Source organism: Dreissena polymorpha, chromosome 10, assembly GCF_020536995.1.
Source record: "Dreissena polymorpha isolate Duluth1 chromosome 10, UMN_Dpol_1.0, whole genome shotgun sequence".
Taxonomy (NCBI): Eukaryota; Metazoa; Mollusca; class Bivalvia; order Myida; family Dreissenidae; genus Dreissena; species Dreissena polymorpha.
This window is the reverse complement of record NC_068364.1, coordinates 9790902-9854644: the sequence shown is the minus strand read 5'-3', so window position 1 is coordinate 9854644 and position 63743 is coordinate 9790902. Positions and strand designations below refer to the sequence as shown.

The following is a 63743-nucleotide window of genomic DNA, read 5'->3' as shown; positions in this document are numbered from 1 at the left end:
ATGAGAACATAGCCTTTTAAGTATAAACGCTTTTGCGCTGGTAATACTCTGAAAATAAAAGGTGTACGCACAAACTGTATTGATGTCGAGAATTGAGTGTAAAACTGTTCTATCTATTAAGCCTTTTCATTAGAGATAAAATTGTTTCATACAGTAAAACAGTGTTACAAAGACGCGGATATGTTTCCAATGTTCTGGTGGTATACTCAAATCAGCCAATGGAATAAATGAAGTGTATTCATTCGTACCTAGCCGCGGGAAATTTTATTTGAATTTTATTGGACACTTACAAAGGTCAAGTCAGGGTGAAAAGCTGGCTTATGCAGCTTACGCCGAAAAAAACGATATCCTCAATAATAGCACCTTCACAAACAGGTTTCATAAAAGGGAGATATATTGGGGAGAATGTCAGACTCATTTTCGAAATAATCGAATACCTTGAAAACAAACACATACCCGGTCTTTTATTTTTTTTCAGATTTTGAAAAGGCATATGATACTTTAAATCATGAATTTATGTTTAAGTGTCTACAGCATTTTAATTTCGGCGATGATCTTATCCGTTGGGTAAAGCTGTTTTACCATGATATAAGTAGTATTATTATGAACAATGGATACATGTCGGAAAGTTTTAAGATAAAAAATGGCGTTAGGCAAGGTTGCCCTCTCTCATCGTCCCTGTTTGTAATATGTATCGAAATATTGTCTAATTATATTGAACAAGAAATATCTTTAAAAAAGATATACGGCGTAAATAGTTTAATGAATGAGATCAAGTATAACGAATGTCTTTTTCTGTGCAGTTCTTAGCTGCATCACACGCAGTACGGGATGTTACGGGGAGTTTTCGCGGCTTATTTTACATTATAACATATTGCTGGTCATAAACCTATAGATACAAAACAGAAAACCAAAAGAAGAATGGAAGTGAAATTTAAACATATGAGTCAACCGGCCACACGAGAAGTATCCGTATTTATAGGCGCGTTCTTCGAACAAACCTGTTTTAGTGGTTTGTCGGGCATTGCTATTTGATTCGATTATTAACAGTATCAATTATCATCGTGCTAATGCTTAAAGTGATATTATAAGCATTTTGCACTGTTGAATTGAGCTGAAAAGAATTAACAGGTCAAAATAGTTAGTTAAAATGTGGTTACTGATTAATTATCTGCAACTCACCTTGCTACCAGTTGTTTATAAAAATATATTTTATATTCGATATTCTTACGTGACCAGCCCAGTCCTGTAAGCTGAAATGATCCGTAAAACAATTTCGTGTCTTTGTGTCGTATGAACAAATCTGCACTAAAACTAAATTTAGGTTCAACTCGTAAACGCATGATCAGTTGTCAAACGAAAGTACGGTTGATATTCAAATGCATTATTTTTCTCTTTCTGGTATATTGTTTTAGTATGATGATGCTGCATTAATTAATATAAGTGTATATGAAGTAGAAACATAAAAAATAATCAACGGTTGCAATAGACACCTATAAACTGTTACATGCTCATAATATCACTTTAGTACATTAGGCAATATGGACGAATAATTATTGTTAAATTTATCAACAATAATATTTATCATTGTATTGTTGAAAACACATTAAGAATCTATTATTTACATACCATAATTATATTGCTGAATATCTTCATTTAACATATTTCTGGTCTAAAGAAAATTCCAGGTCACCTAGTTCACGGATAGCGTCTTTATTATATAACGATTATTTTACTGGCCGCCAACTCCGGTGATGACCTGTATATAAACTCTGAATGTCCGCGAATTGACCCGATATACCTCGCGGGTTGAAATGCAATGCTTTAAAGTGAGGCCTCGCTTCCATTGCTCTTTATACTTTTACATGTTAACATGTTGACAGGAATAAGGAAGTAAGTACTAAATATGAGAACCTAGCCTTTTAAGTATAAACGCTCTTGCGCTGGTAATACTCTGAAAATAAAAGGTGTACGCACAAACTGTATTGATGTCGAGAATTGAGTGTAAAACTGTTCTATCTATTAAGCATTTTCATTCGAGATAAAATTGTTTCATACAGTAAAACAGTGTTACAAAGACGCGGATATGTTTCCAATGTTCTGGTGGTATACTCAAATCAGCCAATGGAATAAATGAAGTGTATTCATTCGTACCTAGCCGCGGGAAATTTTATTGGAATTTTATTGGACACTTACAAAGGTCAGGCTAAGGTGAAAAGCTGGCTTATGCAGCTTACGCCGAAAAAGACCAGAACATTAGGGGTATTGTTGTAAATAATATAGAAATAAAACAGTCGCTCTTCGCAGACGACGCAACCTTTTTCAATAACGGTGAACAAAACTCTTTTGAAAATTTGGTCAATGTAATAACACAATTTGGGAAAACATCTGGATTAAACCTTAACAATTCAAAATCAACAGTTTTAAGAGTAGGGCTTTTCAAGAATACTACAATCCGGTTTTGCAATGATCACAAATTTATTTGGACATCAGAATCTGCAAACACTCTTGGGTTATCCTTTTATAATTGTAAAATAAAAAATATGTCCATGAACTTAGAACCAAAATTATGTGCATTCAGTAATTGTCTTAAACAATGGCACCACAGAAAATTGACCTTACTAGGGAAAATTACAGTAATAAAAACATTCGCACCACCAAAATTAGTATATCCATTCACTGTATTACCAAACCCTCCTCAACACACCATACAAAAAATAACTAAGGAAATTTTTAACTTCTTATGGGATGGTAAACCCGACAAAATAAAACGCAGCAAAATAATAATGAATTATACAAATGGAGGCCTTAAATTAACAGACATTGAAATGTTCCTAAATTCTATAAAGGGGTCATGGGTTAAACGACTGCTTACAGAAAATAATAGTATGTGGAAGTGTATATATGATACAATCCTACAGAAATACGGAGGAGAATTACTATTTGAATCAAATTTACAAACTAAAGATATTAAACGTATATGTAAAGACAACGAATTTTTAAAAAACATAATTCAAGGATGGAATACATGTAAAAATTGCTATAAACACAACTCAAGCAAACATATTATATGGAATAATAGTAAATTACAAATTCAAAATAAAACTTTGTACTGGAAAGATTGGCACGACAAAGGAATCGTATTTGTCGATCAGTTAATTGACTTTCGCGTGAAGAAATTTTATAGCTTTACTGACTTCAAATATATCTTTAATGCATCAGACAATGACTTTCTTAAATACAATAGTCTTATAAATAACATACCAAAAGACATATTGAAACTTGTAGATGAGCGTTTTATAACAGGATCAAGGAAAAAATCATTACTAGATGTAATCAAAACTTCGTACCAACCAAATAAATTTTTATACAATCTTCAGCTATCTGAAATAAAAAATACAAATTCGAATGCGGAAAATAGATGGCAAAATATTTTTCAAAATAAAGAGTTAAATTGGGCAAAGATATACACGCTAGTGTTCAAAACTTGTACGGACACAAATTTAAGATGCTTCCAATATAAATATATTATGCGTTTAACTGCTACAAATACATACCTCTTCCGGTGCAAACTAACTAACTCTAACTTATGTGATCTGTGCAATGAATACGATGAAGATATTGAACACTTGTTTTGGAAATGCCGGGTAGCACAACATTTATGGAACAGATTAGCGGACTACATGTATGATAAAGGCATTTTATTATATTTTAACTACGAATTAATTTGTTTTGGACAGATGGAATATAATAAAAACATGCAAACAATTAATTTCATCATTTATTTAATGAAATATTATATATTTAAATTGAAAACAATGCACCAACCATATGATTTCAACAATTTCCTTACATTCCTAAAATTACGCTTTGATATAGAACAAGAAATAGCCCTAAAAAACGATAATCTTGAACAATTTAATACAATTTATCAGAGATTACTTGACGGTCAGTTTTGAGCTTCCAGCTTCTCCTTTTTTATACTTCTTTCTTACTTTTTACTTTCTTTTGTTAACTCTTCATATTGCAAAAAGACATAAATAATAACCTCTGGTTAAACCACAATTATCACTATTGTTCCATGCGGAGTGGGTATATTTTGAAGAAAAAATATTTAAAAAAAAACAATAACATTCTATTGTACGTGCATATGCACCCATAACTGTATTGTTATCTTCTTGAAGGAAAAAATGTTTGCAATGTATGTACATGTATAATGTTTGTTTTTTTAGTTATATTAAATAAAAAATAAAAAAAAACGTATTCACACAATGGCTGCTACTACAACTTATAGCCCATATAGGGGGGCATGCATGTTTTACAAACAGCCTTTGTTTTTTGTTTTTTTTCCATAGCAACCAGAATTCTTGCCGTACGAACAAAATGAAATGACGTGCATAATCTCCATATTGCCATCTATCCATTTTTCAAGTTGCATGAAAAAATATGAAGAACTTTTAAAGTTATCGCAAGATCCAGAAAAAAGTGACAGACAGACTGACTGACAGACAGACTGACAGACAGACAGAGCGCAAACCATAAGTCCTCTCCGGTTTCACCGGTAGGGGACAATAAAACGTATGAAAAAAACATACTTACCGTTCTTGTCGTTACATTGTGCATCAAAGCCTTCTGTCCAGCGCCTTGTTAACCTTTGTTTACATACATTTTAACTGGTCGACATTTTAAACACACTAGCGATTACATTGGTCCAACGCGAAGGTGTATCTTTACGTTGTGAATATATCATACTTCAATCGGGTCAGATCGTTGACGAGTAGGTCACGCGAGAAGTGTATCGTGTTGTTGTTTTTTTAATTTGACCCAGCATTTGTAAAAATATTGCAAGATATATACATTTCCAGAAAGGAAATTTATTCCTGCGTTTAATAAGACCAAGTTCGTGGAAATCGCTGCACAATTGATGAAGTTATGGCTATGCAAAGCGATGCCACCTGTTTTCGGATCATTTGAGTTGTGAAATGTTTTTCAGAGCAGTTGATTTTTCGTTTTAAATTGAATATTTTTCATTCAAAATGATCTTTTCACTAATTAAAGTCATAGCCACACGCTAACCAACTGTGCAGTCTGGTTATAAAAAGGGACCATAAATAACGAAGGGATGATTTTATTTTTTAGCGAATCATTTTCAAAAATATGCAGCATGTATTAGCATTATTCTTCTGCATCGTAATACGTTGGGATCGGTCCCTAAAACAAGAGTCGTCATATAACTTCCTCATACCAACAATCTGTGTGCAATAACGACCCATGTTTACTTATTTAATAATTGAATATCGATTTTCATCCTTTTTTTTTGTTACGAATAATGTAAGGAAATGTATAATAATTATCGTTAATAGTTGATGTTATCTCACTTCGTAGAGAAAACTCGTTTTTTTTATAAGCACAGTCATGTTACATGCTGACTGCGTATTTTTCCTTAATTACCACGTAAAGAATGTTTGTTAGGGGTAGTTTTCATATTAGTTTGTAACGTTAAATGACGTCACGGAAAAAGACGACGTTATGATACAGAGTAACTTTTCTAGTGACGTTACGTTGATGATACAATACGAAGGTACACTCTCGCCAAATATTAACGAACAGACAAAGCGCAATAATACTGCAAAAACCCCTGTTAGGCAGAAAGATTTTTCGCGATCATCTTTGCAGTAAGGTAATACAATTGTGAAAGTCTAAGCGAGATCCTTCCAACTTTTAAAGAGGAGTTGATCACACAAAATGGTGAGTCTATATATGGGGCAATGTGTGATTGTTATACCAAAATCTTCGTTGCCGAATTATCTTCCTTGACGATCTTCTACTCATTAAGCTCATTCAATTGTAAAAGTTTAAGCGCGATCCACACAGAAGCTAAAGAGGAGGAGTTCAAGACACAAGCTTGAAAACCACCGGACGGACAGACGGACAAGTGCAATGCTCAATACCTCCCACACTGAGGGTGCTTATGTCAACATCTTCCTGCATGTTAAGTGTTGTAACAAGCAAAAATTGTGCGCTATAAGCAATAGAACTTACACGTGGTAGAGATAGTAAAGGAGGTGCGGGAAATAAGTTACCAATCAGCTTGATCCTTTTGTTCTTAATTTAATAAGGCATAACATAGTACAGATAATTTCAAAGCCGATTGTATTTTATTTATATTATTGATTACATATCGAAAAGACACATTGACTTGATAATAAATATGTCCTTTTTGCATTAAGACTAATCACTATACTAATTTATATGGTCGTAGGTTCTCTAGACCTTTTGTGGATACGGGTTCATATAACAAGCATCTGTGACATTGATCTATAAGCGACAGGCCACAAAATCTCAAATAACAATCATATTAACGTGTGTGGTCGTTAGTTAAACCGTTCTTAATGCGGTAACACACATATAATAAAGAAAAACCTTTCAAGTAACGAGCCTCCTTGATGCCGGCTCACCTTTAAATTGATAAACATTCATTCTATCAGCATACCACTTTGATGATCTCCTGTGAAGCGCTCTGTACATATCGCGCAGATACAAGTTTTACGGAATACACACATGCTACATTGATCGTTGACAGAATGAATTTCAAGTTACAAGACAATGTGACCTTATCCTTTGACTAGTTGGTCTAAAAGTTGGTTGGCGTCTTCCTATTTTTCCCACTAACTAGCATACCAATTTTGATAAACAACATTCATTCGCTAGGCGTATAAAAGGGAATTATTCTAATAAATCTTCGGAGTTATAAACATTTGCAAGAACCACAAACAATTACGCTTATCAAAATGTATGAATTTTCTTTCGCTCGCCCTGTATCAATTTAAATCCGTAGGTAGTCAGTACGTAAGAATGAAACTATTACGTTGTGCATAGACTACGAGGCAACATAACCCCTGCTCAGTGTAATGCTTGGCGGTACACAATTATGTACAATACTATGCAATTCTACACAAGTCACTATATGCGGATACATAGCAACGCAAGATAATGCAAGACAAGACCAGAATTGTTTTAACTCGTTAATAAATTTATTTGCAGCAAATTCATGTTTAAATAGAAATTTTCGTTGCGTCCAATTGAGGCAACCGGCACTACCTTGCAAAATAATTGCCTTATATAATACATGTGTAAGCACGTTCACTGTGTTCGTATGTATACTTAAAAAGATATTAAGACGCGGATTTCGACGCCTTGTCGGAAGCTCAAATATTCGATTAAATAATCGAAGTTTTAATTGCATACTTTTGTAAATATGAAACACAAAATCGAAATATATTATAAAGGGCGCAAACATGTTTAGATAAAAACCAAAAGCATAATTTATGAGGATTGATTTCCTTGATAGAAATGTTGCTACAAGTTTCAACCAAATATATTTGGTGTAATAAAAGTATAACATTTACTTAAATCTTTTACAGACGGAAAGACGGACGGACAGCTTGCTTTGAACGTCCCCTTTTTGGCAATGATTTATAAAAAAAGCACACAAAGAAACAGTTTACAATTTTCGTCATTTTATTCGCTATAACGACTAGGGTAGATCAAACATGTGTACATGTGATGCAACTGTGTTAAAAACTGAACACCCGCTGATTACATGTTATATATTGCACTTCTATTAACACTCCATCAAATAATACCACGTGGAACACGCAGGAATATTTTTTTAAATAAATAAATAAATGTACAAACGTTATTACCTAACAAAAAAGTAACGCACGAATATTTACATGTTCATGTACATTTACCTTATTCACTTTAGTACGTATACATGCATCAACATACGAAATTCAAAGAGTCCGAAAAAGCCCTATTTCTACCGGATATGACATTTTCACGTGACCTTGCGTGCGCAGACGAAATTCTCGCTTTCTGGTTACGTGCCGTGTCCCTCTTTATGTCATTGGTTAAGCGAAAGATCGAAAGCGAATGGGGGCAAGACCAAGTATACTTTTACACGTGACTATTTTTTATTTTTTTCTGATAATGATATTAAGCACAAATTGCTGACTGAGTCATTTTCACATCTTGCATTCAATCAAAATCAAAATAGAGTCAATGGCTTAGATGTACTGTAGCTTGTGTACACATTCATGTCCTTTTATAAGTCTTTAAAGTTCTCAGCTCATGTTTTCTTACAACTTATATCAATCAAATATTAAGACTCAGTGTATTAACACTTTCATAAAAAAGTTGATCTATTATATGCTCCTTCTTTATAAACCCTCTATTAGAGATGTTGATGATATTTGTTGGCAAGGTCCACAATCCGGGCATAAAATTATTGAAAAGCCCGTAACACAATCAATCCATAAATGTTCTCTCATGGGTAAGGATATACATGTACTTAAAATGATATTATAACAATGACGTCAGTAAATATAGCAAAATTAGTACTAACAGATTGCCCAAGAAAAATTATTGGGCATGTATTTGCTCATTGTATAACGTCAATATGGACCAACGTCGTTTGTTTAACGTCGTATCTGAATGCAATTATAACATAGAATAGCACACATAATTAAACGATCAAATAACACATACAATATAACGACACAGCATCATTTCACAGAGAGATGATATTCGCTACAAGACGGTTTAAATCCCGTCATTTTAAGTATCTATGACTGTGAAATGGGATTAGGTACACCATATATCAATTTGATTCGGATTTGGGCTAATACACATTCTGTGTTCAGTTAAACGGTTAGGAAACCATGAATTATAGAAAAGCTCGCGAATTATCAATATATATCTACACAATGTTTTAAGAAATCTTATTTAGTCATATTAAAGCATGTACGTATAAGTTCTAACACAGAGGCATAATTAGCCTCGTTAAGCCCTCATGTTTCAGACATAAAATAAGTGCAACTAACTAACAAGGAGAGCATGCAGCCATTAGCTCTTTATTTAATTAACTGTGTAAGGATTGCATTATTTTAGAAATGTTGAAAGTTGCATGTTTGTTTCTTTTGTTGTTTTGTTCTTGTTGTTGTTTTCTTAACAATTAAATTTATTGCAACAACTTCTCCGTTTTATGTTCTTATATACTAATTCTTGTTGCGTCAATTCAATCTTTACTTTGGAATAATATTTGTCATAGCATTCGTTTATTGCTAACAACGTAAATATAGGTTGCATCTGTAGCAATTCTGTATAAATAAGAAATAAGCACACCTGGTTTGCCCTTGATATTATCCACTAAGCGCAGAGTGTGCGAACTCGACCTCAGAACGTTCTGTGTTGGAATGTAGAACTAGCTAGAATCAGCAAACAAAACCGATTGTAGTACTGCCAATTGTTTTCTGATGAATAGATATAAAGGATCTGGTACATGTTGTCATTTTATACCAGATTTTATTTAACGAATTTAGGGATAATGTTAGTGAACGAGTCTTACTCGAGCTTACTTATACTTTTCCTGGACAAGTTTTATAAATCATGGTATTACATGACAATGGCCGTCAGATCTTTTTTATCTCATGCAGTTGAAGTTAAACTTGCGTGACGCCACTTGGTATTTCAGCGTCATTTCATAAAATAACGTTATGCGATTATTCAGCCAAACAAAACTTTTCAAACGTAAACGATCAACATCTATATAACAAATTTTAAAGATAAAAGTATTCCTAGTTGTTATATTACATTGAAAACTGGTATAGCATTGAAAAATAATCTACTTAGTTCTGGTCTAGTTGTTCTGTTTGTTATGTTTTGCTTATAAAAGAAATGTGCAATTATTGTGCAATTACTTGCGTCAATCATTTACAAATTCATTTATAAATACCAAAATATGGCGTGTATTTAATTTAATTATATTAAATACACGTGAAGAAAGCATGAGGAATCAAATCTATAAAATCTTATGGCGACAAAAATATTTACCTTACATGTAAACAAATGGAAATCAGAGACGCGAATTTACTTATAATATAAAATAATCATTTTCACATAAATAATGAAACGAAGAAAAAACTGCAAAGCGAAAACAAACAAACAAATACATAACCGATTAAGTCTGTCCAATTTTGGCAGTGAGCAAACATGAAAAGGGTATAATATCATATATTACCACTAAATAACAGTTTGAAATAAGTTACCACGTGATCAAAGATTAAATGCGTCACAAGTCACACGAAGGGATTTCCTGCTGCTGTAGGCGACCAAAACCACGTGGGACAGTGTTATAATTAGTTTGAATACTATAACTTGTATTTACAGTTCTTGTAGAATTGCTTTCAACTGGCTGGGACTGCCAAGATTTAATTTTTCGATTATAATCGCCAAACTCTACTTTCGGTTCAGAACGAGGCTCGGTTTCCACAAATCCTTTCATACGACGGTTATAGTCTCCAAACTCGATTTCCGGTTTCGATTCTCTTTCATCCGATTCCGGCCAAGCTTTAATCTTCCTATTATAGTTACCGAATTGGTCGAACTGTTTTGGATTGTTTTCCGGGTCAAATGATTGCTCTTCGAATTGATGCTGGTACCATTCCTGTCGATTGGTTCCTGTCTTTGGGTCATATGACTCTAAAATTGGCAACGAGAAAATGTTGAAGTTTAAAACCTCTTGGACAATGAAACAACAACCTATTAAAGCAATGCTAACTTTTTGAAAACATTGACTGGGTAGTTATCGAAATAAATGACGGTTTTATATCAAAGTACTTATCTAGAAATGCGTGAAATCAAGTGATTGTGCCGTGATGATCTGCAAGAAAAATAGGATAAGAACATGTGTGGCATTATGCCTTGTACATACATTTATTAAGAGTGTACAATAAACGAACACAAGTAAACATATCGGACGAAAAATTGGAGTAACATGTTATTTGCATCTGTAACAAAATCGGTGAAACCCTTTCATTACTAAAATGATTAAGACATTACACCACATATTCACGTCAATTTAAACTCAAACAAGGGACAAAATTGTCACAAAACCAGGTTTTCATTGTGAAAAAAAAATCTGATAAAGGGAGAAAACTCAAACTGAACTTTTGAAATGACCAAAAAAAATTAACCCCCTTTGTAAGTTTTTTTTTTTTTAAATCTATTTTTAGTCGTGGCGACCTTGACATTGGAGATATTGACGTGATTCTTTCGTGGGACACACCGTCCCATGATGGTGAACAAATGTGCCAAATATTTTTAAAATCTCACAATGAATGACATAGTTATGGCCAGGACAAGCTCATTTATGGCCATTTTTGACCTTTGAACTCAAAGTGTGACCTTGACCTTGGAGATATCGACGTAATTATTTCGCGCGACACACCGTCCAATGATGGTGAACAAATGTGCCAAATGATTTTAAAATCTGACGATGAACGACATAGTTATGGCTCGGACAAGCTCATTTATGGCCATTTTTGACCTTTGAACTCAAAGTGTGACCTTGACCTTGGAGATATCGACGTAATTATTTCGCGCGACACACCGTCCAATGATGGTGAACAAATGTGCCAAATGATTTTAAAATCTGACAATGAACGACATAGTTATGGCCCGGACAAGCTTATTCCGCCAGCCCGCCAGCCAGCCAGCCCGCCAGCCAGCCAGCCAGCCCGCCCGCATTCGCCAATCTAATAACCAGTTTTTTCCTTCGGAAAACCTGGTTAAATATGGATCATAAGGCCGCAACAAACTGATCAGATGTTCGCGGGGGTTTCCGCACCTAAAATTTGAAAAGGGAAATTATATTTGTATCGCAACCGCATAGTTCACTTTATTCCGAATCCGATTTTTTTTTTAATTAAGAGTTGTTGTTTTTCAAACTCATGTTGAAATAGCCTACATAATTCACGACTCCTCGTTTAGCAGTATTTAGTGAAGATATATATAGACAGTAATAATATAAACCTCACTCGCCTTCTGCATGGTTTTGTGTCTAAATTGTTTGGAACACTTATCAATTTGTTGTGGCTTTATAAATGAATTGATAGGATATCCAGAAAAATAATAATGTGGTATATAAAAAATTTGAGATCATAAAATGTAAATCATTATATAATTTTACGTTTTATGAAGATTACCGTATAGTTCCAATAAATAAGCCATTTTGTTTCAAACAAACGGATGTCATTCGTGAGCATGCACAATCAGCACTTTTTAAGCAACGTTTAAAAACACAATTAGTCAAACAACATGCAACAATACAAAAAAAAGCGAAAACAAAAACTGACATACACCGACACATACATTATTTTAGGTAAACTTGCTACGATAGGATACAGAAAACAAACACAACCTGAAACCCAAGCTAGATATTGTTTTCTACCTGAGCACAACTAAAATTACTTTTTTAAGTCAATGGTACAAAGGTCTATTTGATAACATTTACAGCTAAAATAATACTACCAATGTGAAATGTATGTTACAATAAAGTGTCGAGAACGCTTAATGTGACACATTTTACCAATGGAAAATGTATGTATCAATTAAGTGTCGAGCTAGCTCAAAGATAAGATTTTGTTCAAAAGCTCAGTTGCATATTGAAAGAAAAACTATCATGTGATTAACACAATTTATTAATGCTGGACTGACAAGAACTGCGTTTCTTACACACATAACAATGCCTTCTGCGCTTTGAAGCCGTACGGAAGCTATTTTAGAGAAAACAAAACGAAATTCACACTTCATCTGTACGTTTCGGTAGATTCAAATTCCAAAACCCAGCTAAATATCTGAAAGCGTTGCGTAAAAAACTCCTGAAAAATTGTATAATACAGATAATTTTTAAGTCCAAGGACCATAACTCCATAACACAAACAATCAATGGACCGGAACGAATTCCACACTTAAGGCCACGACTTTTATATTTCTTGGTTTACAAAACCGCCGACCCTAATTTTTGGAAAATGGGAAAAAAAATAAAATCGGAAAATCGTCTTTTTTTTATATATTTTATTCCCGACCGCACTGAAAAACGAGCGAAACGAGAAAAAAAAAACGATCCGGTTTGAGTACGGTTGCGAATAAAATCAAGTAAGTACAATCAACGATTGGTTCACATATATTACAGAGATCGGGATATTTTTCAATGTGACACAGTATGTACCAGTCCTTTTATGGGCACTTCTCAAAATTTATTTAATTACAGACAATAGGAAAATCAGCGTCAGTAAAATGTCGACCGCATCAAAATTTATTTCCGAGTCTGTGACGCAACTATATTGTTTAACATGTTTATTATATTAAACATACCCGATATTATAGTAGATAAAAAAGTATTACCTTGCAATTTGATAATTAGTATAAATAATCCAATAAAACACTGCCATTATTTACGATATATGTGTTTAGGAATTTTGTAAACACGTCCGCCATAGTTTATAGGAACTGTACAGAAAGTTTGGAAATCGGAACAAATCGGTATATCTCGGAAAATCATTGATAAATGTATTTGTCGTTTTAATGCTTAGGGCCGAGAAATTTCGGCAAATCGGAACTCAACTTGCGTATTAAAAATACTAGCTCAATTAACCGTTAAACTCCGCCTCCGTTCTCTGCAAAAGATTCGAAGGCGGAGCTATGCACGTGCTATTATTAAATTGGAGGATTGCAATTGAGAAACAAACGCACGATTGGTTCGGCATGTTGATTGCTAGACAAAGGAAGCCAATTTTGTCGGCGCGAAATTTGTCGCTTTATTGCTTCAGACAGCAAGCGGCTTTCCTTTGATGACGTCAAACTGTCAATTCACACAGACTGCACATTTTCAGAAGACTTTAACTGGCTCCTTGTTTACAATTCAGTAAAAACACTTGCTAACATTAAACTTTGGATTAAATTATCAAAATAAAGCAAAAGCCAAGTTGACAAATATGATTGTATTAATTCGCGTCAGTTTAAAAAAGACGTGTTGCGTTGTAAATCAACGAGTTTTCACGACAACAACAACTTTAACAAACATTACCGCGACGACGCGGGGATCGATCTACCTCGATTTTTTTTCATGGACGATGTCATAAGTCCAATAAGAGCAAACACAAACATTGTGTATGAGTAGTTTATCTTATATAAGATTTATGCAACGGGCATCGCATTGCGTAATGGTGCGCATCGAATTACGGAAATGAAGCGCAGTTTTTCGTTTTAATGGGAGAAGAACGCATGTCATTTAATGGAGTGTTTAAAATTGCCTGATGTTACAAAAGGTGCTTTTAGGTGACTCATTTCATTTGAAGATATAGATGTGTTTCATTGCATAATTAGATTTTTCGTCTCTGTGTTAAGGTTATAAAAGATATGATGTCTTTGTACTGATGTTATTAGTATTAACTTATTTTTCCAATGATGTTTTTTTTTTTTTTTTTTTTTCGACCGCCCGATGGACCATTTTCAAAATAATTTTTGTAAACCAATAAAAAAAAAAGTCGTGGCCTAATCTCTAGTTCATGTAGGTAGACTCCCATACTAAATACCAGCAAACTATTCGAAAGCGTTGCGTAAAAAGCTCCGGAAAATGTTAATTATAGGCAAAATTTCTTAGTCCAAGGCCCATAAAAATCAACGGACCGGAACGAATTTGACACTTCATATGTAGGTCATATAGGTAGACTCGCATACCAAACATCAGCTCAATATCTGAGAGCGTTGCGTAAAATAACATCCAGAAAACTATAATTATAGAGAAAATTTCCATATCCACTTTTGTCTCAAATCTCTATTCCCTTTAGTTATCAATAGAAGCTTCTACTTTGGATTATATCCCTTTTAAAAATATTACTTCCCTTGTCAAAAACAGATCACGTACCTGCCAAACGAAAAAAAGAAATTATACCTTTAAAATGCTACTATTTCCTTTCGCAAAAATAAAAAATAGTTGTCTTCGTCAAAAATCAACATGAACGAATTTTACACTCCATCTGTAGGTCATTTACATGTAGGTAGACTCACATACCAACAAGAGCTGCGCCTTGCGGGTGCAGACCGCTCATCTGTTTTTCTTTTTAAAGGTGTAGGGACCTATCTCAATTTCAATCACAAAGGAGGGAGGGGTGGAGTGGAGAGGGGTGTATAGTGAGGGGTTGTGGTTATTTACTAAATTATCTTCCAAAAATGCAAAAAAATGCAAAAAACAAATTATATATAAAAAAAAAATGGGGGGGGGGGATTCTTGGGTGGGATGGTTGGACGGTATTTCAAAAATAAAATAATAAAAATAAATATTTGTGTTTTTTAACCATGTTTGAAAAAAACAAGAGATGTGTTTGTCAGAAACACAATGCCCCTTATTGCGCCGCTTTGAATTTTTTTTTACCTTTGACCTTGAAGGATGACCTTGACCTTGAACTTCAACCACTCAAAATGTGCAGCTTTATGAGAAGCCCGCTTTGAATTATTTTTGTTTTGACCTTCACCTTGAAGGATGACCTTGACCTTGAATTTCCACCACAATGTCAAAATGCCAGTCAGTGTTTCATAACTTTGCATGCACAGTTCTCTTATGATAGTTAGTTAGTGTTGCAAGTATGAAAGCAATAGCTTTGATACTTAAGGAATAAAATGGACCTAAACACAAAAATAAACCAAAATTTTCTAAGTATAAAAAGGGCACATAATTCTGTCAAAATGCACGCCAGAGTTATCTTACTTTGCCTGCCCAGTCCCCTCATGATAGTAAGTAAGTGTACCAAGTTTGAATGCAATAGCATTGATACTTTATGAGAAAAGTGGACCTAAACGCAAAACTTAACCGGACGCCGATGCCGACGCTGACGCAGACGCCGACGCCAAGGTGATGACAATAGCTCATAATTTTTTTTTCAAAAAACAGATGAGCTAAAAATGCGTGTTAATACTTATATACTACTCAAGATTTGCTAAGGATCACTTTTGATTTTCACATTATCTTCACTTTTGGGTTACGTTCATTTTAATTTGTTATTTTGCAGGTTTTGATATTAGAATGTGCGATTTTGATTTTATTTTTATGTATTGATTTATCATTGATGCGTGACGCTGGTTGAATCTAGCTGGGGGTGAACTTCAAATTACACATACTATAAAAAGTGATCCTTAGAAAATTTTGAATAGTTTATTATAACCAGTGATTGCATGAACAAGCATATAACGGCTTCTTTCTTTACAGTCAGGCTTAGGCTAATAAGAGTGGATAAAAGGGCTACATAATGGTGGGAATTGATGAAGGAAAACATACTTACTTTTTGCATTATGGACATTCTAGTAATCTGTGGCAAAGCGAAGACAAGCAAAACATTAAACACACACGTCCAATGCAAAACAACACACATCATATCTTAGCAAACATTAAATACAACCAAGCATCACAGACCATTTAAATGTTGTATTACAAATATTAAAATAGTGGGCGAATCCGATGGTGGCACGTGTTTACTCAAAACATATATACAACAAGAGCATCGCATAACGGGTGCCACGATTGGCTGCGGGTGCAGTTATGAATAAATGAAAGCTTGTCGGAAATATTGTTTTAGAGGTCACAGTGACCTTGACCTTTGACCTAGTGACCCAAAAATGGGTGTGGCATGTATAACTCATCAAGGTGCAGCTACATATCAAAGTTGTAGGTTGAATCACTTTGAGTTTAGAGCCAGTGTTCAAAACCTTAACAAAATGTTAAGGTTTTAGCATGACGCGGACGGCGGAGGGCGGACGACGAGCTGGCTATGACAATACCTCGGGTTTTCTCCGAAAACAGCCGAGCTAACAAGTGTTGTTGATTGCTTAAACATTTATTAACGTATGCATAGCTCCTTTATTTATTTTAATGAATAGTGTAATAGATGTGTTTAAATTGTATCTTTATGTTCTTTGTGTATTATATTTCTTGAATTGAGCCTTACGAAGACAAATTCGTCATGTGTACCCGAAATACACATAAGTCGAGAAGATGCGAAAAACATAGGTGTATACCAGTCGCTCATCATTCGCCGACATGTGGCAAATATACTTGCATGCGTATCGTTGTATGTACATGTCATTTAGGCACATAAACGTTGCAGAGATACACCTCGTTGTTATAGTCACTAATAATTAAGCATTTGGCACAGCGCTATGTTATGATCAATGAGAGATAAGGTTCTTGGGTAATACTGAGCGACATCGTGTGTGCCTAGTGGATCTCGTGTGGTGTTTCGAAGTGCCAAGTACGCCCGTGAGCTCGCGCACTCGCAATTGTTAATGATCAGTAACACCGGGGCGGCAGTAATTGACAAGAAACATATGTCACTATAAGCACACAGGATAGACAAGGTTCCAAAATCAAAATACCGTTACTTATGTTATGATGAGCTGATGAATGCGTCCACTCCACAAAACACTCAAAAACATGACGTCTTGTAATGGAGTTATGATCTACTTAACATATATCCCATAATTATAAGATATTATTAGTAACAAAATAATGGTGTATAATTTAAAAAAATGAAGGTTGCAAACGAATTACCGGTACATATACTGCGTCACATGTATTGCAAAAATTCGTTTCTTAAACGAGAAACTTGAATTAAATTGTTTAAGTACACTTCCAGCAAGTGAAAATCAACCTTACCTCTATAGTATGACTGCTGCTGCACTCCGGGACCAGAACCACCCCACCCTCGGGCCTTCGTATTGAAATTCGGGCCGCTGATGACATTGGGTTGGCTGGTCGCCGTCAGATTGTGGCGCGGAATGGGTTGCGGCGGCATGTGGACGGCGGACTGCGGTCGGAACGCTCTGTTGTCGTCAACGGAACCGGCGGAAGCTGCGGCCATGTTCCACGGATTCTTCTGGTTCCACTGCTGCTGTGGATTTTTAACAATAAAGTCCAGCTTGGTGGTCGGCGACACTGGCGAGTGCATCACGTTCGATTCGTCGATCACGAACTTTTCCACGCGCTGTTGTCGCTTTGCGAATAATTTCGCGCCCTTGTTTTTTCCGCCTTTGTGCAGATCAGCGGCGATACTAAAGCACTGGTTCGGAGAGACGCCGTGGTGGTCGACCTTGGGCGCCACTAGTCGTAGACGCTCGAACTCGGATTTAGACAAGCTCATTTTCTGACCGTCGCTAACGAGTCCCGCTACTTTCGGTATCCGAAATGAAAATAACGGCTTGTTTCCACCGTCGTCGTAGTACAGCTCGCTGTCAAGTTCGTTCAAGTCCGCCACATCTCCCGTCGACGAAGAAAACTCGCTGCCAAACTGGCTGTGTTCTATTATCCACTTATCAGAGCGACGTCTGCGTTTGGCGAACATGCGCGCGCCTCTTGCGCGCTTATTCGCGTATGACGTCAGAGACTGTGCTATCTTCTTACACATTGACATCTGCTCGTCAATCGTCGGAAACCTGTTCGTAGAGTCGTCGTAGAAGGCCGAGTCCGAAAATATTTTTTCTGAAAAGAATAGATACATCATGCTTACTAACAATAAGTGCAATGTGCCTTACAGGCCTATGCAAATTAGGAGTAATGAGTGCACTGGGGTAGGCGTAAGTATCGCTGACATTGTTCGGTAACAGTTGTTCGGATGATTAAGTAAGAAATATTACGAATAAAATACTAATATATGCGGTTTTCTTTGGTCTTTCTTCGAGATGTATCGCCTACATATGTTAGAAACGTACAATAATTTTGATTTTGGCTGCAATAGAAAAGATGGGTTTGTGATGAAAGAAATGGAGAGTAAGGACTCTTTTCTTTAATGGATAATACATATTAAAAAAAAATATTGCAAGGCCAATTAATGTAAGTGTATACAGATAGTGTCGCCATACAGGCAAGAAAAACTGTGATCGATATACAGTAGGCATGCTTATTAACAGTATAATATCTGTTTATAGATGTAACGATCAAATTTGGAAATTGATTACAACAGCGTTAAGCTCTAAGAGATGGTTTTTTTTTCACATATTTTATTTTTCACAAACGTGAATTATCCCATGGCTCAATACCAACTGTGCAGATGCGATTGTGATAAATTGGGGTATACGTGGGTAGGCCAGGAAAATATTAGCTCATTTCATGCAAAATCAAATCAAGTGGTCATGAAGTTCACAGAAAATGTGGAGCAAACGACGGTGATGTGTGAAACACAAGATCTAACACTGTTCTCAAAAGTGAGAAATACGTTGTGTGGTTTTTTTTTCAAAGAAGAAAAAACGATTCGTTAAATATGATCATCAACGCCCAATTATGGCAATATCTAAATCTCTATGTATATTGGTATTTCAATTAATATAAACGAACTTATGAGTTTTACATTGACTAGGAAAAGTTACAGTATTCTACGTTCCCACAAACACGACTGACGAAACCGAAATTTTAATCGTGGTCCAACTCGGCTATTTTTTTGCGATGATCCTTTCAGATTGCATTATGTCTATCCAATCTATAAGTAAATCGTGTGCATCGTTGCTGTTTTGTTAACGGTTCAAAACAATGTGTTCGGTGAACACGATAAAGTATGATACATTGTAAATGGGATCAGCGTATCAGTTCTTATCGTATCGTAACAAAACGCAGCGATTGTCATCGATTCGTATTTCTGAATCGTGGTGATCGAAGTCGATCTTATTCTAGAGAAAAATGCCATGTTTCGTTCCATTGCGATCTCAATACTAAATGAAGTATGTCAGTCAAAATTTATGTAATTCGTGTCCAGTCGTGACTCGTATCACGAATAGCCAACCATTGATTAAATCGATAAAGATATTGCAAACATAATGGCATCGTTTCGCAACGTAACATATATAGAGGATATTTGTTGGATTTGGTCAAATGTCGATATATATACTCATTTGTGATTTAAAATCGATATTCCACCAAATCCAACAAATTTACTTTTAATTTTACGCTTACAAATGATTATTTTAGTATTTTTTGTCATTGCGGACTACATTAATCCCCGTTGGGCGCCCCGAAATGTTGTTACATGTATGTTCAAGGGCATCGTCGGATACCCACGTCCGACCCATTCCGTTACTCTCCATTTATCGACCGTGGGACATTGCGAGCTCTTTTCACCGTTTTAGGGTGTGTCAAATCCAGTAATTTCATTGGATCCCTCACGGTTTCACGAGGATATGTTTTACCAATGATACAACTCGTACTATAGAGACGAGTTTGTTGTCAAAATTGCGTCGTCCGTAGAAATGGAATTTCTTCGTTCATGCGTATACTTAAAAATTGAGAATTTAAACGACTTTCAGAGTAAAAGTATCTCTAGTCTCTTACATGGGCGCGATGTCTTTTTAAGTACTCGGACAGGTGGAAGGAAAAGCTTGGTGTATCAAATCGCAATTATCCAGGCGAAGCATTGACACCTCCAAAGCGAAATTCTTTTTGTAAACTGCAATTTCATTGGTCTACTGAAAGGTTACAGTTAAGGTCAAAACGGCGTGTATTGCTTGTATTGTCCCACGGCTAATGCTGGAGAGTAACGGAATGAATTAGTCGTGGGTATCCGACGATGGTTCAAGGGAAGCTTATCCGTATGTTTTTATAAACATTCAATGCAGAGTAATCGCCCTCGGTAACATTGGGGTTCACAATGGGGAATCCAAAGATATCTAAAAACACTGTTTTCACGGTTATTTTTCACTGTTTGAAACAATGAAATATCAGTTTTAATTCACTGATATTTCTTTCTAAACCATCGGAAAGAATAAAATAAAGATTCTTAATAAACGAAAGGAAACTTAAAATAACTCACAAATTTGGGCTCGAGACAAATCGTCGAAACGCTAAAAAAGGGCCTCGACAGTTACCTATGCCCAAACGATGACAACCTCACATTATCATTTTATCGAAAAACAACGCTAACTTGTACGTTTCACATCATTCATTTTAAGTTGGTGCTTAAGAAGTTAAAAGTCTTCAAAAGACGTAAAATTGTGAAACGAGAAATACCACATAACTTCAAAGCAACCATAATCCTATATTGAACAACTGCTTCAAGAAGACATTCATTGAATGACCCTTTTGATTTAGTTATGTTTGTGACTAAAACAGGGAATATATGGTCATGCTTTAAAATAACACAGTTTTAATAAATCTCACAATCAGCCGTTAATTAATTGAGCATGCGCACTAATAAATGTTCACGTCGGGAAACATAAGTTATACCGGGCATATGCAGTAATAAGCGAGATAATCGAGCATAAAAGCTGTGTTATTGGTTTGTTACCCCGAGTTGTGTCATCAATCGCATTAATCGCATTATTAGACATACGATGCGATTTGATAACCAAGATGCGAAAGAAAAACATCAACAGCTAAAACATATTGTGTATGCCCTTTTGGACGAACAAAAGATGTGGACGCTACAGTCAATGTCATCAAAGGTTTTGTTTACGTACTATTTTACTTTTTCTCTCACTTAAAGATTTATCTTTGATAAAACCCATCACCGATTAACAGAGACAATACTTGTTTTTAATACGCAAACAACAATTATACTAGAAACCCACCACCACCAACTACCTCCAACACCATAACACATCTCGTCTGGTACGAGATTTACCGCTATTTGTCGTCCCGGATGTGCCATCAGCTCCGTCGTCTGCTGCAAATAACAACATGCACGTTCAAGGAATACATGCACTCACATCAAAATCACATCCTTATATTCGATCGATTTTATGTCGCTGTTCGGATCTGACGACATAGCATAAGTGGTCATGTTTTGTTGACCTTTCAATTAAATCACAGGTGTCAGTTTCTCAACCAATCAAGACATTCATTATGTCAAGGCGTTTTGCTGTTAAAGGGACCTTTTCACGTTTTTGTAAATTGACACAATTTTAACAAGTTGTGTCTGATTCGCAAATTTTCGTTTTAGTTATGATATTTGTGAGGAAACAGTAATACTGAACATTTACCATGCTCTAAAATAGCCATTATATGCATCTTTTGACGATTTAAAAACCTGAACATTATAAAGCGTTGCAACGCGAAACGATTGAATAATTTGGAGAGTTCTGTTGTTTTCTTTATATTTTGTGAAATTACAAGGATTGCTTTTATAAAGTATAAAATATATCCTTCATTGTATGAGCACGGATGGTCGAGTGGTCTTAATGTTTAACTTTAATTCCAGGACTCCAGGGGTCAGTGGTTCGAGCCCTGTTGGGGGTTACCTTTTTTTCTTTTTAAAATTGTATTCTTGATTTTTTACTGGAGCTTTTTAGATCCAATGTTTACATATATCAATATAAAGCATTTAATGACAAACTTCAATGCATGTCAAAATCTGTGAAAAGGCCGCTTTAATCTAACCACGAATGGTTTTTGATAGCAACTATTTACTACGCTATTGAAATGACATCTGCATGTGATATCGCATGCGTAACCATTGGATCATGATGTTAATGATTGGCCATACATGCTTATTACAAACCCACACGGCAAACGGGCTGCAAGATTCTATAAGTGTGTTTAAACGACTTTTTATTTAAATTATTTTTCAAACTTCGCAGACGTCAATAGCAACAAGACTGGGAATCATTTACATACATGTTCACACAAAAAGAAATGCATGACCAAATGGTTATTTTCAATCATCATAATATTTATCATCATCACCATCATTATCAGCAGAAGCAGCGGCGTCAGGGTCAACACGAATATTTTCTAAACTATCAAACATTCAAGTTACTACAAGACGGCAAACTGTGATATACATGTATTACTTAGACATGCACGTACACGCAGAAACATACTCAAAATAAACGAGCATTCAGGTACCAGAACTACGATCTCAGAAAAGAATGCGAAATACATAGCAAACATCAGTGATATGTTCTGCATACTTGCCCTTCTCAGCTTTAGACAACTGTTTACTTAGCTATAAAAATGCCATTATGGCGTTATTCCCCCTATCACAGCTGAAGAGGGAACATGCAATGCTCGGCAAACAGAAAGGTGTATTTTAAAATATGTGGTTTTCGAAAAGACCGCCTCCCATGCTGTTGCTCGTGACGGTAACAGCTACGACGAATACAACAATTATGGATATTATGTTGGTAAAGGCGTCCCAGTTATAACGAATACATAACAATGCCGAATGTGCTAAATTGTAGCAATGATGACGAAAACTAAGATGACTCTGATAATGACGACTACGATTATGACTAACGGTGATAATTAGCGCTATCATTGAAAATGAATAATTCCCCCAGATACCGCACGAGCAAACAGCTTTGACAATAAATGCTGTATCTATATGCTTGATCTTAAAGTTACATAACCTTCAAGGTCCCTATTTGTTGCGTGTTGGCGAAAATCCGTCTCGTGTAGTTAAAGCCGTAATGTTCTTTTAAATCCTTAAATACATGGTAATCATATGGATGTGTTATCGGATGTAGTTTGATCTTCTACCTCTAATGAGAGCCTTGACCTTGAAGATAGTCATATGATATCCATATGGGTGAGCGTTAATGCCAAGTAATTTTAAAATCCCTCAGTGCATGGGGTTCATGTAGGTGGGTAGTGTGCGCCAAGTTACTTCGAAACCCTTAAAACATGGGATAGTAACCTTCGGCAAAAGGTTCTGAACAGACAGACAGACCGAACGACGGAAACTGGTCTCCAATAAAGCCCCCCCCCCCCTACCTTTCGGTAAATGAAAATATTCTATACGTGATGATTTCGATCTTATGCCAAGAGAAAAAATCCCGCAACAAAATATGTTATTCAGTGAATAATATACTTATAGCAACGAAAAATATACCCAAACTAATGAATTAAAAATGCACAATCATTAATAAACAATATAAAAATAAACAAACACCATGACTTACTTTTGCTGTGGCCTGATATATCACTGAACGCATCCCGGGTCGGGGAGGCCAGCAGCCCGCTGTCGTCTCCTGCATCGAACATCACCTTGGGCCCGAATACCGGTAAATGGTCCGGGCGATATAATGTTGTCGGGTCCGGATAGTCATATCCGTAACCGTTTTCGTGCGGCGTCGACGTCTTAAGCTTGTCCAAGGAAACGACGTTGAATTTGGGCGTCGCCGCAAGGGGAGCGACAGGCATCGGTGGCGGTGGTGGAGCCGGAAGTGTCTGCGGCTGTGGCGGAGGTCGGATCATGCCCGGATGGTGAAACTCGACGCCGGCCAGTATCCGCTCTGCGGGGTGAAACGGAATAGGAGACGGTGCGGGGGAAACGGGTTTAGGCGGCACTGGCGGGCCCCGCTTTTTGCTTTTAAAAATATCTTGTTCCGGCTCGTTTATTTTAGGCGGGGTCCAAATTGCTTTGCTCACTTTTGGAACATCAAACATCGGGTATTTCGGATCGTTTACTTTCGGAGGGACGTACCTATTAACTCCAATGTTGGTTAATTTATATGACGGTGTGACTTCCTGTGTATGTGTCGCCTCCCATTTTGCCTGCTCCTTGGCAATTAATGGATCGCGGTTCTCTTTATTGACACGGGTGCTCGTCTCCACAGAGCCCGACCTCAACCTCGGTCGCGCTGGGGACTGAGAGAAACTCCGGGAGTGACCTGACAGCGGTGTAGACAGCCGGTGACCAAAATGGACGTCGAGCAAACTTTGCGATTTTTGAAGATTTGAGCCCCCCGACCGCTGCGACGGCGGCGTCCACATCGTCGGACGGGACCGCCTGTCTAAACTCCCGTAATCATTTGAAACCAGACTCGAGTGACTTGCCGCCGGTGAGGGACCGCTAGATCCGGAAAAGCGGCGCGTTGTGCGTTGTGTGACCGTCTTAGTGATTCTCCTTCCATCGTCCGTCTTTAGAACATACTCGTCAGTGTGATAGTCCGTCCGCGTGTCACCGGAAGTTGTGGAGTAGTCGGCGTGTGCGGAGGTGACGATGCCCGGAGCCTCGTTCTGAGGACCTGAAACCATGGGGATGATCCGTGGATGGCGCTGCGGATCCAGCGGCACGGAGGCTCCGCGTCCGGTCCTAAAATATAGTAGGAACATTGAAACTCATATGTGAATAATGTGTTATTATAGTCAGTAAGCAGGCGTAACAGAAATTCACGTAACAAAATCACCACTGAAAAGAAGAAAAAGAGTTAAAGGTAAGCAGCAGCATATAAAACAAGAGCACCGCCTTGCGGGTGCAGGCCGCTCATCTATTTTTCTTTTTAAAGGTGTAGGGACCTTTCTCAATTTCAATCACAAAGGAGGGAGGGGTGGAGTCGAGAGGGGTGTATAGTGTGGGGGTGTGGTCATTTATTACATTATCTTCCAAAAATGCAAAAAAATGCAAACAAAAATATATTTTTTTGGGGGGGGGGGGGGGGATTCTTTGGTAGGATGGTTGGACGGTATTTCAAAAATAAAATAATAATAAAAAATATTTGTGTTTTTTAATCATGTTTGAAAAAAACAACAAGAGATGTGTTTGTATGAAAGACAATGCCCCCTATTGCGCTGCTTTGAAAAAAATGTTGTTTTTTTACCTTTGACCTTGAAGGATGACCTTGACCATGAACTTCCACCACTCAAAATGTGCAGCTTTATCAGAACGTCGCTTTGAAATACTATTTTCTTGACATTTGACCTTGAAGGATGACCTTGACCTTGAACTTCCACCACTCAAAATGTGCAGCTTCATGATAACGCCGCTTTGAAATTATTATTTGTTTGTCCTTTGACCTTGAAGGATAACCTTAACCTTGAAGAATGCCTTGACCTTTAAATTCCACCACTCAAAATGTGCAGCTTCATGAGAACGCCTCTTTCATTTTATTTATTTGATGACCTTTGACCTTGAAGGATGACCTTGACCTTGAAGGGTGACCTTGACCTTGAACTTCAACAACTCAAAATGTGCAGCTTCATGAGAACGCCGCTTTAATAATTTTTTTTACCTCGAAGGATCACCTTGACCTTGAACTTCCACCACTCAAAATGTGCAGCTTCATGATAACGCCGCTTTGAATTTTGTTTATTTTATTTTTACCCTTGACCTTGAAGGATGACCTTGACCTTGAACTTCCACCACTCAAAATGTGCAGCTTCATGATAACGCCGCTTTGATTTTATTTTATTTTTGACCTTTGACCTTGAAGGATGACCTTGACCTTGAAGAATGACATTGACCTTGAACCTCCACCACTAAACATGTGCAGCTTTATGAGAACGCCGCTTTGATAATTATTTTTGACCTTTGACCTTGAAGGATGACCTTGACTTTGAAGAATGACCTTGACCTTGAACTTCCACCACTCAAAATGTGCAGCTTCATGAGATACACATGGATGCCAAATATCAAGTTGCTATCTTCAATATTAAAATAGTTATGGCCAATGTTAAAGTTTTCGGACGGACAGACGCCATATATTTGACATTTGAACTTGAACAATGACCTTGACCTTTCACCACTCAAAATGTTCAGCTTCATGAGATACACAAGCATGCCAAATATCAAGTTGCTATCTTCAATATTGAAAAAGTTATGGCCAATGTTAAAGTTTTCGGACGGACAGACACCATAAATTTGACATTTGACCTTGAAGGATGACCTTGACCTTTCACCACTCAAAATGTGCAGCTCCATGAGATACACGTGCATGCCAAATATCAAGTTGCTATCTTCAAAAGTGAAAAAGTTATGGCCAAAGAACGGACAGACTGACTGACATACTGATGGACATTTCAACTGCTATATGCCACCCTACCGGGCGCATAAAATTATTTTTTGGGGGGGTGGGGGTGGGGGGTATAGTGTGAGGGTGTGGTGGTCATTTATAAGATGATCTTTAATTAAAAAAAATAAAATAATAATGTGGGGGATTGAGGGGGGATTCGGGGGAGGGGGCGTGGGGGATGGTTTGGGTGGAGTCTATTGTGGTATGTCAGGTAAGAGTTGTTTTGTCAAAGTATCAATCGAATCTTATCATAAATAAAGAAGTTATGGCAATTCTAGCAAAATGTAATAATTTGAAGTTGAGAGTCAATGTCATTCAAAGGTCAAGGTAAAATTCAACTTGCCAGGTACAGTACCCTCATGATAGCATGAAAGTATTTGAAGTTTAAAAGCAATAGCCTTGATACTTTAGAAGTAAAGTGGATCTAAACACAAAATGTAACCATATATTCAAAGTTACTTAGTAAAAAAAAAGGCCATAATTCCGTAAAAATGACAACCAGAGTTAACTTGCAACTTGTCCTTTACTTTACACTTATGATAGTTTGCGAGTGTTCCAAGTATGAAAGCAATATCTATGATAATTAAGGGGTAAAGTGGACCAAAACACAAAACTTAACCAAATTTTCAAGTATAAAGGGCCCATAATTCCGTCAAAATGCCAGTCAGAGTTACAAAACTTTGCATGCACAGTCCCCTTACGATAGTTAGTAAGTGTTGCAAGTATGAAAGCAATAGCTTTGATACTTTAGGAAAAAAGTGGACCAAAACACAAAACTTAACCAAATTTTCAATTTTCTAAGTATAAAAAAGGGCACATAATTCTGTCAAAATGCCAGTCAGAGTTACAAAACTTTGCATGCACAGTCCCCTTATGATAGAAAGTAAGTGTTGCAAGTATGAAAGCAATAGCTTTGATACTGAAGGAATAAAATGGACCTAAACACAAAATTAACCAAAATTTTCAATTTTCTAAGTATAAAAAGGGCACATTATTCCGTCAAAATGCAATCCAGAGTTATCTAACTTTGCCTGCCCAGTCCCCTCATGATAGTTAGTAAGTGTACCAAGTTTGAATGCAATAGCATTGATACTTGATGAGAAAAGTGGACCTAAACGCAAAACTTAACCGAACACCGACGCCGACGCCAAGATGATGACAATAGCTCTTTTTTTTCAAAAAATAGATGAGCTAAAAACTATAGTTACAGATGCATTACTTATTTTAGATATTATATGGTTCTTCAACCACTGTTCAAAAGGTAGTTTGATAAACGAGACTTAATTTATGAGTTAAATCGCACATTACTTACAGGTGTCGCAATGAAAAGAGCGTATTTAGTTTTGTGAAAGTAATATGCATTATTTTCAATATTCAAACGCGCTTGTTACCTTGACACTTCAAACACCAGTGTGTCAGTGGCCATTTCAACGACATCCATGGCGGACTGGTGACTCCGTCCGTTCATTGGATACCTATTTATAGCAAGGATGACGTCACCTTCCTGGAGTCCGGCCTGGCTTGAATGGCTGTTCTTCCGAATCTGAAAGTGAAAAAAATGTGAGTGCGAAAAAGGAAACGACCAACGAACAGTTGAAAAGCAACCCCCCCCCCCCCCACACACACACACACATTCACCAGCACACACATTTCTTTGAAGGGTTTACCTGTAAACAAATTTAATATGTGTTCTTTTAAGTACATGTCAAGTGATAGTTAGAAACCTGCATTAAATGTACATTGCTTTAACGATGCTGTCCATTTTTACTTTCACTGTAGTCTAATATTTAAATTATAATTAGTTGTTTTCTATTCAAATGTTTTGCATGATTTACCATTTAATGAAAGTCCAGAACAGCATACGGCACTTCATGGATATAAGCCCTTTGTGCAAACATGTCTTTGACAAATGATATATGGAGTGCATAAAAAATCAACATATGTGTTTGTAATTAAGATCAGTAAATCTGTCAGCTTTGTTTTCCTTTGGAAAACAGGTAACACTTGGAATTTCTCCCAAAAGCAATCTTAACTCCTTACTCACTGATAGTGGTAAAGGGACAGAATCAAAATATGCGTTGGAAAAAACATTTGTTTACAAAAGTCTATCCGTGGCCGAATACATATGGCAAAGCATACTAGCCTAGCCATAGCCGGATACATATGGTAAAACAGTTGTCTACAAGATAAGTATTGATGCAAAGCATCAAAGGGCGTCGGGAATTTCAGTGTAAAAGGCACTCAATGAAGTTACATGGAACGATTTTTTTTCTACTGTAAATATTAATATATTGGCCGATTATTTTTAACAAAATAGAAAAAGATACTGGTATTACCATAATCTATGATTTTGTGTTATAACCCCCAAATAACCATTATCTATGATGTTGTGTTTAACCCCCAAATAGCCATTATCTATGATTTTGTGTTGTAACCCCCAAATATTTCATTTTATTTACATTGGTCTCCTTTTTTTACTGGCGACCGTGTGCAGTTTTGATTAATGGAACAGAACTCTGTCTGCTTCATCTTGTAAGCGTATTTTCATATTTTTCTCAACTTCAAGTGGAGATGATTCTGAACTTATTCTTACGTTGCTCATTTACGATTGGGGTTGAGTACTCATTGATATGAAAACACTGTAAAAGTTTTAATGTGTTTACGAACCTCCCCCCACCCTTTCACACATATATGTCTTGGGTATAATGAAAACAAAAAATGGTTACAATAAAACAGCATATTTATTTAAGCAGAAATGTCTACATCAAAACAAAAAGTTCACATACAACTTAAATAAAATAATTTGATTCTACTGGGGCTCGAACCTTGGGGCACATGTGAAGCGAGCTGGTAACCACTACACTACGGAACCGCTTGAAAAATCACCTTCTAACTAAGATATTAATAAGTGACTGTAGTGTCACGGTTATCAATAAAGCAATAAACCGTATAACACGCATTCCATTTTTTAACGGACAATCGGTGTCTCTCCAGCCTTTAAATGACCGCACGCCATTCCACATACCTTGTAATAGAGTATACTATTGATTTTCCAATAAAGGAAAAGGAACATATCCTGACACTTTTAAAACCAAAGAAAACATCATCAACATTGCAAAAATATGTGTTCACGATGTTTTGTTAGGAGCGGGTTCAGCAAAAACCCAATGTCGCCGATGAAATAAACACTCACTTTTGTGCACAATCTTACCAGGTTTATTTAGAAATATATCTTAAATATACTTCTTAAGCAAGTTTGAGATGCTTTACAAACAATAAAATCGTTAATTTTAATAAAACACATTGTTTTGAAAAAATATCGAGCTGCTTGAATGTGTTGCCAAATGTGAAGTAATGGATGAGTCATTGCGATGATGCACTGAATCATCTCCAAACGGTAGCAAGTATCGAGTGCTAAGTGCGCAGATTTATTTATTTACGTTTATTTAATTTTTTTGTTCCGTAATTAAAAAAAAATAATGGACGAGTCCGTCAGTCTAAGGCGTCCTACAATAAGTAATATGCATCTATCGGATATGCTCAATCAAATTTATATTGCTAACAAGTATATTCATAATGTTTATTTATTCATTTTGGGAGAAAACTGGTCAATTTTGCATTTTAAACAAAAGGTAAGTAATGAGCGGGACATAATCGACGAGACGAAGGGCACCAGTGTATATTGATATAGCGCTCATTTCTTGCCGGTAGTTGTAAAATTAGGTTAACTTATGTGCGTGGGGATAAATTAAACCGGATGTTGACAAATGTTTGAATGGCGGTAGAATTTCAAAATCTTTACAGTTCATTTGAACTTTCATAAATATAGGTAAGTGCTTGAACGCCGATTACTACAACATATATTTTGAAATAATTATTATTGTATTTTTATTTTGTGTTGAGCATGTGTATACACCATTTTGCATAGTCTGTTCTACTGCCTCAGGCACATAACACGTGCAAATACATAAACAAAACTGTCCCGTCAATTACTAGGTGTGCAACGTCAATTATCTAATAAAATACCCTCATTTATAAGACACATATTGTGTGCTTTTCTATAAACGGCACTTCGGCGATGGTTTTTACATAAACATATGATATTGAATGTCATTTTTACCACGTTGAAATAATATTTAGATGGGAGGGTAATTATGCATACTATTCATTTCAAATACAATTTAGTTGAGGCATGGGAATTTTACTACACATAACTTTTGCTGAAAGGAAACATAAATAAAGCATATTAACACTGTACAGTGCCATTTTAGCAGCAGTTCTATTTCATGTCTGTTTGAACATATTGTAAAATCATGAACATATATGACAATATTAGCATTATAAGTGATCATCTCATTGTCCCGTCCATTACTTTTAATTCGTCCCGGTCATTATTTCTAATTTTAACATTTTCGCACTTGGGTTTAACTTGAGTTAAACCCATTTACTGCATGACAAATACTTCAAGTTGTTTCAGGATGGCGAAATCAAAAGCGCAGCGTATGCGAGAATATTGAGAGCGAAAGAAACAGCATATAGGAGAGGAAGAATGGTTAAGGCAAGAGCGTAACCGTACGAAGATTTATTTCACACCGATGGCATTGATGGATGAAGATAAGCAATCGAAAGTTAGAGAGAAGAATAGAAAATGCCAACAAAGCTTTAAAAAGAAGAAACAACAGCAGAAAGGAAGTGATAGAGAGAGCCTTGGCGATAGAGGAAATGAAGTATTACCACAGCCTAGTACGAGTATGCAGTCAAATGAGAATGAAGTGACAAGCTTAACAGACATTTTAACTGCCAAATTACATTTCCAATCTAACGCAAAGTTTCATATCGCATCAATTCTGCTATGAACGGTTTGGCATTGTTTCAGTAGGTTTTAACATATGTGACTAGTGAAAGGATCGATATCTTTTTGTAACAATGTCATTATCGAGCCGAATATTTGTTTAATTATATTGCGTCATGATGTTGAATATGCTTTGGTTAAGGCAAGAGCGTAACCGTACGAAGATTTATTTCACACCGATGGCATAGATGGATGAAGATAAGCAATCGAAAGTTAGAGAGAAGAATAGAAAATGCCAACAAAGCTTTAAAAATGTCATTATCGAGCCGAATATTTGTTTAATTATATTGCGTCATGATGTTGAATATGCTTTGGTACATTTACAAGTACTGGTATTAATTTTGAAAAGGTTCTGAATAGTCACACACGCTTTTCCCTAACGTTTTATTACACATGTAGTTTATGTTAGTGATTTTTTATGCTCCCCATTATATATATATATAGATATATATATCTATACTATATATCTATATATATATAGAGATATATATATATATATATATCTATATATATTATTCCTATATCTACTCTATATCTATATTATATATCTCTCTCTCTCGTCTCTATACTCTATATATAGCGAGAGCGACAGCAGACAGAGAGAGAGAGCGAGAGCGCGAGATGAGAGAGAGGAGTAGACGAGCGAGAGAGAGGAGACCGAGAGAGAGCGCGCGAGAGAGAGCGCGAGAGAGCGAGAGATAGAGAGAAAGGAGAGAGAGAGGAGAGAGAGAGAGCGATAGAGAGATAGAGAGAAAAGAGAGAGAGAGAGAGAGAGAAGAGAGGGAGAGAGAGAAAGAGAGAGAGAGAGAGAGAGAGCAAATAGTTGCCAGTTTGTACTTCCGTACGACACACTTTTATTACACCAAGGCTAATAATAGATTCTTCCGTCACATCTTTGTTACAGTTTCTCATAGCGCCTTCAATATTTGACCGATCTCTTGAATATTTGGCATGAAGGTACCTTGCATGGACCTCTACCTCTTGATGAAGTTTGACATCACTGGGGTCATGGTCACTAAGGCTATTAATAGATTTTCTCAAGGTTACACTTTGGTTACAGTTTCTCATAGCGCCTTCAATATTTGACCGATCTCTTATATATTTGGCATGTAGGTAACTTGCATGGACCTCTACCTTCTGATGAGGTTTGGGGTCCCTGGGGTCAAAGTCACTGAGGCTAATAATATTTTCTCAAGGTCACACTTTTTTTCCACACAATTAACCCATATATTGACAAAGCATTATTGGGGAGCGACCATCAGTTTTGCTGATATCCTTGTTTCAAATGATTTGGATAACATGTTGGTATGACAATGACCAAAGCTTATGCTATTGCAATTATACCTGTATGGTAATGTACAGGACAGACATAATCGATCTGAAGAACCATTGTCACATGGAGTTTATTATTTTGTATTATAGCTGTTTTAGTCTTTAAAAGTCATATATTGTTCTAAAACAGTTGGAACATGTTTGACTAGTTCAATATTTGATTGTTTGTTATTTTAGCCCAGACTGTGGCGATGTTTTATTAAACAGTTATAATAATGTTGTTGTACATAGTTTTAAATTGGTATCAATACCTTTATCTGCAGTATTATACTCGTAATTTACTTTACTAGTTTGATTCCGGTGGGTATTTTTGGTAAATTGTTTGAATGGGTGCATTGTTTTTCTGTTACAAAGGTTTTCTAATGGACGGGGCAGTTGTGGGTAATGGACGGGACAATAACAAAATTGAGTTTCAGTCATTCAAGTGATATACTAAGATAATATGCCCTAGACAGATGTTTGTAGGAATACTGAAGTACTGTTTACTGTTGCCTGTGCAGTTTAAAGTTGTACATTTATTATTTTAAAGATATATTACCTCAAAGTATGTGGTGTGTTGAGTAGTTAATTAAAAAAAGCCTGAACTTTTTTGTTTTTTATTTCTCTAAAAGGCAAGCTCCTAACGTAAGTTGTTAAGGCAAGCTCCTAACGTAAGTTGTTTTCCTTAACTTCTATATGACTTTATTAAATAAAACATACCACTTTTATTGATTCTTGTCATGCATTAAAAAAAATCAAATAATTGTTGTTTGGGTCAACATAGTTTTATGAAAAAGCAGATATATAGAGGATATTTGTTGGATTCGGTGGATTATCACTTTTAATTCACGAGTGATCAGAGAATATAATATTTTCACGAGTGGCGCAGCCACGAGTGAAAATATATATTTATATGATCACGAGTGAATTAAAATCGATAATCCACCGAACCCAACAAATTTTCTTTTTATTTTAAGCTTTTTTCACAGTTTATATACATTGTTAAAAAGTTTAACTAAAGAATTTCGCTGGGAAAATGACGTCATTTCGTCAAAAAAATGACGTCATTTAACATAAACAGTGAAAATTATCGATAATTTTCACTGATAATTTTCATTGTTTAAAACAGTGAAATTATCAGTTTTAATTCACTGATATTTCTCTATAAACCACCGGAAAGCATAAAATAAATAGGTTTATTCATTTAAACTAACATATCTTGAAAAATATTGAAATGTAGCTGATGAAACTTTGGGAAAATATCTACCAAATGTGCGTTAGAATTATGGTGTTATTAAATATACTATATATTGAAGTTCAAAAAATGACTTTTTTCCAACTGAATTGTCCGTTTAAACATAGAATTAGTGATTATCGCTGTCGTCTTGTTAAATTGAAGAAAATACGCGTTAACCAAAACTCGAACAGCAAAAGTATGCGCTATTGTTAGAAAAACCACAAAATAAATATATTTTGATTATGTTTTGTTTTTATATAAAAGCAGAAAGTTTCACCGGTTCGCGTATTTGCCCAGTCCCTGTGATCATTTATTATTGCTTAGTTATTAATTAAAAGAATTAGCTTTGCATTATTGGCAATAAATGTTGTAGTAAATGTAATAGGCACAAATGCAGTACTTATTTACACTAATTTACACACAAAAATCACCACTATTCAAGATATTCTGACAACAAAAATATATACATTGATCCGTAAAATAACTTCTCCTCCCATAAGCGAAAAAAAAAAGTATTACATACGATCGCCGCACTTCAGTGCGACGCCAATAATACTTCGTCTGTTTCCAAATACATATCGATGGTCCCTATTTAAAATGCCGAACTTACAAAAACACAAGTTTTCAGGAGACGTATTTTTGGTAAACATTTCTTAAACAAAATCAAATAAATATTTATTTTAACATTTTTAAAAGTGTCTCATGATGGAGCATGTTCGTATGGAATTATAATAAATCTGCTATAAAATGTATCCTCGTCATTTAGACTTGCATTTATGTGATGTTTCGGAAAATTGGACAGCTAATTGTAATAGATTTTGTTTCAATAGAATAAATTATTTCACTGTTTTCCATTACATATAGCGAAGCAATGCGTGTTTTTATGTTTTACACGGTGGCACAGAGGTTGCAACAGCAATTCCTTATTTATATTGTGGCCACAACTTAGTAACTTGTGGGAACAACTTATAAAGTTGAGGGAACAACTTCATACGTTGTGGTTTCAACTTAATAACTTCTGGAAACAACTTTTAAAAGAACTTGTGGAAACAACTAAGTACGCTGTCCCCACAACTTATAAAGTTGCAACCTCAGCTTAGTTACTTGTGGCCACAACTTCATAACTTGTTCCCAAACCTTATTAAGTTATGGCCTCAACTTAGTAATGTGTTCATTTAACTTATTAAGTTATTCCTTCAACTTAATAACGTGTGGGAACAACTTATTAAGTTGAGGCCTCAGCTTAGAAACTTGTGGCGACAACTTCATAACTTGTTCCCACAACTTATTAGTTGTTGCCTCAACTAAATAACTTGTGAGACCAACTAACTAAGTTGAGGCCAATACTTTAAGTTTAACCAATCAGATCGGCCGTTTCATCTTTACCGTTTTATCACAATGAGTACCCCTTATACTACTAGGTGCTCGGGTTCGAGCGCCGGTCTGAGCACTATTCCTGTTAGCTATAGATCCCCGGTGCGAGCCCTGTCTGAGCACTTGCCATGTAAGCCATGGGACCCGGGCTCAAATCCCGGTTTAAGTACTTATCATTTAAGGGAACGGACCCTGATCCAAGTCCTAGTCTTAGCGCCGGACCCGAGAATGCGGGATTTATATCTTCGCAACCGGGATCCCTCCTTCCTGGGCAAGTGGTAAGACACAGGCTTGAACCCGTGATCCATAGCTTTCAGGGCTAGTACTCAGAATGGGGCTCGAACCCGGGACCTATCACTGTTGGTGCAAATTCTCACATCGGAATTCATGCCATCACATGCCTTTGGTTAATGCTGGATACTTTTAGCGAATCTCTAAGAGATGATAAAAAGTCGAATAACAGGTAGAGTAATATTTACCGGGTGGTATTTACCAATAAAACATAAACCATGTAAACTTGATAGTAATACATAGTAATATACTATTATCAGTGTTTAACATCGGTAAACAAGCTTATTATCTTATTCTCACGGGAAGGCGATGTACGCGTTAATCCCAGATTTCACTCTATTTGCCAACAGGCACTTATCAGGAACGATACCGACCCTGGATAACGCGGTAATGATGAACTCGAGTGATCTTGAACTTTCAATGGATCTACCAGGTTCAAAGATGTAAAGACTTATTAAGTAATAAGACGTAGTGTTCAGGTTCGTTCCTTTATTTAAACTAACAATAACATAATAATAGGATATGACGTTACTTAAAAAACAACGTTACATAAATTGGCGCGACGTTACGTTAACGCGCCAAAATCGCGACATTCTGGGGGCCTCAAAATGATTAAGCAACATGTATCAATGAGTCTGATCAAAATGTTAATCATACAAAAATACTTGAAGTACAAATAATTAGAAAAATAATTATTTCAGTTACCCTAAAAGTATCAGTTAATCACCTAAACCCCAGATTAGATTGCACTGTCTTTAAAAGTTAACTTTGTATCACATATGTTTCAATCACATGTTAAACAAATTGTTGATCAACAGTTTATCGCGCTGTTTCTCACATGTTTAATCACAATGTTCATCACTAGTTTCTCTCGGTTTCGCTTCCACATAGCACTTCTAACGGATAGAGTTTTACGATTGGCCTTGTTGTGTGTCCATTTCACGTACATGAAAAGCAACTTGGCGGCCGTCTCGTACGTCTGCTCCACCGGTGCTCTCTGTGCATGCGGGTACATGTTCATGTTAACATCCGCGAACATTGTGTACCGGAAGCCGAAGCCGACGGACGCGGCTCCGGCGCTCGGGTGGTGGTAAGGCTTACGCTGCGCAGGCGGTGACCCGCGGGAATCTTGGTGAGAAACGGTCACCGTAGAGCTGACCGTTGGACTATCGGACTTTTCGGACAACACGTTCGGCTTATGATCTTCGCTCTCGGAGCCGGACGAGTGCTTGGAGTCGGACGACGAGCTGAAATCGGACATGCTCGTGTCACGTGGCTGGGAGCTTGCCCCCCTGAAAACTCTGCGGCGACGGCGACCACGAAACTGAGATCGTCTCAGTTTCCAATCCGCCGTCTGTCCGCTCGCTCTTCATCTCTGCAGAGGAGACGCTGGTCTGGTCGCTCGATGCGGTTGCCGCCGGATCACCGAAGTTCCGCGGTCGCTCGTGGTCGCCGTCACCACCGCTATGATATGGCAGTTCCGGGCGTTCTGAGATTCCGCCATAATTAGGCCACAAGGGAGTCGCAAGGTTTACGTTTGCGTAGCGGCCTTTGTGTGAGAAGCTGTTCCGGTAAATTGAATGTGTATGATGTGGCTGCGGGTGGGCGGCGGTGGGGTGGTGATGGAGCGTCGGGTATACGCCATTGAAGTGAAATCAAGCGGGTTGCTCGTAGCCAGTACCAGGCGGCGACATCCTGTTGGTCATAGGCCGGAAAATGGCTGTGGGTGTTTCCGGTACGCCGACCCTGTTCGAAAGGCCGCTTACGAAAGGGAATTCAGTTGCGATGTTTACGTGAGAGTTGTGTTGGTTTGATTGCCGGTACTCCGATCTTGTCCGGTCGAGGTACTCTCCGTGCGGATACGGGGACCGTCTATCGTGTGTCGCCCGGAAGCCGTCGTATCCTTCCCTCAGGAACTGGAAGCTGCAAGGCGCCCTCTCGTGCTGCACGGCTGTCAGATGAAAGGTATCGACTGGATAATGTAACGCATGTTTATTTCTGTTCTCCAGTGTAAATGGTGTATCGTCGGGATGAAATGCAGTCTGCTGAATGTCCAACCTCGTATACGCTTGATCACGCTGTTCTAAGGGATGAAATGTCGTCTGTTGACATCCTGAACCCGTATCCGCTCGACCACGCTGCGAATCCATGTGATGAAATGTCAGCTGCAGACTCCCTATGCTCGTATCCCGTTGATCACGCTGTGCTAAGGGATGAAATGTCGTCTGTTGACCTCCTACACCCGTATCCCTTCGACCACGCTGCGTATCCATGGGATGCAATGTCGGCTGCTGACTCACTATGCTCGTATCCCGTTGATCACGGTCGGCAATAAGTGTGTCTAATTTCATGCATAAATCCATCATATAAATGTCTGTTTCAACAATTTCATCTTCAATTTCTTCAGTTTCCGTGTTTGATAATATTTTTTCGTTAAGTGTCTCTAGCATTTCCACTTTTGTCTCCAAATTTTTCAGAAGTGAGTTGATTTCTATCCGCGTTCCATTCTCTTTTTTTTCGTCGATTTTTTCAAGCAAAATAGCGATTGTGCGTTTAGTACATCCTCTATTTGATCGTAACTTCTGTAAATTCATCGGCGACGATTGAACTTTACCGGTACGCAACACTTAACATAAAACAGCGCACCGTAACAATAACCCTTAACACCTAACACATAACAACTAACGCAATATCTTATAATCCTTTTTATCCTATATATTTCCTTAGTATCGGGGGAAACCGCCCCCAAACCCCCGCTTTGTCAATAGTGGTAAACAACTGCGTATCGGTAAAGTTCAATCTAGCCATTCATCGTACTTCTAGTGTAATAGTCACGGCACCAAAATGTAAAGACTTTGTAAGTAATAAGACGTTGTGTTCAGGTTCGTTCCTTTATTTAAACTAACAATAACATAATAATAGGATATGACGTTACTTAAAAAACAACGTTACATAAATTGGCGCGACGTTACGTTAACGCGCCAAAATCGCGACAAAGGAGAACGTTTTAAAGACAGTTAAGCGTCGGTCTGGAAAAAAACATGTTTTAAATTCGTGTGCGTAGAGTGTCTACCCAGATTACCATGTGCAGTCTGCACAGGCTTTTCAGGGTTATACAATTTTTGCCTTAACTGGTTTTTCTAAAGGAAGAGACTTTCTTTGAACGACAAAGACTTCACATACTAATATGGTTCGACACTTTACGCACATGCATTAAGACCCGTTTTCCCAGAGCGCGGCTCAACTGTATATATATCAAGCTCAAGAACTGTATCATCATCATACGAATAAATAGTTAATGTGCACGTTTCGAAAATTACGTGATTTGATACCAAGAGATTTAAGCACAAGTCGTCCTCTTACAGAACGTGCGAAACAATAGAAATCGGATTTGTAGCTAGGCGTATTCGGGATGCAAAACATTATGTTTGCTTATTTGAAAATCTGGAAACTTACTCTTGCCTGTACATCAGAGATCCAAATGAACGCGTCACCTGACGCTAGCCTATACCGACCGTCTAAAACCTGCCCTATGCCTGCATCTATTTTTTACTATTTCCCGAAATCGCATCCTTATTGGGCTGAGATATCATTAGAAAAACTCTCAAAGTTTCACAAAAACTGGACTTAAAAATGCAACTTCTAAAGAGTTCAGAAAACGGTAATCGCAATAGCTTACTATTAGCATGTTGTGCGGTGAACTAAAATTAACAAGAATAAAAAAAAAGAAAATTTAGCCATCACAAGTATTGAAAACAATCTTATATTAAGTCGAAAATATAACAGTTATCGCAGACCGTTTTGTGAAAATAGAAGCTGTTGCTAAATAATTTAATCTAAACATAAAACTGAAAACTGTGGGGAATGAAATAATAAACCATATTCCCTACGCCGCATTTCGTAATATTTAACACGTCGTACTAATTGTGTTATAGAATTCTGGAATTGAGACTCTACATTGAAAAGCGGTCACATCTTTAGCAAAATTATTGAGATAGGATTAGAAAAAGCGCAGATGTACAATTAAAGTCAGTTAATATGGAGCGATTCAGAGGTATTTTAATATTGTAAATTTCAAGTGTATGACTACTTTGTAATGTATACACTGTCATAGACTGGAAATGTTTATTCCGATCCTGATTTTGCACATGTGCTTTTAAGTTGACCCATAAAATACACCAATTCGTTTTTATAAGATACAGGGTAGTCCTGTCAAGTGTTGGGCTCGTCAATCAAACATCAATTACGCGCTACTAATTAGATTCATCTTTCTTTGTGTTCTTTTCGCATCGTCAGAAACAGTTTTCACACCGTTACATATTCTTCAGAGCTCAAAAGCGCAGACGTGGATGAAGTAAAGCACAATTAGTTCCGAGCTAGATATACGAATGTATTCTGTGACTGGCAGTAAACAATTTTCACAGAACGACTGCAATGTATCAAAAGCGAAAACAATTTGTTGTAATATCAGCAAAATATGTCATAAGCACGAGTTTATCAAGCCAGGTATTTACCTCTGGTAGTAATATATTTTCTCGATATATTTGTATGCCGTTACCATGGTAACCATAAAGCACAAGGTTTAGTACTTGAATGTAATCCAAATCGCCCGTGTCTCCCGATGTAAAGGTTAACATGCATTAAAACTGGAGAAAAATACACAACCGTCGTCATGTACAGCAACCAACCTCAGTGACAGGTCCCGGTATCATCATCAGCAGCATGAGCACACTATCATTTTTCATCAAGCTTTTCAGCGTAATTATCATCAATGTTACCAGCACCACTATCACCATCACCACTATTACTATCACCATCGTCATTTTCACAAAAGTCATCACCATCGTAATCACCATCGTCGTCATCATCATCATCATCAGCAGCAGCAGCAGCAACAGCAACAGAAACAACATCAGCACCATCAGCACCACCACCACCATCATCATCATCATCATAATCGGCAACGTCATCATCATCATCACCACCACCACAACCATTATCCTCATCATCATCATCATCATCATCATCATCATCATCATCATCATCATCATCAATAGCATCACTACCACCACCACAACCATCGCAACCACCATCGCCAATATCATCGCCATTACCATCACCATCATAATCATCACCATCACAATTATCATCTAAAATCATTATCATTATGAACTTTCCCATCACAATCTTCATATTATCTTCTGTCCCTGTGTTAGCAGTAACAAACCCTGAAGAAAAAAAAAAGATCACCCCATAACAACTTCACTTAGCTGTTAACATATACCCCGCCCCAGAACATGACACATGTAAACACGACAGAACATCATCCTTATTCTTCCAATTCTCTTCGTTCTATCAAAATCAATCAGACATAACAATATCAACGATCACATCTTCATCACTTATCTACATAGATCTTACACATCATAATTTAAAAAACACACATCATTTTGTCACCCAAACCAATAAATCAAATGGGAACTTGTCCATGCTCTAAACAAAGCAACGGTTTTTAAACAAGCTTTTCATTTGAGCATCGTTCTTGGAAAGCTGTTCTTATAGCATGACAGTAAAGTGTTGCCCCATATTAGCCTGTGCGGGCTTTACTTTCTGTCCTTACCTTGATTTTCGTTAAAAAGAGACTTCCTTTGATCGAAAAATACCCCATCAGCGGAAGTTGTCGTTCCTGATTAGCATGTGCGGACTACAGTCTCATCTAGGACAAGCTTTACGCGTATGAATTCAGTCCAGTTTTCCCGAAACGTGACTCATTTGATGTATTCAGCAAGGTATAATCAGAGTTGATAATCACGTGATAGTCAAGATGGCGACGTTCATACCGAGACAGTTATTTTTCGCCGTTTTATACCCTTTATTACTTCTATTTATTTTTTAAATGGCGCTCACTTTCCAGCCATATCAGTAAAAAGGTGATTAGCGTTTATTTCGTATTTAAATTCGCTTTATATCTCGACTTTACTCCCCGCAAATTTTCTTAGTGGAGTCCTAAATTGCCCGGTAGGTAATCCCGCTAAGAAATTTCGCACCGAGTAAAGTCGATATAAAGAGCGATTATTACTATGAAATAAAAGCCAGTAACTTTCTTACTAATATTGCTGGAAAGTGAGGGGAATAAAAAAAATACAAGTTATAAAGGGTATAAAACGACGAAAATTACCTGCCTCGGAATGGACGTCGCCATCTTGTTTTTCACGTGATACCCCCTCTGATAATACTTACTGCAAAATGTCGGGATTGTTGAGAAGAATATGCCCAGAGCACACTCCATGATACTTTGCTATAAAACAGCGTTTTATTTGCGCTTTCAATATCATAATTTCTTTATCTCGTGTATTCTATTTCGATATAAATGTATTTTTAAAACATCGCGTAAAAAATATTGACGTGAAGTTCAATATTAAAAGCACAACAAAACGAGTATTTCAACATCTATTAAAAAATATTGAGCAACAAAAATATTCCTTAATATTTAATAAGCATTCATAATTATCGTCATACGGTTGCACTGGTATTCGAGCTGTTATTGTCAGAATTACAGCCCGTTATGATAATTATTTAGACCTCTTCAGTAAAGTTTTGGCATAAGTACACATAATAATAATTGAATAATATGGCCCAAAAGTGACTGCGTAATCGATTAATCATAACACAGTATGTGGGATTTTCTTATTTAGAAGACATATGTCATAGCTGGACTAATAAATCCAATGATCGCGGTTCGGTCTCCTGCCCGGCCACATAGCATGTGTGCGTAGTGATTGAAATAGGCATTTGTCCGTTACTGGCATAAATAAGTATACGTAGTTTAAACCTATATAGTTTATCTCGATTGCATCGAAACAGAAACGCTCTCGAGTCCATTCACTGCGTCGAACCAGTTCTTGGTGTCTTTGCGCGAGATCGAATGAACGCTCCAAAAGTGAGGATCGAAACCAAGGTCGCAATCCATTACGCCACGGGGACCACGTGCACCTAGTCCTGACACAACAGGAAAACAAGGACAAGCCTAAGATGCTTAACCGATTGTCGTGATTTTACTGATATAGTGTGAAAGCGAGAAAATAATAACAACTCAACACAATCAAACAAACAAACGACATCAGTTGAGTACCATAATTATTATATCATACATAAATAGTGTATACTAATGATAAAAAATAGTTTTTTTATTATTAAATATTAGCCTATACATTTTTACAAGTTTATTGCATTAAATGAACAATTATACTGTTTATGATAAAGTGAAATACTTTACTATATGGAACACTTGAAACTATATAAGTGCGGCTACTGGTTACGACCCTAGATGTGTCTAAGACATGTACAATTGTCATCGAATAAGTCAGTATTTTTTGCAGTGGATAAAGTTATGTAAAATACAATTGTTTAGTGTACTGTTGAATCGCCTGGATTATAGTCCACACATGTCAGTAATCTAAAAGAAGTAACAGAACTTACAATGTTTGTTTTTTCTTGTAATTGTATGTACATGGTGGATTTTAAAAAAAGCCACCATTAACACCAAGAATCAGTTTATACCACACACTGTAACAATGATGCAAGAAAGCATACTTAATCCTGCCATATTGTACAAATCAGCGATCAATAGAACGACAACGGCCCATCATTATCTACATCAACGAAGAAATCACTATAACATCAGGCGATAATATTGATGGGTTACACGTGCGTCAATTATTAAGCCGGGGTAGAGCACCGGGCTAATCTAATAGCAAGAGCTTTCATACCGATAATATGTGTCTATGCATGTACAGCCTTATTGCTCTAATGTGTCTATGCATGTACAGCCTTATTGCTCTAACGTGTCTATGCATGTACAGCCTTATTGCTCTAATGTGTCTATGCATGTACAGCCTTATTGCTCTAATGTGCCTCAGTGTATTGATGGCAGATGGAAGACGTCGAATGTTACAAATAAGTTGTATGGTATATCTAACATAGAATATAAGATAACAAGATTGCTGCATGGGTCCCTCATTTCGGGATTATACTAAAAGTTTTAGCTGCAAATCATTTTGAACACGCACAATTAAATTTCGCACGTAAGAAAGAAGTTGTGACAAAATGACATTGTCGGGCTTAACAAATATTTTAGCTATGAATACACATAAATGCAAGTTAGATAACGCATATAAACTCACAAATTCATGTACCCTAAACATGCACAGAACAATATTTAACAAAGAACTGCATTTTCATGACGACCTTTAGAAGCAAACCAACGGAAATTATATACAAACACAACATACATCCCTATATACAAACACAACATACATACATTATATACAAACACAACATACATCAATTATATACAAACACAACATACATCCCTTTCGAATCACATTTCCAATTAATGTACTAACATGATATGTTTCAAGCCGCAAAGGTTCATTTGGATTTCCACTTTTCAAAATAAACAAACGTGCTACGTAAAAATCTTATATTACAACATTATTTTGCACCATTACCTCGCGAATGTTTTAAGCGGAAAAGATGTCAATAAAACGACGCATATAATTTTTGAATACTGAACTCACCTTTGCGACCTCGAGCGGGAAATTCCCTCCGCCTTGCAACCGGAAGCCCCAAGGCGACCCACCTTTTATTGTCAGGGTCAACTTATGACCGGTGACCATCTTGGCTTTCAAAAAACTATTTTGTGCGCTGGTCTTAAATCCGAAACTTTATCCAAAAAGCTGTTTGCTTTTTCGCGATAACACTTCTGCAACCACTCTCACTGGATAAAGTTCTTCACATAATGCCGTCTGCAAAAAATATTACAAAAATATGTCAAAAACCGCAGTTTCGAATCTAATCTCACAAAACCGTTAAAAATTATTTAAGCTTGTTAACACAAACAATTTTGAAGCAGTCCTTTTCAGATTTGGTTTGCAGAAATGCTGCTTAGATGATGTTTGTGTCTTATGGCGTTCTGGATAAAAGCCATTAATGCGCGTTTCTACCCGTAAGTTCGAATGCGCTGTTATTGGTGTACATAACGTAAACAATCAGTCTTGGAAACATATAAACTGCTGTTTTGGCTAAGATGAGCGTAGCAGCATAAATCTGGTATATACATTGTTAGAATTAATATATTGATGTTTAAATGGTATCTATGGCCCCCTACGTTTTATGAAAATAACAATAACAATTTTGAATTAAAATTATTACTACGAGCCACTAGATTGTGTTTGTTATTCGTTAATGACATTGGTTATTTTGATAACTTCAACTTGCTCTTTGATTTAGAAACATATTGCTTCCCAATGACTGCTTGTAACAAACAACAGGTTCGATCAAACCTTTAAATATTTGATACAACGGGACCCTGAAGCTTAGGTCTAAAAACTACACTTTTATGTCAATGAGTTACACTAATCATGCGAAATATTTTCTTTCTAGTTCATGCATTTAAAATGTATTGTGTATCATGTACGCTCTAACATTTGAAAAATAAATAACATAAATAAGACGATTGTGTTTTTTCTCTTTTGCTGTTTTTAATACAATCATAAACTTCTTGAACAAAACTGCCCGTGGTAGTGCAATCGGGATTAACAAGATGAATTCCAAAAAAATTAATAAAGTGCAAGTAAATCACATGTTACTTCAAGCAACAAAACCACAATCAGGTATTATTTTAAAACAGGATACGAACATGCATTCAAGCAAGAAACGAATCTTACAAAGTTGTAAAACACCTCTGATATGATGTAGATAAGGAAAAACAACAACAGCTCCGACTGAGGCCGATATCGACCGACAGCTTTATAAATATGCGATATTATGATCCTTGTGGATTCAAGATGTGTATCACGGAATACGCAATCAATTATTTTCGCAAGAGGTGGGAAGAGTTCCAAAGAAACGGGACAAAGTTTTTTATGAGGTTTCAAAGATGAAGAACAAAAAACGAATATAAGAACATTCAAGTGCTAGGAGAAAACTAATTTGTTCCCTCTGTATGTTCTCGTGGATATATATCCATGCGGTCCATGTTACACATACAAAAATCTGACACCAAACTGACACCTACAGTGTTTGATAATAAAGAACAAGACGCTGCGTTCAAGTAAGTCTTAGTCTTAGTTCAAGCTAAGGTCAATGTCAATGTCAAGATGAGGTTAGGTCGTGTGAGTGTGCTTAGTGTTGAAGTATCGAAGCTATTTAGTAAGTATTATTTATGCTTAAGTTCCATAAACACTCAAAATCAACGAATACTTCGTAAAATAATGCTAACGGATAACAAAACAATGTTCCTTAAAGCAATAGGCGAAATTTCAACGTTAGATGTGGTTTTGGTAACATTCATGTGACGAGATACAAAATGCTCGTTTTTAGTTTTGTGTGGACAATATATTCGAATTTCCCGCGACAATATCCGCACATTTACGAACGAACGCGAGATTCGCTTCGGGAAGAGTCGGACACATGACGTAGTTCTCATAAATAATCATTGGCGTCGCTCTGGAGATCGGCGACAAGTATGTTATGCATTTTTTTTCGCTTATGGGAGGAGAAGTTATTTTACGGATCGATGTATATATTTTTGTTTTAAGAATACCTTGCATAGTGGTGATTTTTTGTGTAAATTAGTGTAAATAAGTACTGCATTTGTGCCTATTACATTTATTACAACAGTTATTGCCAATAATGCGAAGCTAATTGTTTTAATTAATAACTGATCCACAGCTGATCACAGGAGAAAGATCACAGGACTGGGCTAATACGCGAAACTTTCTGGTTTTGTATAAAAACAAAACATAATCAAAATATATTTATTTTGTGGTTTTCCTAATTTGCTTATTTAGTGGAGAACCAAATGTAGTACGATATTTGACGACCTATCGCGCAAGCAAGTTTATTGGAAGGCGTAGTGGTACGAAAACGTACAATGTATTAGTTTATTAATAGACATATAATAACGATCGCTATACACAACTCCACCAAATAACAGTTCCTAAATGATGTCAGCCGGAATAGTTCAGTTGGGAGAGCGTTAGACTGAAGTTGTTTACGCAACAATCATCTAAAGGCCCCCGGTTCAATCCCGGGTTCCGGCACGAACGGAACAGTTCGGCGGCTTACAATTTTTTTCAGTCAGGTTAATAAATATAATAAAGCTTTATTTTATGTAGACAGTTTAAAATCCATTTTACTACAATTGGACATTTTTATAAAAATTAATGGATGCCGCGTAGTGACAACGTTAATTAAAATTTCTTACATCACTTAAATATCTCACGTGTTTTTATATTAACAAATAAATGCAAAAAACACATCTATTATCCATGTATTTTTATGGTTGTCTATCATAGGCCCTAAGTACTATCCCTTCCACATATAGAGCGCGAAAAGCGACACGTATTATTGATTGTAACAATGAGTTGCGATAAAGGAAGTAGCCGCTTATCAAGGAAATGCTGTGTCCCAGCAACCCGTTTCCCTAGAGTCAAGCACTCCTCGGAGTTTCTTTTTAAGAACCACATATAGAGCGCGAAGCGCGACACGTATTACTATCCAGGTGGTATGGGCCCTTTAGCATTATCCGACCATTACGTCCATAGTTATCTTCCTTAGAATTTGAGAAATTTTGAAATCGTTGTTGGAAATCCAAAATTTTCATCCGATTGTTCTCAAACTTGCACAGGTTTTTTATCAATGAGGAACCAACCCAAACTCTATATGAGCAATATCGGACCATAAGTCCAGAATTATGTCTCTTTGAATTTAAAAATAAAGGTGAACACGAGCTGTCAGAGGACAGTGCGCTCGACTATTCGAGTGCTTGACAGTATAACGTAAGCCATCATGGGGAAATTGTTCATATTCAATAATTACTTAGACGATCTTTCAAAAAAAAAGGAAAAAAAAAACATTTTTTTTTTTTGGGGGGGGGGGGGGGGTAGGGGGTTGAGAGAGGGGTATAATGTGGGGTGTGGTCATTTATTAGACGATCTTTCAAAAAAAAAAGGAAATCAAAAAAAAAGGGGGGGGGGGTAGGGGGTGAGAGGGGGTAACAATGTGGGGTGTGGTCATTTATTAGATAAGATGATCTTTCAAAAATAAAAAAATATATAAGTTTTTTGGGGGGATGGGGTGGGGGGGCAGGAATTCTGGGTTGGGGCGTGGGGTATTGTTTGGGTGGAGTCCATTGTGGTATTCAGGTTAGTGTTGTTTTGTCAAAGTATTAATAAAATCTGATCATAAATAAAGAAGTTATGGCAATTTAAGCAAAATGTTCATTTATCTAAGTATAAAAGGGGCCATAATTATGTCAAAATGCTTGATACAGTTGTCTGCTCTTGTTTATAGGTTAGGGTCATGTTGGTAAAGAAGTATGCAAAATATAAAAGCAATATGTCAAAGGATATAGGAAATATTTGGAGCAGTACGCAAACTTTAACATAGATTTATCAATCATATGCATATTCTAAGTATAAAAGGGGCAATAATTCTGTCAAAATGCTTGATACCGTTGTCAGCTCTTGTTTGTAGGTTGGGGTCATGTTGGTAAACAAGTATGCAAAATATGAAAGCAATATGTCAAGGGACACAGGAAATATTTGGGGTAGTACGCAAACTTTAACATTTGCTGCATATTCTAAGTTGAAAAGGGGCCATAATTATGAAAAAAGGCTTGATAGAGTTGTCTGCTCTTGTTTATAGGTTGGGGTAATGTTGGTAAACAAGTATGCAAAATATAAAAGCATTATGTCAAAGGATATAGGAAATATTTGGGGTAGTACGCAAACTATAACATAGATATATCAATAATATGCATATTCTAAGTATAAAAGGGGCAATAATTCTGTCATAATACTTGATACAGATGTCTGCTCTTGTTTAAAGATTGGGGTCATGATGGTAAACAAGTATGCAAAATATGAAAGCAATACGTAAAGGGACATTGAAAATATTTGGGGTAGTACGCAAACTTAAACATTTGCTGCATATTCTAAGTGGAAAAGGGACCATAATTATGAAAAAATGCTTGATAGAGTTGTCTGCTTTTGTTTATAGGTTGGGGTCATGTTGGTAAACAAGTATGCAAAATATGAAAGCAATATGTCAATGGACAATGAAAATAATTTGGTTAGTACGAAAACTTTAAAATTTTCACGCTAAAGCAGACGCAGACGCAGACGTCGGGGTGAGTAGGATAGCTCCACTATATATATTTCATATATAATAATCGAGCTAAAAACTGCTTGGTTAGGTGATTATGTCAACATTTTTTATCAGATTCTTTCCAAACTTAGTGTTTTCATATCAATGAGGATGTTTACCTCATTTAAAATGAGAAACATCGGGACAATAAGTCCACAAAAAAAATTCTATTAAATTTGGCAAAATAAAGAATTTCCACTTGTTTTAAAGATTTCACAACTTTCGTCTATATCTTTCCAAACTTGTTAAGTGTTTTTATATCAGTATTACTCGAACCCTATTGAAAATGATGAATATCGGAGCAATAAATCTATTATGATCTTTTACTGAATTTCAAAGTATTGTGAAATGCAGCTTCTTCATGCAATTTACAGTTTTCCTTCATCATTTTCAAACTTTTACAGTGTTTTCATATCAATGAGTACTCAACCCCTATCGTAAATGAGCAACGTAAGCATAAGTTCAGAATCATCTCCCCTTGAAGTTGAGAAAAATATGAAATTACGCTTACAAGATGTAGCAGACTTTTTTAAAACCTACACAGTTCTGTTCCATTAATGAAAACTGCACACGGATGCCAGTAAAAAAAGGAAACCAATGTTAATAAAATAAACTATGAAATATTTTGGGCTCACAACACAGAATCATAGATAATGGTTATTTGGGGGTTATAACACAACATCATAAATAATGGTTATTTGGGGGTTATAACACAAACTTATAGATTATGGTAATACCAGTATCTTTTTCTATTTTGTTTAATATAATCGGCCAATATATTAATATTTACAGTAGAAAAAAAAATGTTCCATGTAACTTCATTGAGTGCCTTTTACACTGAAATTCCCGACGCCCTTTGATGCTTTGCATCAATACTTATCTTGCTATTTAATTAATTAGCTCAAGCGAGGACGTCCTGCTGCTCTAAGCGAGACCTCAAAAAAGACAGTGTGCAAAAAAGAAAGTGTATGTGGGGCAATACATAACTAACTGGAACAGCGTCAAGCAAAAAATGTGGTGTTCCCATGATTTTGAAGTTGCCCGTTATCAATTATAATAGCGCGCGGACCGGATAAAAAGCACAGGCAAGTGCGTTCCTTATTATGCAAATTAAAGCAAACCGAATGAATCCGATCCTGACTTGAGATCATCGTAAAACGAAACAAAATGTCGTACTGAAAAGATTTGTACATGCTAAAAAGTTGCTGAATGTTTGCATTTTAAACGTGTTTTTTTTTCACCAAAGTTACTTGTTTTATAGTCTTCTTATTGTGATTAACCTTCGTATAGCACTTTTTGTCGTATGAAGTTTTTTAATGGCCTAATAGAATAGTGCAGTACTTATGGATCTTTAATGGAACAATCAATTTTGATTAACGAAGAATGATAAAACGTGTCACATGGGGCATACAAACTTTTCTTTTAAAATGAGTCTGCATACACATTTGTAAAAAAATGTAGGTAAACAACTTACTCGTGTTACAATATAATTATCGACCACGTGGAACTTTAACGCAAGAAACAAGAACATTTCATGCACATCATGTTCGTTGTGCGATAAAATCGCGCAACACGCACGCCCACATTATCGCGAATGATTTGTTTACGCGTTCTTCCAGACAAAATCATGTTACTTGCGGTTCTGTTACAGAAACTATCATTTTTACCTTGTCAATAGTCTACATTAATACCAGACTCTTGACAGATGCAAAGATTGGCATATTTGCAAGTTTTGCTAAGGTTTTGTTTTTCTACTTAAGATCTGACACGTTCTTTTACACACCACGTGTAAAGAAACACAATATATGTAATGCATTTATATTAATATGACGCTTGAAATCATTGAAGTAAATCGAGATTTGATTAAATTTTAACATAGACATAATAAGACACGAAAGAAAAGATAATTTAGTTCTTGTTTAAATTCTTCAAACCGATTTGCTAAACGTCTCTTGGATGTTAGGTCAGTATAGGTAACATACTTAGTACAACATTAATGACAATTACAAGATAAACATACATTTTTATCTTTCGTTTTTATCATAAGATCCTTTTATAAGTTCTTCGTTGTGTGTATAATAATCTTTATGCACGTGTATCTGGCAAATTAACTACGCATTCAAGTTAACTAAATGTTGTTCTTTTGCAAGTTCAAACAAAATGTCCATATCTCAAGACTTCCTAGTACTATTGAATACATAAACAAGTGTGCTTTTTGCAATTTTAATTATGCACTAAATGATTTTTCCTATATATACTGATTTATCTAGTCCATCTAATGATTAATATAATATATAATATATTTTATCATTTTACATGTTTTAAGATGCTGATATGGAAGAACGAAAGCAAATTAATTAAGTGCATCTATCTATGATCAGCTGTTTTCTGGAGGGTATGGAATGGAACGTGCACGGTGCATGCGTGAATGAGTGAACATTGCGTGCATGCATGAGAGGTTGATTACAAGATTACGAATACCAGATAATGTAATGCACATATGGACTAGATAAATTGATGCAAACACTGTATGTGTAGCAAATGTATTGTTGATATGAAAAGATGTATGTAAAAGAAACTAACGCGAGTATTTCGTAACACAACTACGTTGAATCGGAAAATGTCTAAATGTAAACGTTATATCATGTTCAACTGCATACACTTATATATATCATCAAATGCGATGTTGAGATTCAACAGCATAATCATTGACTCATTTGAGGCAATTGTTTAACACCATTTATATCTAAACAAATGCAAATGTAAGTACCATTGAAGTTATGTGTCTTAGTGTCTAAAAGACTTTAATTATAACGCACATAATTTAATTGGCATTTAGCTTTGTTTGTTCGTTTATATTTAATATTTATCTTTCCAAACGTTTTTTAGTATGGATAAATTAATAATAATAAATGCCGTAGAAATGATTTCATTATCACACTTTGGGGATAGAGTCCGCGATCCTTTGATTTGCAGTCCAGTGCTCTATCAACTGAGCTTACCAGTCCGACCCGTTGACAAATATATTTTGTTTTCTATAAAACGTTAAACCATCACGCTAAACCGTTCCATTTAATTACAAGCGTTTTCAGAAAATAATCATTAACACTAACATGACGTCTGGGTTACCTTCAAATATTCCTCCCCCGCATTTATATAGGTATCAAACTGTCTAAAATTTAGAGGCAGAATTGTTCAAGGTAACCCAGACGTCATATATAATCATATTGGTATACATTCCTGAAGAGAATTCTACAGTCGGGGATCTATTGACAAGAAGTTTTCATAAGTCTAGCCTGGTCAAAATCGTCCCCATCATTTCCCATCATCATCGTTCTCTTTAACATTATTATGATCATCATCATCATCATCATCATCATCTACCTCCTCCTCCTCCTCCTCCTCCTCCTCCTCATCATCATCATCATCATTATCATCATCATCATCATCATCATCATCACCATCACCATCACCATCACCATCACCACCACCATCATCATCATCATCATCATCATCATCAACAACAACATCATCATTATCATCAGCATCATCATCGCAACCACCGCCACCACCTTCAACAGCAGAAGCATATTCATTATCAGCAACAACAGCAGCATCATCCACCCACACACACACACACATCATCACTATCATAATATTTTTCATCTTTGCAAATATCTAATGTATCAGTATCCTATTCATCATTAGAAAAAGGCATCATTATCAATATCATCATCACCATCTCTTTAATCAGCATCATCGACACCATTATCAGCATCAGTGTAATCATAATAACCATCACCACCACCATTTCATTGCCTATTTTACGCTATACTTATTACACGCTAGCAAATCTTTCATATAATAATATGTACCATTAATAACAAATAGCCATTTAGAACGATCATTTAGTTCTCATTAATAAATGATGTACAGACCAATAGATTAACAGGGTTTATTATCTTGGAATTGCTGCTTTGAGCATTACCGTCGTTTGGAGAACTACCCTTATATAAAATGAAACCCGATTGTAGATGTATCGCACGACGGCAAATCATTGTATATGTGTATAACAACACATTTCTTTCACAAATACATGAGTTGAAATCTCCAGCCCACACCTGGTCTTTCACGTGCGATATATCGACTGATAAGACCCGCCAGATAGGTTCGCACGATCCGATCATTGATCGAATACAATCAAGAGAAGAAAACATGCTGCATTGCGCCAATAGCGTTCATATATTACTTATTTTTCTAACAAATGGAGCACACGGTATCTTTGGCAGCGGTTCAAATTGATGTTGGAAGGCAGCATCGGAAAGTCATCAGTTGTTGTATAACATGATGATGTAAATGAGTGGTACTTGCATACTTTAATAGCTGAACATAGTTGTATACACAATTTCAAGGAATCTGCATGATGAGTCGAAACCCGGTTAACTTAAAAAGTAAAAATGATAAATATGCGGAAAAAAACATGCGTGTTAGCACATTAGAAAACGTATTGGTTTACAGTTGACGACAATTTGATTCATATTCACACGGGTGTTAGTTTTACTTGCTCACAAGCTCAGATATTTCGCAGGTACTAATTCACAATTGTAGTAATAGTATTAAAGTTATTCTTGTCCTGAAATACGGTTATTGTTTTACTCAGGCAAATATATTTAAACTGTCACGAAATTGTTTTAATAAAAACATGCTGTTGAAAATAGCATATACACCTGAATAATGCTCCACAGAAACGTTGGGAGATATAAAACTTGTAATAACCACATTATAAGTATGTTTGAGTCCGACCACATGTATAAATAACGTACTTGAATGTGAACTGTAAGTGCAAGCACTTCATGTGTTTAAATGTCGAAGATGTGAAAATAAACCTACGCGCCCTAAAACACTAAAATGCACAGAGACGCACGGACGCATGCACTTATTTATTCACATGAACGCACCCTATACGTGTACATACACGAACGCACCTATGTACATAAGCACTTGATTTCGTTTTCTTAATTTTCAATGATTAAGTCCATTTAATAAAAAAAGAATTTAGTACATGAACTTGCATATATGATCTGAGACCAAGTAATTTCATATGTTTCAATGGCAAACGGGTGGACTGTGTCTGATAAAACAGCAAGAGCTGCCTCCATCGGAAGGCATATGCCCCCGAAAAAAACGCTTTTTCGAAACCTAAACGCAGATTTCAAAACCTTAACGCGGACCCTAAATTCTAGGTCAATGTCAAAGGGATCAAAGGGATCAAAAATTGTGTGCGTATGGAAAGGCCTTGTCCATATACACATGCATACCAAATATGAAGGTTACATCTGAAGTGACGTTATGAACATTTTCGAAACCTAAACGCAAAAGTGTAACTGAAAGACAGACGGACAATGCGATCACTAAATGACCTCCTTCGAGGGCATAAAAATATGAAAGTAAAGTAGTTATGAAATGTGTAGTCATGATCATTGAACGACGATTCATGTACGTAACATTTCTAAATTGTGAACATGCTTGCAGACGAACAAAAAATGGTCAAGGTTATCTGCTGCAGTAATACAGCAACAACAAACTAAACGATAATCAACTAAACTCAACGGAAAACGGAAATCAATAACAACCAAATAATGCCCATCTATTTTTGGCAAATAAACAACCAACCTGAGGTTCGCTAGACTAATACTCAAAGTGTCTTGCACGCATAAATTCCAGGCACACAATCCCAATCACTCAGCTACCAGCGCGACAAACAGCCGAAGCAAAACTACGGTAAACCTCGGAAACTCGAACAGTAGACACAATGTAGACACGTGGAAATCGTTAGGTTCGTTTTACTCGCAAAGCGGTTTTCAATATTTGCGAATTATTGAAACAAGGAAAGCATGATAAAAGTTCTTACCTGAACACAAAGGTTGTTTGTCCATAAACGTATCTTTCAATTTCTTGGTTATTGTTTTAATACAATGAAATAATAAAAAGTTGCTAATTATCTGCCATATTGCATAGTATAAAACATTCATTTGTAAACGCAAACACCATATATGGGTTACTGCCGGTATATTTAATTTGGTAGGTTAAGATATGGTGAACGAATTGTAGGTTGTAAAGGGATCAAATTTAAACACGATATATAAGTTTAATGTTACATGGGGCTGGGACGATGTAGTGATAATATAAAATATTGTGTTTTGACCTTAAATGCTGAAACCAATGTGATATATAATAATAGTAGCAAGGGTTTCAATTAAAAAATTTATATTATCTTACAGCCATCAATCAATATTCTATATTGCTGCCATTCATTTATGCAACTCAACAACTCTGGCATGTACACGTAGCTAAGAAATTACTTTAAATATATAAAATAACAACTTTTTATGCTTCAATCATTGAAAATCATTCTTTTGACAACGTAAAAAGCACATAAGTGTCTAAGTCGTTTAGTATTTCGAGGAGTCTCAAATCGGTGATTTCTTGAAATCACATTGTAAGCAAGTGTTTAATAGCAAACGTGGATAGTTACATGTATGCAATCAATAAATAAACCGATCATTATCAGCTTACTTACACAGTTCGTACATGGAGTTTTCAGCCTATTAATGAAGTCAACTTATTTTTCAAAAATGATTTGACATTTCAACTGGAAGCATCCATACTTTACTTCATACGTAAAGAAATTGTAGTAAGAGAAGTCTCATTTGATTACGCGATTTTGGCAGCTCATGAAACGAAAGTCTTTTCACAAAATGTAATCACGTGACTTAATGTGACTGTTTCTGTAAACAAATTTAGAAATGTAAACAAGTTGTGGAGATAATATAAATATCTAACACTTCAGTAGCATGTTAGATTCATATATTAGAATGTTTTATCATTCACGGTTGATTTTTTTTTATATAAAGCTATGTTTATGTACCTTCTAAGATAATGACACATTTGTTGTTTTTCACCAACGTGCGATTGTTCAAGCTTTATGCAAAAAGATGTTTATGATAGAGAAACTCATTAGCTGCGTTTACATGACAAAGTTGTTGAGTTTCACCGTGTTATGGCAATGAAGTTGACATGTGTTTTACATGACAAAGTTGTTGAGTTATACCGTGTTATGGCAATGAAGTTGACATGTGTTTTACATGACAAAGTTGTTGAGTTCTACCGTGTTATGGCAATGAAAATGACATGCGTTTTACATGACAAAGTTGTTGAGTTTCACCGTGTTATGGCAATACAAATGACATGCGTTTTACATGACAAAGTTGTTGAGTTTCACCGTGTTATGGCAATACAAATGACATGCGTTTTACATGACAAAGTTGTTGAGTTTCACCGTGTTATGGCAATGAAGTTGACATGCATTTACGTGACAAAGTTGTTGAGTTCTACCGTGTTATGGCAATGAAAATGACATGCGTTTTACATGACAAAGTTGTTGAGTTTCACCGTGTTATGGCAATGAAGTTGACATGCGTTAACATGACAAAGTTGTTGAGTTTCACCGTGTTATGGCAATGAAGTTGACATGCGTTTTACATGACAAAGTTGTTGAGTTTCACCGTGTTATGGCAATGAAGTTGACATGCGTTTACATGACAAAGCTGTTGAGTTCTACCGTGTTATGGCAAGAAGTTGGCGTGCATTTACGTGACAAAGTTGTTGAGTTTCACCGTGTTATGGCAATGAAGTTGACATGCGTTTACATGACAAAGTTTTTGAGTTTCACTATGTTATGGCAATGAAGTTGACATGCGTTTACGTGACAAAGTTGTTTAGTTTCACTGTGTTATGACAATGAAGTTGACATGCGTTTACGTGACAAAGTTGTTGAGTTTCACCGTGATATTGCAATGAATTTGACATGCGTTTACGTGACAAAGTTGTTGAGTTTCACCGTGTTATGGCAATGAAGTTGACATGCGTTTACGTGACATAGTTGTTGAGTTTTACCGTGTTATGGCAATGAAGTTGACATGCGTTTACGTGACAAAGTTGTTGAGTTTCACAGTGTTATGGTAATGAAGTTGACATGCGTTTACGTGACAAAGTTGTTGAGTTTTACCGTGTTATGGCAATGAAGTTGTCATGCGTTTACGTTACAAAGTTGTTGAGTTTCACCGTGTTATGGCAATGAAGTTGACATGCGTTTACGTGACAAAGTTGTTGATTTTCACCACGTTATTGCAATGAAGTTGACATGCGTTTACGTGACAAAGTTGTTGAGTTTCACCGTGTTATGGCAATGCAGTTGACATGGTTTGATGGCTGACAGAAAATAGACAATATTTAGTAAAACCCAGTTTCCTTTTATTAAATAATACTTCGGTGTTTTGCATTTTAGGATAAACATTGTCTTATTTCTTGGTAGAGTGTAATCATTAAAAGTCAGCAAAAGAAGGGCTTATAGTTGATGTATTTATTGGCGTTCAATAAGTAGTATTACTTGTGACTCCGTATTAGCATCATCAGAATTTCACATTACAATGTTCAGCGAAAATAAATAAGTAACCGGGTATTATTAATAATACTAGATATAAGTTTCATTTCTTTACTGTCAATTCAAGAACTAGATTTACTTCAAACTGTGACTTACTGTAGTCGCTTTCAAGATGGCAAAATACAGACTAACTCTGATGAGAAAATCTGGCCAGCCATCTATTAAAAGCTCACAGTCGACCAATATAATGGTAGAACGGCCAAAACCCTTGGTAAATCAAACGCTAACGACCAACAAAAATGTAAGGATCGACCCAAACTCTTGGACAACCGAATGCGCAAAACGAACACTGTTGATGGGATGGTGCAATTTTAGGCAAAAGTGTTTTACTGATCCTTAGCAAGACAGAAAGCATAATGCCGAAATTGAAGTTTACCTTTTAAAAATAAAATGTTTACTGACAAAAATGAGCCATGTAATGCACCCTGTGACTAAAATTATTATATAAACATGACTTAAAGTGCTTAGATCGTAATCTGTCGCTTGAGTACAATGAAAACAATGCCTCACGACTATTAACGGGGTATTACAATGCGAACACAAAGAATTAAATTGACTATTGATATTTCGTAAGTCTTATAAATCTAACAAGTTCACTAGAATAATAATAATGGATTTTAAGTACAACAAAATGAGCCTGAATATATTGAAACTTTATTAAATGCAAAAAGGGCTCAACAAAATCCAGTTGTAATTTAAAGCGGTATCCCTTACAGAAATGAAAAGGTAGCGACTGACTAGCCGCTAAGTAGCGGCTACCTAGCCGCTACCTAAATAGGTAGCCGCAATGGGTATCCTGGAGGTAGCGAAAATCAGTCAGTAGCGGCTAGGTTGCGGCTGAGTAGCCAAAACCTATAGCCGGTACTGGCTACCATAGCCGATAGCGGCTTCTGTAGCCAAAAGGTAGCCAGAAACAGAACAAGGTGAAATATTTCCATTTATTTGGCAAATTGTCAGCCGCTAGCGGAAACTGTAGCCAACAAGTAGCCGAAAACAAAACTTTGGTACAATAACCTATGTTAAAAGAACAAATTGTCAGCCGCTAGCGGATCTGTAGCCAAAAAGTAGCCGAAAATCAAACTTGTGTAAAATAACTTAAATTAAATGAACAAAGTATCAGACACTGGTGGCAACTGTAGTTAAAAAGTAGCAGCACAGTGTGATTTATATCTGCCGTCCAAATAAGTTAGCAACAAATGCACTAAGGCAAGTTTTTTTTATTTAAAATGCCTTTTCATTACACCAGATTTGATTTTTTACCATCCCTACACCGTTCCAGTCCCATGTGTTATGAATATGTTTTTGAAAGCGTGATGGCTTTGATTTTAATTGAATGGTTTGACGTGATATGTCCTTGATAGGTGTTGTAAAAAGTAAATGTTAAGTTCTATCGCTTTGATGAATTGAGTCATTGGTGAATAGATGCTAAATGTACGTGAAGTTAAAAATGAGTAACATTTTGATGTGCAAGATGTAAGTTGTAAGTTGTTAGTAGATGGAATAATGATGCTAATGATTAGTTTAAAATGGGGAAACAGGCGATGTTGTAAGTAAACAATTAGCGGATGTGTAATGCCAACTACGTAAGTTGTAAACGGATGAAAGTGAGATACCCGTAATGTAAGGATGAACGTGGGACGTCCGTAATGGAAGTTGTAAACGGATTAACGTTTGACGTCCGTGCTGTTAGTTGTAAAAGAATCCAAGTGTGATATCCGTAATGAAAGTTGAAAATGTTTTCTATAGGTGGAAGTGTGATTGACTTAATGAGAGTTGTAAATTAGAGAAAGTGGGACGTCAATCCTGTAAGTTGTCCATCGGTAGATTTATGGTGCCCATGATAATTGTTTTGAATCGGTGGAAATGGTATTCCCGTGATGTAAGTTGAACATGTCTGGTTGTTTAATGCCAACTCTGTACGTTGCAATGGTTTGTAAATTATTTTCATTTAGATACACATGTGTGGAAACTCATGACAAATTATGTTAGGTGCAAATGAATGTGTGTGTGTAGTAGATGACGTCAGTTGTAAATGGGTTTAAGTGAAACACACATGAACAGGTTATACGTGGATTACAGTGCAATGTCCGAACCGAAATTTTTCTAAAAGTCTGATTTGCATGATGTTCGTTGACAGAATAGTAATTATATTCAAGTTGTAGGCGTGTCAAAAAGTTAATATTCAGTAAGTTGGTATGTAGTGAAAATGTATATAAACTTCTTTAACCTGAAATCGGACGGTGTGTGTCTATTTCAATTATTATTTATTTTGTTGCCACAACAATAATAAACGTAATTGGAGCATATGTGTTTCACGTGATGACACATAGTATTAAAGTAAGTTTGTGTATAAACATAAGCTAGCGTGTGTTGCGCAGGGTAAGTATACCGATTGAGACAGCACCTTGTACGTAGTGAAGGGATTGAAATATGAGACAGCACCTTGTACGTAGTGAAGGGATTGAAATAGCGATTATTATCCCCACGCTTTTTGAAAAAAAGGTGGGGATATTGTGGTTATCTCCGCCGTCCGTCCGTCTGTCTGTCTGTCTGTCTGTCCGTCCGTCCTGGCCACTATCTCCTCCTACACTAAAAGCACTAGAACCTTGAAACTTACACACATGGTAGCTATGAGCATATGTGCGACCCTGCACTATTTGGAATTTTGATCTGACCCCTGGGTCAAAAGTTATAGCGGTTGGGGTGGGGCCGCGTCAGAAATTATCACTCATTTTTTTAGGTTATTTTACATTTACTTCTTTATTTCTACACCGATTCACTTCAAATTGATACTGGACCTCTCTTATGACAATACGGTCAATCTCAACCATGCATGGCCCCATTCCCAACCCTGGGGCGCCCCGCCCACATAGGCCACACCCACCAAAAATTTCCATTTACTATATTTTTTTCATTTCTACACGGATTCACTTCAAATTGATACTGAACTTTTGTTATGACATTAGGGTCAATCTCAACTATGCATGGCCCCAATCCCAACCCTGGGGCACCCGCCCACATAGGCCACACCCACCAAAAAATTCCATTTACTATATTTTTTTCATTTCTACACGGATTCACTTCAAATTGATACTGAACTTCTCTTATGACATTAGGGTCAATCTCAACTATGCATGGCCCCATAACCAACCCTGGGGCCCCGCCCACATAGACCACACCCACCCAAAATTGCCTTTACTATAATTTCTTCATTTCTACACCGATTCACTTCAAATTGATATTGAACTTCTCTTATGACAATACAGTCAATCTCAACTATGCATGGCCCCATTACCAACCCTGGGGCGCCCCGCCCACATAGACCACACCCACCAAAAATTGCCTTTTACTATAATTTCTTCATTTCTACACCGATTCACTTCAAATTGATACTGAACCTCTCTTATGACAATACGGTCAATCTCAACTATGCATGGCACAATTACCAACCCTGGGGCCCCGCCCACATAGACCACACCCACCCAAAATTGCCTTTTACTATAATTTCTTCATTTCTACACCAATTCACTTCTAATTGATGATGAACTTCTCTTATGACAATACGGTCAATCTCAGCTATGCATGGCCCCATTACCAACCCTGGGGCACACCTAGGTCAAACATTCGGCGTGGGGATACGCGTCGGCCTCTGCCGCGCCATTTCTAGTTATAGTAGTGAAGCGGAAGAAATTATGTGAGCCTTGTTTTGAGAAAACTGGGCTTAATGCATGTGCGTTAAGTGTCGTCCCAGAGGCGCGTTCTGAGAAAAAATAAAGTGTCGTCCCAGATAAGCCTGTGCAGTCCGCACAGGCTAATCAGGGACGACACTTTTCGCTTGTATGGTATTTTTTCGTTTAAAGGAAGTCCCTTCTAACCAAAAATATTGTAAAGGCGGAAAGTGTCGTCCCTAATTAGCCTGTGCGGATTGCACAGGCTTATCTGGGACGACACTTTATTTTTTCTCAGAACGCGCCTCATATGGGTAAATTTGAATGTGGTGACTGGGTTGGGGTTACTTGTAACCATGAAAGTTGTGCAGGTGTAAGATTGTATAATCATTAGGTAAATGATAACGGTATAATATTGGTAAAGATCTAATTAAAGTTTTTTATGGATATTAGTGTTATAGGAATTATGACGGCTGTGAGGGGATGAGTACAAAAAGCAATAACCGAAGTGGCAACGGACGGGGTAAGAATGATATGTGTGCGCGGGCTATATAGCGTAATGCATAAAATGTCCGTTTTGACAAGATAAAATGTGACAGTTATGGTGTAAATAGTGGCTGAATATTTGATTGTATATAACAACTGTGTAAGTTATGAGTGAATCTTATAGCTATATAGTCAAATTAATGTTGAAGTCTTTAAATTAAAAACGATGACGACAGTCGAGCGATAAAACGACAATGTGCGATAATATGCATCTACAAGGACTAAAGTGATTTAGTTTCATTTATGTGAAGGTTTTGTTTGTGAATACCATGTCGTCAATCGAACGAGAAAACGACTATGTACGATTATGTTCGTCTACAGGGGAAAGAGTCCGAAGTTGATGTCTGCTTAGAATTTGATAAGTTCCTTAAAAATAAGCATGGTGTATGAGAGAGGTAGGTTGAAACTGCAATTGAAGTATGTCGTGATTTAGTAATGAAGATGTGTAGTTGACCAGCGGGAACTACAACTGAAGAATGTGAAATCGTTTCCAGCATTCAAAACATATGAATATGTTGTTGTTTTTTATTTGCCTGTGTGAAATTACGCTATTAACACCGCATATATGTCAGATAAATAATCACATGAAAACTTAATATACTATAATGTACAGTTCATATACTGCTAGATGACATCGCTAACGTTGATCGAAGTAAAAGGGTCAAACCTTCGTTGATTACTCCATGTAAAATCTGTTAGTCATAACTATCGGTTGTCGCCGTATTAAATATGGATTATGCACAATCTAACTATAGTGTACTTCGAATTTTAGCCTTAAACGTCAATTTTTTGTGTTTTATTCTTAGTTTTATGAGCTTTAAAACAGCCACTTAAAATGAGTATTTGCCATGAATAAAATGAAATGAAGAATTAAAAACTTACCTACCATAGCAATATCCACGATCCAGACAATGAATTTTACATTCCATTTAACTTAAAACAGACAATCGCTTCACACAATTTACCCATTTGTAACTTTTATTTACGAGTTTCATGCACAAAACCATTATTGTCTTGTGAATTTACGTTCAAACAATATTCACGATTTTCATGATCGTAATCGATTTTCGAAAATAATACGGTTAGCACATCAAAATGTAAAACAAGCAATTTAACGGGTCAATTGAGTGACTGATTTGTAAACAAAACATATACAAAGGGATAAATAACCAAAGAATTACAAAGTATAAGGAAGGGTAATTATAATTCGTCAAACTTTCCATAATCAGATATTGGAATTTGTACGCATGTCATTTACTTCGGGTTCGCTTACGTTTAGTGTTAATTGTTGTAGAAGAATGAACCAAACTAGAGCCATATTCAATGTTGCGATCTAGTGGTAAATTCTACGTATAGGTAAGAAGGTCACACGTTCGAATCGCCAGCAGATCAATTTATGTTTTCAATTTTATACACAGTGTTTTGTTTAGCTGTTGTTGTTTTTCGATACATCTATTCGTAGCTCATAAACGGTCTGAATATGTTATCGATATTGAAATAAACATATCCGATTAGAGTGTTCTAGTTCCCTACCCATGTCCTACGCCGTCTTGTTGCCTGTCCGTTCGTTTTCCGTAAGTCCGCATCACGTCGGACAATCAAAAGGTACTTAAAACTATATTGTAACGTTATACACTTACACTCAGCAATTGATGTAACCGGAGTATCCAGAGGAACCCCACAAACAAAAATCGCAGGCATGCACTTACCACTGCGCTTACCGGATATCCAAATGTGTATTTGTTAGTTTCGAAGTTCATGAGCTCCGTCCGCGTTTGGAGCTGCATCATATGAGGTCCCGGAGTTTGTCTCGACACTCCTGCCTAAATGACATACTAGACTGGCGATAGATGGGACACATGTTAAAGGGATCTTTTCACGCTTTGGTAAATTGACAAAATTGAAAAAAGTTGTTTCAGATTCGTAAGTTTTCGTTTTAGTTATGATATTTGTGAGGAAACAGTAATACTGAACATTAACCATGCTCTAATATAGCCATTATATGCATCTTTTGACGATTTTAAAACCTAAAAATTATAAAGCGTTGCAACGCGAAACGATTGAATAATTTGGAGAGCTCTGTTTTTGTCGTTAAATTTTGTGAAACTACGAAGATTGCTTATATAAGGTATAAAATAC

General features: G+C 36.4%; 1 protein-coding gene across 6 annotated transcripts; it reads right to left on the bottom strand.

Annotated features, from left to right (window-relative positions):
• Positions 1 to 7503: 7503 nt before the first annotated feature.
• LOC127847486 (LIM domain-binding protein 3-like) lies at positions 7504 to 62600 on the bottom strand. 6 transcript variants are annotated; one of them, XM_052379454.1, is made up of 8 exons: positions 54561 to 54696; positions 44255 to 44482; positions 28002 to 28153; positions 23779 to 24914; positions 21501 to 21542; positions 17552 to 18373; positions 16182 to 16208; positions 10399 to 10542 (listed from the first exon to the last, which is right to left on the bottom strand). In XM_052379454.1, the coding sequence occupies exons 2-7, from the start codon at positions 44351 to 44353 to the stop codon at positions 16201 to 16203; spliced, it is 2259 nt and encodes a 752-aa protein (XP_052235414.1). In that variant the 5' UTR covers positions 44354 to 44482; positions 54561 to 54696; the 3' UTR covers positions 10399 to 10542; positions 16182 to 16200. The 6 variants fall into 6 exon arrangements, with proteins under 6 accessions (XP_052235409.1, XP_052235408.1, XP_052235410.1 ...); XM_052379449.1 differs by lacking the exons at positions 16182 to 16208; positions 54561 to 54696 and adding an exon at positions 62491 to 62600 and having other exon boundaries at positions 7504 to 10542; XM_052379448.1 differs by lacking the exon at positions 16182 to 16208 and having other exon boundaries at positions 7504 to 10542.
• Positions 62601 to 63743: the final 1143 nt, after the last annotated feature.

Excerpts from the sequence above, each read along its gene's own strand:
- LOC127847486 (XM_052379449.1), bottom strand. The coding sequence starts at position 44,353 with ATGGTCACCGGTCATAAGTTGACCCTGACAATAAAAGGTGGGTCGCCT. Across the intron at positions 28,154-44,254 it reads TCCCGCTCGAGGTCGCAAAG|ATTCGGAAGAACAGCCATTC; the intron begins GTGAGTTCAGTA and ends TTTCACTTTCAG. Across the intron at positions 21,543-23,778 it reads TATATCAGGCCACAGCAAAA|CAGACGACGGAGCTGATGGC; the intron begins GTAAGTCATGGT and ends TGTTATTTGCAG.